Here is a 52,401-nt window from a genome sequence, read left to right as displayed (position 1 = left end):
TCAAGTGAAAACAAGTTTCTATCTTTATCTTCAAAGAATGATGATGACTCACTCTGGTGACAAGAAAAGAGTGAGTATGTTTCTTTTGGCAAGTGGATGGTAGCATTTGTACTTTTTTTTTTGGTTGGTGAATAACTGACAAAATATACACTTAATTGCTCTTTGATCTAACTTTCTTCTATTCTGGCTATTAACATGGACAAACGCATACATCCAAGAACTCTTAGGATGAGGTTATTTGCTGGTTTAGATCGTAATAAAGCTGAGAAAGTGTCTCCATTGATGTTTTAAATTTCAGAGCCTGCAAAAGTAGGCAATTGATTATTAAGTCGCTCTAAGCACAGCTTCCTCTCAATGGTTTTGGGAAATTTTTGGTCAAAAAGAGAGGCTTTAGTCGTGTTTAGCAGTTCATGGATAATTCTTTCTTTTTGAAGAAAGGGAGAGAGAGTTTGATTGAAATAAGCTTGTGCATTGTCATATCAAAATCTTTTGATTTTAGCACCAGACTTATTGATGTTTCATTCGAGGTTGGTGCTTTTAGTAGTTAAAGTTCACATCCTTTATTTGAATGACATGCTTCACTAACTTCACAGGCTTTGCTTGCTGGCTTGGCTAATGCTGGTGAAAGTGTTTATTCAGCTAGACAGAACTTGGCTGCTACCTTTGATAGTGCATTTATAAATGCTGGTTTTGGTCAGGTAAGTTGCTGGAAAAATTATATGTATGCAAAATGTGTTGTTGGTTTCACCCTTCTAGATTCTTTTGTTTCTATATTTTGATTTTGGACAGTTAAAGGCAGTCCATCTGAAGTGGGGGTTTTTTGGGAAATTGCCTCTTCAAAAAGAAAGAACATGGCAAAGCCAGTGCTGGGGCAAGTCTAGTATGCATCATCTTTGCTACATATCTTATTCTTTGCAAAGTTAGTCAGAAGTTGCAATCGTAAAATCATGGTGGTTAGTTATTGTTAAAGATAAGAGGAAGAGGTTAGAGAGGCTGATAAGAAAACTCAAGATTTTTTATTGTGGTTCTTTTAAAAAAAACTTCAAATACATGCCTATTTATAGACACTATTATAACTATTAGAATTGATTATAACCACTAACAAACATAATAAATCTAATTTATGATTCACAACTTCTATTAAACCAAAAGATATATAAAGACTCAAATTTATGAAGTTCAACCACTAACAAACTAATTAATTATATTCTAATTTGCAAATTAATTTTTAACACTTCCCCTTAATTTACAAATCTCCTTTTTAATCCAAGATTAATGCGTAACTTTTGAAAGACTTCAAACTTGAGCGGTTTGGCGAAAATATCCGCCACTTGATTTTCAGTCTTTACGTGCTTGAGTTCCACTTCTTTTTTAGCAATGCAATCTCTAATAAAATGATATGTTGTGTTTATGTGTTTGCTTCATTCATGGAATACCGGGTTCTTGACTAGTGCTTGTGCAGACTTATTGTCAATAAGAATTTTATTAGCTTCGTCCTATGTTAAATAAAATTCTTTCAATAATCTCCTAAGCCATATGGCATGATAAGCACAAGAGATTGTTGCCACATATTCAGACTCACAAGTTGATAGTGTAACAATAGCTTGCTTCTTAAAACTCCATGTAATTGCATAATCACCTATAAAGAATACAAAACCAGTTGTACTTTTTTTATTATCAATATCTTCAGCGAAATCACTATCACAAAATCCCATAAGGTTGAAATCATTAGAAGATGAATAAAATAACCCAAAATCAATAGTACCTTTAAGGTAACGTAGAATTCTTTTAACAACATTCATGTGAGAGGTGGTAGGAGCTTGCATAAAACGACTTATTAGCAAAAAGAATATCAGGTCTTGTAAATGTCAAGTATCTCAAACTAGACTTTTAAAGAGAGTGGGATCTACTTTTTTTCCATTATCAAATTTTGATAACTTGACTCCACATTCTATAAGCGTATTCACAAGACTGCAATTAAGCATTTTGAATTTCTCTAAAATTTTTCTTGCATAGCCTTCTTGAGAAATAAAAATAGCATCTTTCATTTGCTTTATCTTAAGGCCCAAATAATAAGACATGAGCCCAATATCAGTCATTTCAAATTCAAGTAACATGTTTTTTTTTGAATTTTTCAAACAAACTTGGATTATTGCTCGTGAAGATGAGATCATCCACATATAGACACACAAATATATCACCATTAGGATGATACTTCATATAAAGAGTATATTCATGAAGGCAACGAACAAATCCATTATCTTTAAAATACTTGTTTATACGGCTATTCCATGCTCTTGGCGCTTGCTTTAGCCCATACAAAGCTTTTTTCAATTTCAACACTTTATCTTCATGCCCTTCAACCACGAAACCTAATTGTTGTTCTACATAAATCTCTTCATTAAAATAGCTATTGAGAAATGCCGATTTTACATCAAGTTGAAAAATTTTCCACTTTATTTGAGTTTAAATAGCTAAGAGCAAACGAATAGTCTCCATGCAAGCAACTGGTGCAAAAACCTCATCATAATCAATCCCATGTTTTTGCTTGTATTCTTTAGCCACAAGTCTTGCTTTATACTTTTTCACATTTCCTTGAGAATCCTTTTTAGCTTTATAGACCTATTTGACACCAATAGCTTTATGTCCCTTAGGAAGAGTGGATAGTTCTCATGTGTTGTTATTTTCTATAGATTTGATCTTTTCCTCCATGGCTTGTCTCCATCTTGCATCTTTGATGGTTTCATCAAAATTCATTAGTTCACTATCGAGCAAAAGACAAAACAAATCATTTATTTCAAAATTAGTGATCTTCTCAGTTTTATTATAAAAATCTTGAATGCTTTTCAACTTTCGTGGCATTTCACTTGAATTTTCTTGAGAAATGGGTGATGCAACATGAGTTGGAGAATGAGGTGGAGTTGCCTCTTGCAAAGGTACCATGATCTCTTGGTTCTTCTCTTCAAAATATGGAAAGAAATCATAAGCATTTTCTTCTTTTTTCTCTCAATTCTAAGTTGTTTTTTCATTAAATTCAACATCTCTACTTACCATCATCTTGTCATTGCCTGGATTATACAATTTATAGCCTTTTGAGTTAGCATCATACCCAATGAAAATATATTTGACACTTCGATCATCGAGTTTAGATCTCTCTTGTTGTAGAACATGAACATATGGAATATTTCAAAAAACTCGCAAATGGTTGACATTAGGTTTTATTCCGCTCCATGCTTCTTGGGGAGTCATGTCTTTCAAACTTAATATTAGAGATCTATTAGATTAATACACTGTACAAGAAATTGCTTCGGCCCAAAATATCTTGGGCATGTTTTTTACTTTCAACATGTTTCTAGCCATATTAAGAATAGTTTCTATTCTTTCTTTCCAAAATTCCATTTTGTTATGGTGATCTTGGAACCGGTAAAGGGCAACGAATTCCATTAGATTCATAGAAATAATAGAATTCTTTAGAAGTAAATTCACCTCCTCTATCTGTTCTAAAAAATTTTATTTTACAACCACAATATTTTTCTAAAAGAGTTTTGAAATTTTTAAAAGCAACAAAAGCATTTGATTTTTGTTTTAAAAAACATACTCAAGTCTTCCTACTAAAATCATTAATAAATAGTAGAAAATATTTGTTTTTATCAAATGAGAGTGGATTGATTGGCCCACACACATCGGCATGCACAAGTTGAAGTAGCTTGGTTGCTCTTGTAATAGCTTCTTTTGGGAAACTCCTTCTTGAATGCTTTCCAAGTAGACATACTTTACATAATTAATTAAGATGGTTGATTAATGGCATCCATTTCACCATTTTTTCTTCTCCCATCATCTTTAGTGTGCCAAAGTTCAAATGACAAAATCTCATATGCAAACACCATGTTTCATCTTCCATACTAGCCTTCAAGCATCTTGCTTCAATAGTTTTGAGATTCAAAATAAACATTCTATTCTTTGACATATGCACCTGAAGAATCAAATTAACACTTTGATTCTAAGCCAAAGTCAATAATCTTTCATGTGAATTTCATATGCATTTTCAAGAAGTTGGCCCAAACTCAAAATATTATTTCTTAATTTTAGCACATAATAAACATTAGTAATAAGTACATATCCACCGTTTTTTGAAGAGATTAGAATTGTACATTTTTCTTGAATTTGAACTTTTGAAGAGTCTCTAAAAGAAACATTACGATTAATCTTTTCATCAAACTCCACAAATTTTTCTTTATTGCCGCACATGTGATTGCTTGCTCCATTATCTAAGTACCATGAATTATGTGTATCATTATTTCTCTTTTTACATGCTAGCAACAAAGTTGTTTCTTCCTCATCTTGTTTATCATTGACAAAGTTGGCTTGTTCCTCCTTCTCGTTTAAAGTGTTACGACATTCCCAAACATATTGTCCATATTTATGACAATTGTAATATTTAATATTTGATTTGTTAGAATTTCTATAGTTACCTATTTTTCTTTCTCTTCCTCCTCCACGGCCTCTATTTGATGGTTGATTTTTGTCTTCATTATCAGTATCATCTTGAGTTTTATTTCTTTTAAATGCTTGACCACGACCACGACCACGAGCTCTATCTCTTTTTCGTCCTCTTTGCTTTCCACCATCATTTAAAGATGTCTTTGATTTGAGAACTTGTTCTAAAGTTTCTTCTTATCTTCTCTTTATTTTTTCTTCATGAGCTTGTAGAGATCTCTCTAATTGTTCAAATGTCAAAATGTGTAGATCCTTTGATTATTCAATGACACAAACCACATAGTTGAATTTTGGTGGCAACAATCGAAGAATTTTCTCCACCACACGAACATCTTCCATCATCTCACCAAATCTCCTCATTTGGCTTACTATAGACTTTACCCTTGAGCAAAAATCTGAAATGGATTCAACATCCTTCATTTACAAAGTTTCAAACTCGCTTCGTAAAGTTTGAAGTCGTATCTTCCTCACCTTGTCAACTCCTTGGAGGGAATTCTTCAAAATCTCCCAAGCTTGCTTTGTGTTGGTAGCATCAGCCACCTTTAGAAACATAAATTCATCCAAATCTTGATGGATGAGTGCAAGAGCTTGTTGATGATTCTTCTTTGTTCTTGCAAAAGCATCCTTCTCATTTTGAGTTAAGAATCTTTCATCTTCGGGTGGAGTAAATCCTCTTTCTACAATATCTTACACATCTTGTGAGCCAAGTATGACTTTTATACGAAGACACCAACTCTCATAGTTTTCTTTTGTAAGACGAGGAAATTGGAAAGAAAATAGATTATTGCTAGCCATTTTTAGAATTTTAACAAAAAAACCAAACTCTGATACCACTTTATTAGAGATAGGAGGAAAAGATTAGAGAGACTAATGAGAAAACTCAAAATTTTCTATTGTGATTCTTTAAAAAAAAAATTAAAGTACATGCTTATTTATAGGTACTATTACAACTATTAGAATTAATTATAATCACTAAGAAATGTAATAAATCTAATTTATGACTCACAACTTCTATCAAACCAAAAAATATATAGAAACTCTATTTAATGAAGTTCAACCACTAACAAACTAATTAATTATATTCTAATTTGTAAATTAATTTTTAACAGTTATTTCATCTGTTATGGTGTTGATCTCTAAAATTATTTGTTTGTGTGCCACAAGCAGAAGTTGCTTGGATTTAATAGGGGCTAGGACCAGCAATGCCCAAATATCTGTGATGCTTTGCAATCTTTTGGATTTTTACTACAAGGATATCAGTCTAATGTGCTTTTGGAACTTGTCTCTTCTGGTATTTTCACCTGCTGCTATTGTCCTTTTTGGAGATTGATGAATTTCGTTTACTGCTTTTGCAGGTGAGAATTGCTCAAGGTCTTGTTCATTTGTTGAAGGGCCTCTTAATTCTTAATCCTTAACATTTCGTTCACTTCTTGCTATCACAGTGGGTAAACTACCAATTATCTTGAGGGTCATCATTTTTTCTTATTAGGGACTTTATATTATTCCTGTTTTGCCCTTGAGTTCTTATTTTCTCTTTGCTATTTGGTTCTTACTTTTTTGGAGGATGTCTTGTTCCGGGCTTGTAATTTATTCTTCTTATTATCTTAATAACACTTATTTTCCATCAAAAAGAAAAAATCTGTTGTAATTGATTGCTAGTGGTTTCTATAAAATTCTGTTCACATTCTTTTTCCATAGGACTTTTCTTGCTGGTCTAGTAATCATACTGATCATATGTCTTGGCACAAAAGCTATCACATTGGGGAAAGTTCATTTCATTCTCTACTTCTTCGTTTTGTCAATGCATTCATTTTGTCTCCTCCCTTGGTATATAGGCCTTGTTAATTACCTATCTGTCATGATTTGTTTTTTCATAATTTCCCCAATTTTTTGTTCGCAGCCAAGAATGTTAATGACAATCAGTGAGAACCTTAAGCCTCTATCAGTGCCTGTTCAGGTTGGGCACTGCTGATGTGGTTGGCCTGGCTGGTCGACCTAAAACAATTACTGGCTTCGAGATCCATCCGACCCAGTTCTGTTGGCAGCTGTTGGGAGTGAAGAAGTTGTTTCGGAGAAGTTCAATTCTTTTATCCCATGATGTGAGCCTTGTTTCTAGGATGATTGCATGATTCTTGTTCTCCCTTTGGGTAATAGTTAGAGGTAATACCATCAACTCAAAATAGTGAAAGATGCTTATATCAGTAAGTATTTTGATTAAAATAGTATGTACTACTAGTATTTGATTTTGGTATGTTATTTTAGACTCATCACTATTTTATAATTCATCACAATCTTTTATAGTGGAGATTGAAGTATATTATAAGAAGAAAGGAAAGATTCAAAGGTCACATGATCAATATGAGCAGACAACACGGATGAGCTTAGTTCAGAATAGCTAAATTTATGTAAACAAGCAGTAGAACTTACAAGAAAGTAGAAAGCTCAAAAGGACCAATAAGCAGAACATGCCATTTATGACCTTACTCCAGCTGAAGCTGAAAGTGTTGTTGCATGTAGTCAACTCTGCTGAACTAGATTGATGAACAGCCAGAATGTCGAACTAACCAATGAAGGAAAAATCAACCATCAGAATGATGAAAAAAAACTGTAGGCTTTGCAAGTAAAGGACCATGAGACCGAGCAGAACAAATCAAACCTGCATATTTTATGAGCATCAATCTACTCATAAATTCCTGTATAATCAAAATACCAAGAAATTTTATCAAATATATATTAATTAAACACCTGAAATGTTCAAGAACTTGTTGAAGTACCTTGAGTACCCAAAAGATACTTCAAAAGCACTTAAAACATCAAGAAATGACATTGTACGAATCGAATGCCAAAAACGTCCAAAAGTACCTCCAGAAATGTTACATGAAATGCTCAAAAACATGCTTGGTGCTATAAATGTCGCAAATTATCCAGAAATGTTAGAAAGTAGATAGGAATGATAAAAGATGTATTGAAATTTTGAGAACCTCCAAAAACACATCCAAGTGCGAAAAATGCTTCCAACATGCTTAGGTACCCACAATACTCAGTGGAAGGTTTTGAGCATTTTGATTACATGAATGCATTACATAACATTACGAGTATTTAGTAATACTTTTGAAAATTCTAGGTACTCGAGTATGTTACGAAACATTTTGATAAATTGATCACGTTTCTGAACGTTTAAGATATTAAAATATTTTATGGATAATCGAGAGATCTCTAACATTTTAGATATTTATAAACATTTTAGAGTATGAATGTTCAGAAAATGTTTGTGCATTGTGGACAGCAGACATTTCTGAAGATTTTAAATAACTAATTGTGTTTCTATGATTTACGGATGTTTGGATGCATTTCTAGAATCCTTTAGGTGTAGGACGAAACACACACACACATATATATACTGTTTTCTAATGAATTTTCAGAAATTTTTAAAATAATTTTCAATTTTAAAACTAAAAATGAATTTTATTACATGATTTTCATCAATTTTGAAAAACTAAAAGTATATTATTTCTCATTTATTTTCTATGAAACGAAATCTTACTTTTGCATGCAGCTTCACCTTTTAATTATCCCCATCATCAGTTTGTATATTACTGGTAAGCTAGCAAATATACCTCCACTCAGCTGAAAAGAAGAATGATGCTTCCTTGCTTTTATTCATTTATTTATTATTTTTCCAAGAAACGATACACACACATATATATATATATATTATATATATATATAGAAGCACAAGCGTAGACTTGGGTCCTGGTAGGTCTTTTTAATGGTAGACAAAAAATGTGAGCCCTAGAAGAAGATGACCACAGTAATAAGCAAAAAGAAGAGAAAATTAACTTTATTTAAAGTCAAATGTAAAGTTACTTGCACTTGGAGGATTAACCTGTATATAAAGTCAAATTTTGCAATTGGACATATATGCACAAACACACACACACACACATATATATATATATATGGATAAACAGTATACATACATATGTATTATCATTGACATGAGGAGCATGTAAGGACAAAATAAAAGGAAAGAATAATATGAGTGACATGTTGACCAGCGAAAGAATCCAATGCCTCCTATCATCATGTTGCCTCATGAAATTTTTGCACATATATACTTAATCATGGAAATTGAAAACTTATAGCTGTGCATGTTTAGTAATTTCATTCATTAATATGTCGACATATATGTATATATATATATATATATATGTATATGTGCGTGTTCGAGTGTGTCCAAATCCAAATTAATTTATTAGGATTGTAGTTCACGGATATCCGGAATATATAGGCCAAATGAATCAGAATTTTTTGAATTAATTTGATGAATAAAATTAATTCCCAATAATGTCGAAAAGATTTTACAATATTTACTTCTTATTTATAAGAAAGTGCTTGAGAGTACTTTTTAATCACATTATTAGTGTTAATCTGCAGAAATTTATTTGTCAACAACTACGTACATAGGATTATATTGATTAATTAAAGTCTCTAAATCAATAGCTAAGCAAATTTTTTCAATATCTTACGTCAATTTAAGTTGAATTTTTGTTCTTATTTATAATAAGAAATCACTCACTCATTTCTCCCTATGAAACTTCGATCATGCTACAGCCAATTATTGTTGTTATTCTTATTCTTATTCTTATTATTATTATATGTAATAGAAAAATGTTGAAAATATAATGTTATTATTATTATTATCTCACTGTTGTTTCATAATTTCTTGGGTATGGTTTATTATGTAGTTTTGTATTAGTTATTTACATTAATAAAATTATATATATGTATATACTTTAAAAAGTAAAAATTTCTATGCAAATTGATGTGACAATAGATGTAAATGAAAAAATTAATTAAGGATTTGTCTTCCTTGAAGTGTTTACATCGCACTCTACCCATAATAATTTGTATGTAATTTTTCATGTCTTTGTAGTGGAAAAATAAGTACAGTTTTCCATATGTTATTGATTTAATTATAATTAGTTAAATGATATTATTTTTTCATTATAAAGTTGACTGATTTAATTTTAATATATCGTCTCTCAATTTGTTTTAAAAAAGAAATTACTAGTCAAATAATTTATATTTATCTGAAAAATAAAGGGTAAGAAATAAAAAATAAAAAATAAAAATAAAAATAACAATCAATTTAAAAATTTAAAGAAAAATCTAAAACCAAGAGTACTAATTGTAGTTAATTGCAGTAACTAATAAATCTAAAGATATATTTGTCACGTTAACTTAATTAATAAAAAGGTATATATAGTGTTAATGGACATCTATTAAGATGTATTTGTGTGTATATATATATATATATATGAATATATTTCAAGAAAGCCGTCTTCTTTTTTTTTTTTTATAGGAAGCAGGCCATCTAATCAACTTCTCTTCTTGAACCCAAAATTTGAAACATAATTAAACCCAATTTTTTTTTTTAAAAAAAAACAATATGATGGAAGTAATGATGCATGCAGAAACCTGTTTTTACTAGAAGGAAATACTTTTGGATTGTGAAAATAAACTAACTGCTTCTGTAAATTACAATTAATTCCCCAATTAATATTTTCCCTTTATAGGAGAGATGAGGGTAATGAAAGGTAAAACACAGCCAAGTTTCTGGTTTCTCTTTCCCATATGTCTTTGAGTGTGATTTGGCTTTTTTGATGTGTATTATATATATATATATATATATATATATGAAAAAGAGAGCAGTGCTTAATAGTGCTTTTTAGTGTTTATGGGGTTTGATGATATGATTATTTCTCCATGTGAGATGAGAACCAAAGCAAACCCTATTTCCCTTGTTTGACATAAACACTGCACGCAAATCTTTGGGTCTTTTTATTTTCTCTCTCGATCTATTCAACCCCAATAAAAGAAATTAAACAAATTACATCAAGAATCTCTCTGCAGCCATCATCATGTCCTCTTCCCTCTTCCTCCTCTCACCATCATTACTCTCTCACTTTCATCATCATCATCATCATCATCGCCATCATCACTGCTTCTCCTTTTGCCCTATACCAACCGCACCTTCACCTTCCATTTCACTTTCATACACCAACAGATCATCAAGAACTAGAACAAAGAAGAAGAAGAAGAAACAGAAGCAGCTGGTTGCAGGAATATTATTCTGACTATCATCACATCAACATGGCTTCACTCAAGAAGAAGAAACCCTAGCTAGCCGGCTACCTAGCTAGCTAGGTATTTATACATGATATTTCGTCAGTGGAAAAGGTCCTTTCATCTTCTTCCTGAGGATTTCATGGCAGTTTCTTCTCTTCTCAGCTCCGTCTATGGGGAATCGAAGCATCATGGTCCGATTGTTTGCTACATCATATATATTCAAAAGTAAATCTTTCTGAAGTTCGAGACCTTTTACTACTATGTATGTTATCTCTTATATATATGTGTCTCTTTCTTTGATTTTGCATCTTTATTTGGGCTTGATTTTGATGAGTGAAAGATGATATGACCGTCAGCTGATTACAAATATATATATATATATATATATGTATATATGTACTTATGGTATAAAGAGATTATTATGAGCTCTTCGTCTCTCTCTCTCTTCAAAATGCATAACACTGCACAGAGATTATATATATATATGTAGATATATGTTTATTTGGTCGGTTAATAATTATAAGATGGTGTTGGTTGATTGATTGTAAATGTATTATTAGTGTGGTCATGTATATAGCTAGATCTGGTTCTTTGTATATTGTGTGAATGGTAATCAATTATTGTTGTTCTTGAAGATTGATGGTTAGTAATTTGAATATGATCATGTCCTCGTACTTATCTTCGTTGTTCATATTTAAAGGGCTTCAATATATGATAGCACCAGATCCATATCATAGTTTCTCATATATATATACATACATCTCTTGAATGTTTGTTTGATATTGTTCTTTCAAGTTATGACATATATAACTCTTCATCATGATCTCTTTGACACACATATACATACATATATATATAATAGATATATAAGGAATATCTAGCTATAGTTCCATTAAAATTTTCCAAACAGAATCTTTTGAAAAAAAAGAAAACTAATATAGCATGAAAGTAATATTTCCTATGAAATATATTAAGAGATCAATCATGCACATCATCTAGCATGAAAAATAGTGATAATTCTCTATATTATGTTTATACATGCCATTTATATACATAAAATTGATATTCGCTATTAATTTTTAAAGTAATTTATAAATTTAGTTTTCGAAAATAAGTCTATTTTTTATTTTAATTTTAATTTTTTTTTACAAAATATTTTTTAAAATTCCTAAATATTTTTTCAAAACTCCCAACTCTATTAACTTCATACATAAAAATATAAAAAACTTAAATTTTGTTTAGTTATCATGTTTTTCCTCCTCCATCTTTCTCAGTAAATAAAATAAAAAGAAGAACCTCAATGTTTGTTTTAAATGTTAGGTCTCTTTTACTTCTTTTCTCAATCTTCATCTCTCTTTCTTCTCTCTCCCCATCTTTGTTACTCTTTTCAATCCATCTTATCTTCTTACTTTATCACTCACTCTCCTCATAAGCAAACTCTTAGAGAGAAACCTATCGCATCAAAAAATAATGAACATTTTTAACATTCATGCAAAATTTATAAATAAGATAACGATCAACGAGAAAATATAACGATAGTAAGAAAAATGTGCAATGAAAGCAATGTGACTATTATAAGTCGTAATAGAATCCTTTCATTGAGCAGGAGGTGATAATAGCCAATTGTACCATTAGGTAGCAAATTTCTCAAAAGAGCTCCTTGATGTTGTGTTGAGAGATGGAGTTAGGTTCTGGCTTGAGCAAGGTAAGGTTATCCTTTAGGACGATGTTGTCTAGTATGGCAAGAAAAGGATAAAACTTACCTACTTAAGAGTACAAAATATGAGAAGAGGTAGCGAGTCTGTTTGTTAGTAGAGAAAGTAGATAAAGATTAAAGAGTAAAGAAAATATAGAGAAAAAAGTAGAAGAGACCCAACATTAAAGAAAAAACAGAGAGTTTTTCTTTTTCCATTTGCATAGAAAGATGAGGGAGAAGAGAACCAAACAACACCAAGTTTTATATGATTTTTTGTTTGAAATTAGTAGAGTTATTTTTTTTTTTATAAAAAAGTTGGTGCTATTTTTGAATAAAAAAATTTAAGACTTTCTTGTAACATAAAGAATATTTAAAACTAAAATAAAAAATAAAGTAAGTTTAATACAACTATCCTAATCTAGAAGTGTACATGATATAACATTTTTTAGTATAACTCAATGGGTATTTGAGTTTTGAGTTTTATTTCGTCCGAACCTCTTCTAATATAGTTAGAATATTTGAGTTTTGAATTTTACTTTTACCCCATTTAAGAAAATCTTAATTTATAAAGTACTTTAAGAAAATTCTAATTTTTATTAGCTTCTTTATGTTTTACTTAGAATATTTTTATTTTTATTAATTATTTATTTACTTAATTTCTAAAAAATGATAAATTATATTGTACTTAATTTATTATTATTACAAAAATAATATTCTATTAATAAAAAAAAGAGCAATTTTCTATTTAATTCCAGTCTCTAATTTTAGTTTAAATTTATTAGGAGTAAAGACAGGTTTGTGAAGCAACTAATAAAAATAAATAATTTGATTTGGGGAAATGAACTAGATAAAAGTAAATTTTATTATTAAGATTAAAAAATAATTTGATCCTGCTTGTATGAATTTTAAAATGATATGTTTCAAATTGATCCTAATTTCTAGAAAGAAAAAATTGTACCATCATTAGTGTGTGCGCATTTTTATTTTTATTTTTATTCCATTTAAAATTCTAAAAGAAACTGAAGAGAAACCAACCAAACTTTCTTTATAAACCAAAATACACAGACCCAATTAGTTCCAATCGAAATTACCACTTATAATTAACATGTATATCACATATAATTAAAATATATTAAGGTAGAAAAATTAAATTAGTGTAGAGTAGAATTAATATAAATAAGTGCGATACATAATTAAATATACACAATACGAAGGTTCTAAAAATACTAATATATTTTAATTTTTTGATCTGTTAATTCAGAACTGAAATTGGACACAGCAAATAAACTGAACCGGTTCCTATGTATTTAATTTTTTCAATTTAAAATTGAAATTTACTCACTCCTAGCCATTACAATACAGAAGGAAACTATATTTTCTAATGGTAATTTAGATTGAGCTTGATACTGACGATTGCAACCGTTCACTTTTGATTGGATATGACAAACGAATAGGCCCAGGCCCAGGACCGGGCCCAGGCCCAAATAAGCCCATCCATCTTTTTCGAAAAATAGAAAGTGTTTTTAAATAATTAATTAATCAAACGTCTCGCAAATCGCACTGAAACTGATCGTGAGATATCAGGGAGAAACGTGGGTCCGTCGTCCCTTCTGCACCCTTTCAGCCCTCTCTGCTAATAATTCATTCTCTCCCTCCCGATTTTTTGCCCCAACATTTTATTTTTGAACACCATTCTGCAACAAAACCTTGATTTCATACTTTTATCTTTCTTTCTCGCGGCAATTATCGTCTTCTGCGGACGAGTTTAGGGTTCAAACCGGATGCTTCCCGCGTATTTATGGTTGACTGCGTGATTTTAGAGTACCCATTACCCGACTTCAGACTTGCATAGCGGGGTTTTACGAGGTTCTCAATATGGCAGAAGCTTCACGGGGTCGAGTTACAATTACTCTTGGGCGTAGCGGCCAGGTACTTTTCTATCTCTTGAACTTTTTAGGGTTTGTTGTTCGTGCCTTTCTTTATACTTCCTATGATGGGTCTACAGTATGCATTTGTGTTCCCTTTTTGCTTTAAATGTTCGAGCCAGCGTTGTGCCTGTTTGATTCTCTGAAATTCGCAGAGACATGAAATAGGAATTTTCTTTTTTTTAAAAAAAAGAAAAAAAGAGAAGAAGCTCAATCGACTGAGCTCGAAGCTACTAATCAACTGTTCTTGGCATTTTCTTTGACTCGTATTAGTTGTTGGCTACTTAGGGAAAAAGTTAAAACAAAATATAGGAATTAAATGTTGCTGTTCCTTGCTATATTATCGAAAGTTCATTCCTGCAACAAGTTCGTCATTTTACCTCATTAGCAATACTTGTTCGTACTGCAGAACTATAAAGGTTTTGAATTTGCAGGTGGTAAAGAAGGCTGGAAGTGAATTACATGGTGATTTTTCAGATTCTATTCTAGGGGCTGGAAGTAAACGGTCTTTAAGAGAGAGATTAGGAAGTAATTTTGATAGTTCCTTGCAACAAGGAAGGGAAACGAACAACAAAAGGTATTTCTGTTTTATTTTTATATGTTCCTGTACATTTGATTTGGTAATAGCTTCTTGTTTATCTTGGGCGTATTTTATCCACTTATATTTTTTACTCAGTTCGACAGTCTTGAGGTTTCTGGGAGATTTAGTGTGCATTTGTCATTTGGTCTTCCACTAATAAATTTACATAGATGCTGTTCAAATTTTTCAGGTCTAGAGCAGACTCGGGTTTGAGTGGTGCTGGTGTGGATGGTAATAAGTATAGTCTCCAACATTACAATCATTTATTTTCTGAATATGTCCCTGATTTCCTGATTACTGACCCTGGTGCCTTTGGTTACTTAAGATTTTCGAATCAGTAAAGATGATCTCCGGTTCAAACTCATGCAAAAAAACATAAGACGAGCTCAAAGCAACAATGATCAGAAAGGTATGGACCTCCGAGAAAAGCTCTCAAGGATGGGCCAGGCTCCTGCTAGGTTTGTTGATACACGGAAGCAATTGCCAATGTCAAAAGACACTGGTATCCTGGGGCGAATCCCTCCCACAAGAAGGGCGGATGATTTTCCGAAGACCGATACATCACGACCTTCCTATTCTGGTTGGAACTTAGACCAAATAAGGCGAAGATCCCCTGATAGAATCTTAGGTACTTCTGTGGGTTTATCTCCACCAAGGAATGTTGAAGAGTTACAGAGACGACCTTTAAATAGTACATTTGATGATGTTAGAGTAGTTTCCTATATGAGAAAAGATGTTCTTGATGCTCCGAGACCTGTGACTACTGTGCCTTTTTCAACTAGGTCTGGATTGCCAACTGTTTCTGCAAAGCCTGCACCTCCACCACCTCCTTCAGGGGCTCCATTTATAAGCCAACTTTCTCCACCAGCCAGTCTTATGCGCAAAAGTTCATATGCAGTACACACTGTTTGTCCTTCTTTTTAATCATGTCTATGTGCACATCTGCATGTGCCTGTCCAATTTTTCATTATTAACGGATAGCTTTTATTTTATGTTGTATCTTTTGTTATGTTCTACTTCGGAACCTTACATGACAAATTATGATCAATTGTTAGAAGTCCAAGTTAACCACTGTATTATGTCACTAACCAGTAAACTTGGTCTAAACAATCATGCCATTTGTTCAACATCTGAAACTATGTCTTATAAAGATAATCAGAGAAAATTCCTACTATTCCTTTGGACACAAAAAAAAAATGCAGCTGACTATAAGAATTAAAGGCACAATGGACTATTCAGGAAATTATACCACAAGTAATTCTAGGTAAATTTTTTGGAAACCTGATTTGTCAGTTCATCTTAACTGAAAGGATTCTGATTGTGGTGTAGAGGCCACTGTTTTTTATTCATGTGGTCACACTGCATCTGGAATTGAAACTTTGTCAGATTTCTTGTACTTCTTCCCTTGCTTTGATTTCCTTCACGTATTAGCTATGTGATGATTGAATTCAAGTTATGGTTTATGACTGAGTGGATTTCTGTATGAAATTCAGTATATTTGATGTTTAGTATGCTATAGTTCGTCTGCATTTACTTACTTTCTGTCTACCTGTTATCTAGGGTGAAGAACAACAAACAGTTGATGGCCTGTTACATTCACTGGGATTGGGGAAATATGCTATTCTTTTTAAGGCCGAGGAAGTACGAATCTATTTGTCCTTTCTTTCATACCTTTGAATGATGAAACAAAACCGGTCTTGGAAATCTTTTTCTTTTGACTGTTCTGAATCACATGATTTTTCATGGAGAATGAAATTATTTTCTGGATCATTACATGTTTACTTGCTGTCAGATAGGAAGCAGCATGAAGTGTAAATTGTTTCGTGTTCTATTTCAATTACACATCTCTGCCTTATGGTGAATGAGTTTGATGGATTGTCATGGGCTTCTCATCTTGGTTTGAATCCCTTACTCCCCCCATCCCCTTTTCAAATTGATTTTTTTTGAAGTTATGAGCACATAACTAAATGGACTTAGTTGATGTTCAAGGTATAATAGCTTAGTGGACTTATTTATTTTCATAAGGAATATGGGAAAATAGTAGTCTGCAATCATCTTCTATTTTCCCTCTTCTTTTAATTAATTTTTTCTGGAGTTATGATTAGATGTCCCAGTGACATCAGAATATGAAGTGTTTATGTATCATGGAGTTATGATTTGGGCACATGCATAAGGAAGCAACAGCTGTATAATGATATTTACTATTTATTCTGTTTTCTTTATTTGGAAAAACTATATTATCTATTTTCATTCCACATATCTCCATTGTGGTGAATTAATTTGATGAGATTGACATGGGTTTGTGGAAGGGTTAAGCATAGTCTCACTGCTAGTTTCTCCTCTAGCTTTAAATCCCTTACTCCCCCTTCCCCTTTCTAAATCTAATTCTTCTGGAGTTATGGGCACATACCTATCAGACTTAGTTGATCTTGAAGATAATAATAGCTTAGCGGACTTTGTTATTAAGGAATAGGGGCAGATAGCAGTGTTTTTATGGCCTATTATTTCCCTTTTTTTATATTAATTTCTTCTTGAGTTATGATTGGACATTCTACTGTCAGAATTTCCTGGTTGATTTCATTTCCTTTCGTCTCTAGTCTCTCCCACATATTTCTGTTGTAACTTCTTTTCCTCTTGACTGTTTGGCTGATAAGTGATATTATTGATATCCTAACAGGTGGATATGACTGCCTTGAAGCAGATGGGGGAGAATGACCTTAAAGAGCTGGGAATACCTATGGTATTTTTTTAATCCGTTTCTGCATGTTATCTTGGTTTTTGTCTTGTACCTTTTTAACCTTCGATTCATTTTACTGATGCCCTAAGATTAGCCAATCACCAGTGTACTGCTAGTCTCTCATTGATGTCTGTTATATGTATATTGAACTCTGAAGAACGCTACTGCATATGAGAAATAATTTTAAAACAAAAATAAACAACAGTTTCCACAAGTTGTTACTATAGGGATCTATAATTCATGGAACAATAGGCAAGAAGTAACAGATAGGACAACAGCTGAGACTGGTTTGCTTCGCAGGATTTTTACATGGTTATACACATGAAATAATAATTTGTTTTTCATGTTTAGGATGAAAACATAGATGAATGAAACAGAATGAAGATGTAAAATGAGTGAAATATATTCGTTCTAAATCCCTAGTTCATTTTAGGACCTCATATCTGTGTTTGTTTGAAAACTCAATAAATGTAAGCTGCTATGTTTTCTTTTTCTTGTTTTTTGTTTGGTTCATGCGATCTGCACTTGACCATAGCTATAACTTCATGGGAGAAACATAAAGGCCTGACCTTGTTGCTCCTCAGCCACTTGCATAAACGCACATGCACATGCACATGCACATATGTTTTTTGGAAGTAGCATAGTGTATCACTTTGATGTCATTTCTAAAGAAAGTGGCCTGAATTGCAGGGACCTAGGAAAAAGATTCTCCTCGCCCTGTTGCCTCCTTCAAAGAGACAACGGTGATGCCAAAGCCGAGATCCACAGTGGAAATTTGTTTCCGAAAGATTCTTCTAGCCAAAACTAACACCTGTATTTCCTTAATGTCAAGTTATAAGTTGCACATGAATCAGTTAATTACATTTTTGTCTTGAAGAGTAACTTATGGTGCTTTAATAGATGGCGATGAGAAATTTTGAGGTCTCCATCTCTTCTCTCTGTCCAACGGCGAGGAGAAATTCATATACTTGTGGTGGCAGAATTTCTTGTTCACATGGAATGGAATGTTTGAAAAACTATGTATTGTCGCATGATTTCAATACGAGGACCTTGAACAAATTTCTAGTTGTTTAAATTTCATCCGTTCTTATTTTAATTTTTGATTTTAATTGTTGGATTTATTTAAAGAGGTATTGTTTGTTAAGGTTCCTGTATCCGTGGGAACTGAGGTAGTTTGTGATTGATGTGGAAACCCATGTTCTTTTTACAGAGATGTGTCTTCAGTTAAGAAATTTTTTAAATATATAGCCCAATACATTTGCAGGTGATAATAATAGTCGAGATTGACATAATTCGTAAACTTAAAAATTCTGTTCAATTTCATGGTTCTTAGCAGTTGGCATCATACAGAAGTATATTTTTTACGCGTATATAAAATGAGAAAATATAATTGGAAAAAGACAAAAAAAAAAAGGAAAAATGAGTCACAAACTTTTCTTTCTGACTTTCAAGGGCCGTTGCTAATTTGAAACATGGAGATCTTAGGTTTCACCAAACAAGACAAGAAAATATCTGGTTCATTATCAGGTCTGTACTTGGTCGTCAAGTAATAAAAATATGAATCAAACAGCATTCTACGCACAAGGTAGAAATACTAACTTTAATTCCCTGGAAGTAGACCATGGAAAACAATTACTTCAATAATAATAAGAAGAAAAGTCTGAAGGTGGTGGAATTTCATGTCATGTTAATTTTCACCTACTTTGTTGAAAAATAGAAAGAAAAAATAAATTTGTGGATATGGATTTGTTATTCTACTTGGTACTACGCTCGTTTTGGTGTCTCTTGCAACAACCGGGAAGCATCGTTAAGTAAATTTGCGTTGCACATATCATAAGCAATTAAATGATGAGCAAAGTACTTACCTTATTCTTTACATAAACAATGAACTTGTTTTATTTTGTTAGAAATTGAAGTGGCTTGATTTTCTTCTTTAGGAAATAATAGGGTTTGTTGGTTAACTATTGATTGATTTACTAAATATGTTTCAATATTTTATGTATTATTATTATTAAAAAAAATTATGTTATATTTTAATATTAACATGTATCTATCATTTACTGATAAAATATATTTTTTTATTTCAAATATTACCATTTTTTTTTTTGTATGATTTTCTTTTCAAATAAAGACTACACTATTTACGAGTATTCTCTTCATTACAAACACCTTAAACTCTCTCTCTCTCTCTCTCTCTCTATATATATATATATTATGTGTGTGTGTATAATTTGACCTATAATATGTCATTAATTAATTAAAGTTATTTTTAATTCTTTTACAATGTATACATGCATGCTCCTAGCAATGTTAGAATATTTATATCTTTTTCCTCTTCCTACCTTAAAGAAAGATCTAAACAATAAATTAAGGCAAGGTGGGAAAATTAATGGGTTTGCATTACAACTCAAATTCCATATATACATATATATATATACGTATACATAACTAAAAATTATTTGTGTTCCTTCCCACTACTAGGATTTAGATACCTAACTGTATACCATTTGAGACATGAAGTAATAAATAAAAAGAGGGCAGTGGTTGGCCGAAGATACTATAACAATAAGGTATGTATATATATATATATATATATATATATATATGTATGTATATATACAGTTTGTGGGTGGGGAATCGTATTCTCATTCTTTGAAGACAAGACTCTGTTCTGCAGTTAGTCTCTGGCTGCAAACCCAGTCGTGTATATATAATGGTACAGTTCAGTAGCTATCTCTCAAGTTCTCAGCAAATCAAAAAATAGTATAAAATTCATTTATAAATTTATACTTAGTTTAAGTCGGTATATATGAAATTTCCTTCTTGGTAGAATCAGTCTAATATATTTCATATTTCATTAACATTGTTTAATTTTATATGAAATTTACGTAATTTAATTTTTATAATTTTCTCTACAAATTTTATTACTTTTAACCAAAACAATTATAAATTTACTTTTCACCCACAAGATATTGAACCATTAATACTCAACCCCTCATTCTATTCTTAATGCTAATTTTTCACCTTTACCCCAGCTCCTATATAGCCAGGTGGCTTATTATGATACACTGGTAAGACAATCATATACGTATTGCCTGTATCCTAATTACATCTTCTAGCAATTGTGGGCGATGGTTATGCATAACATCCCCCCGGCTCCAGGTTTATCTCGGCACTGTGTCCTCAGCGTTATGACACCCATTGTATATATATATATATATATGTATACATATATTGTTAAAAAATAATGACACCTAGTGAGATGCAGCGAGACTTCCTGGCTTAGTTCCTGGCAGATTCATCATTTCCTTTCTTTAGCTATGATTATTTAAACTGACTGATACTGTTGCCACCACAACTGCTTGTCAATCATAAACCCAAAAGCGCCATGTCATAATCCATTTACAATATATATACACACACACACACGTATATAAGCAGTTTTCCTTGGCTATTTGTTGATCTTGCGTTGTCTTTTTGAGATTTGGTGACGAAATTATTGTGGGGGTTTTTGGTCAATCTTGTACTGCTCCGTCCTTTCCATTATGTATTGGTGCTTCCGAAAATAAACTATTTCTCTTCTTTGCTTGTTTTCCCATTTGATTTGCAAATAATTCAACGGTAAAATGTTTTCCTAAAATGAAGTATAAATATTATATATATGAGATATATTAGCTTGTGTACATATATACTTATATAATATTTTTCTAGAATAAGAAAATAATAGAATCAATTATTTACATTTTAACATTGTTACTGTACAAAAAAAAAATTGCATAAATTCCTAATAAGTTTTAAGTTTCTTGGAGGTAGAGTTTATGAATTCAAATCTTATAAACTCCATCTCCCACTCTTACTGTTTCTTCACCAAATTTTTCATTTACTATTAAATTTCAAATCTTTATATTCTTTTACTTTTTCTTTGAAAGGCAAAACTTTATTGAGTAAAGAAAATGAATAACACCAAGCACCAACCCATTCATAACGTGACTGTACTTAGATTAATAATCCCATTCATAACCTTATAAACTAGACTATTCAACCTCTAAAGAATTTTGTTTCTATTCACCCGAATAGTGGCCACAATTGAGTCATTCCCCACCTCAAGGTTAGTGAGAATATGGTGAAGACTTCATAAATACGCACAAACTTACAACCACATAACTGGCTCTCAATTCAGCAAAATTTTTAGTGCAATATGCCCATGCTCTTGAAGAAAATACATCTAAATTCAGCAAAATTTTAGTATAACCCCTCCCATACACGAAGGTCTCGATTTGCCTCACATTGAAGCATCCACATTAAACTTCCAAAACCCGCTAGTGGAGGGAATACATGTCAAAGGCCTAGGTGGAGATGGCAGGCTTTTCTCTTTGTAAACCTCAGGAATTTAAAAGATTAATTAGCTAGTGGTGCATCTCCCAAATTCTTTTTAAAGGCAATTAATCCACCAAACTAGGTACGTACGCACCAACTCGCAAATCTCCTCAACCTCACAAGTTTTTGTTGGAAAAATTTTGAAGAGATATCTTACCTTAATAAAATACTTTGTTGAAATGAAAAGAAGAAATGAAATTAGCAAATAGGAAGACTTAAAATTTTTAACTGTGATTGTTATTCAAAATCTTCAAGGACACAGAATATTATAAGTACTAATACAATTCTTAAAATTCTAAATATATGAATGATAATTAACTTTAATTTATAAACAATAACAATTTAGGAAACTTAAAAGACTCATATCGAAGTTTAATTCATAAACCATAACCACCTATAAAAGTTAAAAGACATACATTTATATGTTTAACTCTATATAAGATAAAAAATCTTAAATTATTATTTTAAGCTCCTTAGTTAGGTCTCTTTAATTTATAAGTTATTATTTTTAATTTTTTATAAAATAGGGTTTTCTTAACTTGTAAATTATTATTTTTAATACTCTCTCTTAATTTGCAAAATTTTTTTTCACTCTAAAATTAGCACCGTCGTTGAAAAACTTCAAACTTGAATGGCTTCGTAAAAATATCTGCAACTTAATCTTTAGTCTTCACATACTTGAGCTCGACTTTCTTTTTAGCAATACAACAATTTTTCATGTGAATTTTGTATCTCTTTTTAAGAAATTGGTCCAAATTTAAAATATTACTTTTCAATTTTGCCACATAATAAATATTAGTAATAAATATATGTTCACCATTTCTTGAAGAAATTAAAAATGTATTGCTTCCTTGAATTTAGACTTTTGAAGAATCTTCAAAAGACACATTGTCATTGATCTTCTCATCAAGCTCCCCAAATTTTTCTTTGTACTCGCACATGTGATTGCTTGCTCCATTATCTAAGTACTATGGATTATGGTTATCACTTTCTATCTTTACATGGTAGCAACAAACTCATTTTCTCTTCATCTTGTTTATCATTGATAAAATTGACTTACTCTTTTTCGTTTAGGGTGTCACGACATTCCCAAACATAATAGTTATATATGTGACAACGGTAACATTTAATGGTGGATTTGATAGATCTTTTATAGTTATCTCTTCTTCTTCCACGATCTCTACTTACCTACTGTTTTTTTTTTTTTTTTTTGCATCATCTTGGATACCATTTATTTTAGACACTTGACCTCGATCATAATATGTCCTTTACCTCTTCCATGTACTCTTTGTCTTCTACTTTCATTTAAATAGACATTTGATTTGAGAATTTTTTCTAAAGGATCTTCTTGTTTTCTTTTTATTTTATTTTTATGAACTTGTACTGATATCTCTAATTACTTAAAAATTATAGTGTTTAAATTTTTTTACTCTTCAATGGCACAAACCATATAATTAAATTTTAATTGTAGTTGTTGTTCAACCACAATTAAAATTCTAAATGTATTAATAATAGTTAACTCTAATTTATGAACCATAACCATTTAAGAAAACTTAAATACATATTGAACTTTAATTCATGAATCATAACCACCTATAAAAATAAAAAAAATACATATTTATATTCTAAACTTCATATAAAATCAAGAGTATCAAATTATTAAATTAAACTCTTTAATTAAGTTTTCTTAATTTATAAATTATTATTTTTAACCGTCTTTCTTTTTAAAAGCTGTCTCATTCTTAACTAATCATATAGGCCAAACCACAAGGACAACCAAAAAAATTTTACTATAGTAAGGGCCATCTACTCTACTGATTACTAAGTTACAAAAAGGATGTCCCAAGAATACACCACGTTATCTCTTGCCATGCTAAACACCAGCTCTAAACAAGGCAACTCATCATGCAATGAAGAAACACGTGGTTAATTGTTGTCCTAATATTCTTTCATTTATTTTGGAGCTTTTTCCTTTTCTGGTATTAAATCCACGTGCTAAGTTTAAAAAATCTCACTTACATATCAATGGATATATATATACACAGACACACATAAATATTAGATTGTGTTATTATCTATAAATTTAAATTTTTAAAATAATCAATGCAATCAATTGCTTGGAAAATATTTTCACCATGCTTAAGCTCATTGAGCTTAACGCATGGATTAAACGACATCTTTTATGCAAATTACGACGTTAAAATGTTCAATTCTTTATACTTAATGCTTTCTCTCTATCATTTTCAACAAGCTGCTTATGTTGTTACCTTCTTTCTCTCTCCCCCCCTTCCCAAATCTGTTTCCTTCTCCTGGCTTAGCAGCTTAATCCATACGTATATGTATATATATATATATAATATAAATAGCTGCAGATTATATAGTTTACATTTTTGACGTCAGCCATGTGCTTAAATATGAATATTCCACTAGCTAAATGAATTCCCAACCAAAGTGGCTTGCGCACTACCTTCCTTCTTTCTCCCACCATTGATCATCATATCCAACAGTTGAATGCAACAGCAGAATGCCAATGATCTTCATAACACTAGAAACTTCCCTGTTTCCAATCATGCCCCGTTATTTATCGTACATAGTACATATATATCTAAATTTACATTTCTAATTCTAGCAATTTTTCCTCTGGTCTATGCAGGAAATTTAATTTAATCGGACAATAACATTTAAATAATTGAAGTCACATAATATCAATCGGGCAAAGAATAGTGGTTTACATGATCTGATCTCGTTATGTGTGGTAATATATACATACACATGCTTATATAATCAACCTTCTATATATGACAACTTTGAATTCCTCCTAATTGCTGTAGCAGCTCTATACTTTATAGGGATTTTTTTTCTTTTTGAACTTATGAATTCTTGCATTAATAGTCAATCTTGGTATTCTTAGTGGACCTTTTAATTTATTATAACATCTTTTTCTTTGGAGTATAAAAAAAAATGGTTTGGAGTTGTCCACAAGTGAAGCAAGATAGATAGGATGGGAACAGGGAGATTGGGGAGGCTGATGATAGGGACCCATCTTTTGATTCTATATACACAATGAAATCAATATATATATATATATATATATATATATATATACATATATATGTCATGTATGTATGAAAGGATTGGATATGTAGGTGAAGTGAAATGAGCTGAAATCAATCAATCAAAAGTATCAACTAACCCACCCACCAAGCCACCATAATCCAATCTCCTTGCTTTAATGGTCTCATATTATTCCACATGTTAGGATAATGAAATGCTTTGATGAAACCATGCCTACTTGGAATTCTTCTCCAAAAACCTAAAGCATGCAACAAAGTAATTTGAACAGAAACTAAGAGAGCCAAAAAAATTTAAAAAAAAAATTAAAAAAAAAAAAGAGACTTTGAATTTTTATAGTGTGAAAGACATTTAATATTGGTGGAAGAATTTAATCAATGGAGGATCACGTCAAAAAGACATTTAGATTTGGTTTTTTGTAGATAGGGTTTTACAATAAAATTCTACATATGTAAAATGTTGGAAATCAGAGGAAAAAAAATAAAAGCATATATATATATATATATATATATCTGTTTATTAATTCTATCACTTGAAAAATAAAAATAAAAAAAAAAAGAAAGAAAAAAGCTAGAGACAATGGAATAACAAAAAAATCTAATAGTTCATAAGATGTTCCAAAAGTTAGAAAAGTTGGGGCCCAAATAGAACAACTGTCCTACACAAATGCTTTGCTTGTTGTATATAATATATAATATGATTTTTTTTAATACATATGCATATATATAATATAATTAGCTGATGACTTGATTCACCTGAAAATCATATCATATGCTTTTTGGGTATAAAATATAGGCTTTGCCTGCTCTAAGAAGATATGCCCAGATCTCATTGAAGACTCTTGTGAGTATATATGCTTACATCATTACCCACTTCTTATATTCCTTTGTTTAGCAACTACTCTCCCTTTATATAATTCCAATTAATTAATACCATTCCCAAAACATGGTCAAGATGGATATGCGTATATATATATATATATTAAAGATTATCTGACTTTTTTATTTCTTTTTTTTTTTGTGGGTGGAGGGATAATTGCAGAGAAGCTTCATAAATGATGCTGAATGATCACACTTCTACAGAACTTCAACATTGTATAACATGATTTGGAGACATTTAGTGGATGGAAATGGGTACCCACACTTGATTAAATTAATTTATAATATTCACAATTTTCAGCATATATTATAAGATAATCTTGGTAGATGACAATCCATGAATCCACTGACTCATTTGTTGGTTTAGTAAAATAATCTATATATATATATATATGTGTGTGTGTGTGAGTGCATTTTAAGTACAGTGGGAAAGATTTGTTGCAAAAGCTTCAGTCTCCTGTTCCAGATGATTTCATCCTTAATCTTTCTTTGACTTTTAACGGCTTCCTTTATACTTAATATAATATATATAATAGCACTTTTTAATTTCTTCAACAATGGAATAATATGTTTAAAATGTCCAAGTTGGTACTACATATAAATATATAATTGCATGTCTTTATACATTTATTTTTTTTAATTACTTATAACCCATCGAATTCCTCGTTTTTAAAAGCACACTGAATCGTCTTTGATTGAGAAAGTTTGAGGTGTATCTATTATCATATAATATATATATATACAAAATAAAAACCCATTAATATTGCATGAAGACGGCTTCTCTATTCTGACTTTTCTTTTTCTTGCTTTTTTTAAATTGACCTCTTTGTACGTTTATGCCTTTCATGATTACACTAAAAAAAATTTCCTATTTGAGATGCAATGCATCGTTGGAAACCATACATTTTCTTACTATAAAAAGCATTAAAACGTACCCAAACAACAACTCATCTCATCACTCTCTTCTCCAAATCATCTTTTCCAATTCCCCACCAGAGAAATGGATCAAAGGTATCATTATGCTTCTCATGTATGGGACAATGAAAATGGCTGCTGCTCTGGCTCATCTGCAGAGAAGAAGCTGAGGTTATTCGGGTTTGAACTTAACCCGACCGCCATTAACGATCCTGAGACAAGCTCCTTCAAGAATAATACTGAAGGAGACCATGAGAGCGTAAACTCATCCAACACAGATACATCTTCGACAGATCAGAAACTACCCAGAAAGGATTGCAAAAGCTCGCTGGCCGACATCAACGCCGACAAGAAATTCGAGTGTCAATACTGCTTCAAAGAATTCGGTAACTCCCAGGCACTTGGGGGTCACCAGAATGCGCATAAGAAAGAGAGGATGAAGAAAAAGAGGCTGCAACTTCAAGCTAGACGAGCCACCATCAATTCTTATCTTCAACCGGTACACAACAGTTTTAGCTTCGTGAGTTATAATAAAAACAGCCATGGATCTTCTGCTGTTGCAGCTCCATGGTTGTATGATCCTTCTTTGTTGAACAGTACTGCACCTGATCATGATCAATTCTGTCTTTATGAAGAATCTCAGATAAGCTTCAACCCTTATGATCGTCATCGATATAACCAAGAGAATAATAATTCATTTAAGTGGGATAATAATCTTCATCAGTATAACGTGATCGGTTTTCAGCAAGATTCACGTACTTTCAGTTTGACACATGGCCAGAAATCGGGTGATCAGCATATGCCTGCAGCTGCAGCCATGGCGAAGCCTTCTTCAAAGCAAAGCTGTAAGTCCCTGGATCTTCATTTGGGGCTCAGCTTGGAAGTGGAAAATAATTAATTACATGTACAAGTATATACATACATATAGGTGATTCGTAGAGGCTTATAATATATATATATATATATCTTCTTCTTCGTTTATATGAAATTCTTTACAATTTAGACAGAGTAAAAAAAAGCTTAAGATCGACATTATTGATAGTGATTAGCTGGTAGCTTCAGCAACAGCTGTAACTCACAAAAGGGTAAATCCGATCATTGATTATATACATGTAACATGATTAATTAGGTTACAACTCTTCGTTAACCATTTTTTTTTTTTGTATTTAGATTTATAAATACCCTAAATTACGTGTGTGCACAAGCTCTGTTATATATAATAGCTAAAGAAGCAAATGATGAACCTAATATATCTGCAATAATGCTTGATGTTCAATTATGAATTTGTGATTCGAGATTAAATTAGTAACTTTTATTCAAAGTAAAAAAAAAAAAAAAAAGAACCCTAAAAAAATAAATGATGAATAACCAGTTTCTTTTCGTGTAATGACTTTCATTTTGTTTCACAAATCTCATCAAAACTAATATATTACATGAAGAAAATATTTTTTTCCATTTACTTTTCCAATCATTGCAGCTGAATTTACTTTTTATTGGCTAAGCCAGTAATTAGCACCCAAACCAAGCGAGATATTCAGTTAATGTTACAATAAATTTGTCTCCTTATATTAATGGTGTATAATAATAATAAATGAATTTTCCTTACCTCAAATATTAATCTATTAAATTCAAAAATTTAAATTAAATAATAAAAATTATAATTGAAAATATAAGACTGTATCCACTGACAAATATTCATTATGGGAAATAAATTTTTAAAAACATATAATGTCAATATTTACTAGATCAAATTCAAGTCATTTATTATATTCTAAACAATTAATCACGACATCGGTTAAGGGTTAAATTAATATGTACAAGTTTATCAGTTCATAGAATCGGGCTGGTTATCTGCATCCAACAACTTTATCTTGATGGATTTGTAATAATAAATTAATAAATTTAATGTTTTAAGGCATCGTTTAAAAATAATTAAATATTATTATTTGCATAATTAATTCCCTCGTTTAAATAACTATATAATATGAATTATAACATCTTTAGTTATGATCCTAGTTTATTAGTTAACTACTTGTTTGAATGTAGTTTTTAAATAATAATTAGTTAGTTTGAATGGTTCTTCTTGTTCACCTTTGTTGTACGTATATATATATATATATATGGGGCACACCTCATAATTCAATAATTTATAAAGACTTCAAGTTCAAGATTAGGTTGCATTACTTTTATATACACTAGATAATTTGCTAAATGCCAACCCAACCAAATAAACAATAAACAATTTAAGTAAGGGGGTTATATATATATATATAAGTAGTGGGGTGTCATATATAATAAGGAAAAGGGTCTGGTTTTTATCAGTTATTTAATTCCTAATTAAGCTATCATGTATTAGATATATATATATATATATATATATATATATAGCTAGGTTAAACATTATATAATTAGGAATTCCATAATTCAAGAATGATGGTGCTGCCGAGCATACTCTAGAAAAAAATTATTTGATGTTAGATGAATGAATTATATATTCTCCATATCAGTCGTGTGATTCTTGTCAAGATTAAAAAAATAAATTGATCAATACATCTACCCATGTAGTCCCTAATCAATTATTAAACTGACCCATTAAATATAATTAATTTATTTGTGTTACATATATATATATATACACATACATATATAATTGAATAAGTTACGTAGCATGAGATACAAACAAATAAGTATATACGTATTCAATTTAATCAATACAATGAGATACAAACAAATTCAATGCATACATTTTTTAATACAAAACATTTTATAAGCATATTTCCATGCAGTCCATCTGAGGACACGTGCAGGTATACACCGATTAAATTATAGAGTATTATTTTTTTTCTTTTGCTATAATTATATTTATCTCTACCAATAGACTGGTCAACGCCATGGCATTGTGAAAATATATATATATATATATATATACACGATAAAGATGTACAAATTAATTGACTAAATCTTTCATTACCTAATAATAATAATATATAACATGGTTTTATAATTTATACTACAGCTCATTTGTGAAGTAATCACTGCATGTGATTAATCTGCTGGTATAAGTTAAATATACGAACACGTCTTTGTACGTGACAATGTTCCCTGAGTTTGAAATCAAATAATATAATATCTAATAAACTAACATAAATCCTTTTAGGGTAGCCTTAATATTCTATCCAAAAATGATAAAGACAGAAAAATTATTTGATTAATTAAAAATTGATATTAATACGATCTATTTTTTTCACCCATGGAGGAGAAAGTTTTTTAATTTGATTTTCTAAAAAGTATGAATTGATTAAATTAATTATTCATGAATATTAGTTTTTAATTCATTTAATTATTTTACATTTTTATTATTCTAAATGAATTATTCAGGTGATTAGTGATTACAGTAGCTTTATTATTAAATAAAAAAAAACATTAGAGTAATTTTATTACTTTTATTAAATTTATAGCAAAAAAAAAAAAACAGTATTTTTAAAATAAAAACGTAATATGTCATTGCGGTTTACATATATAAATATATATATAAAAAAAAAAAGTAAAAATTTATGAAGTAAACGAAATTACAAATTAGATCCCACCTCCACCTCCTCGTACATATTCATAACTAATATTTATAAAGTATAAATAAATAATAATAATATTATTATTATTATTTTAGGCTGAAAATAATTCTGAGAGGCCCCTTTTTTAGCCCAAATATAGTTGGAAAAGAAGACTCTCTTCGTTTGTCTACATTAACACTGGGCCTTCATCCAGCTCGACAAAGCTTTTAACACGTGCAGCGTAATTAGGGTACGGTCATGGAAAATTAGAGATGCCCATTCATTTTAATTGGTTGGTTTCAGTTTGAAAATTGATCGAATTAAAAATTCGATTTTGAAATTTTAAGTAAGTCGAGAAAATCTACATAATTCAAATCGAATTTTTTAATTGATTTTAATAAATAAATTAATAATAAACATATCATATGTTCATATTAAATTACGTCAATTTTTTTTCAATTCTATTGAACTCACATATTTAAAATTTTTATACAGACCAATATTTTTACAAGTGCCTTAATGTTCCATGAAGTATAATATATTTCACACCCAGTAACTATCTCAATATAATTTGTGAAAGAAACTTATTAACTTGGTAATATCCAAGTAAAATAGTACACTCGCAAGGTGACTATAACTCCTTTTGAGTTTAAATTTTATTGTGTATCAATATCATGAGCCTTCTTTATTTAAAATGTGAATAAAACTTTATTTTAGAGGTCCGTGCAAGCCATTTCATTAATTCATTTATTAATAAACATTTTTATTATTTTATTAGTTACAAATAGAATTAATCACATCTTAATAGATAAATATAATGTATACTAATATTATAATTGAGTAACATTAACAAATTAATTCAATTAAGTAATTTTCTTTATAAGACATTATGTATTTAAATTGAATTGTGTTTTAATTTGTTTTTACTAGAATGTTGTGTTCGTTTACATTATAATCGATAAATATATATCATTTAATTATCTTTATACTAAAAAAACTATAATTTAATAACAAACATTTATTACTTATTGAATTATATTCTAATATTGAAAAATATCTAAATACTTAAATTAGCACAGTTATTTAAAAATAGAATGAAGTAAAATATAATATGCTAGAGTTATCATATGTTTCAAAGAACTCAAAAGGTGCATACAAGTCATTAGCACAAGATCAAAACACAAACATATCCTTTGCTTTCAATGTATCCAATAAATAACAACACAAATATATTTTTACATTATTTTAATATTGCAATGTAATAATAAATTTCAAAACAATAAAAAAATATGTTTTTCTATTAACTTTAGTTATGCAATACTATTGTAACCCACAAATTATAATATTTTATAGATACAAATAATTCATCTAAGATGTAATACCCAGCTGGGTAAAAAATAAAAATAAAAAAACCAATGTAATATATATATATATAATTAAACAAAAGAAAACAAGAAATTGAAAAAGAAAACATCATAAGATAAAACGATTTCGTTAAAGAATATGTCATAATCACTCTAATCTGTTGACAAAAATGTCAATAGAATACATGGATAATTATTCCAAGTTCTCGCAAAAAAAATTTAAAAGATTAAATTTCTTAGGAGGAGAGGAGATTCCCACACGAAAGAAATTTCTCCAAGTGACAGAAATAAACATTTCTCTAGTGAGAGAAAAACCTCTCCTAATATAACATTTTTCCAAGTAGGGAGATGAGTGATTTTAATTCCTTGATGAACAATTTCGAGGACAAAATTGTTTTAAGGGGGAAGATTTGTAATATCCAGCTGGGTAAAAAAAAAAAACAAAAAAGATCTTATGGAATATATATATACATATATGTATATATATATAATAAAAAAAAAAAAAAAAATAAAAGAAAGAAAAAAAGAACCCAGAGTGTACTCTGGGAGTAGAAGAAGAAAACACGTGGCCATAATATATATATATATATATATGTATATGTATATAAATAAGTAATAAAAAAAGAAAAAAAAATAGATAGAGAAGAGAGAGGGTCGAACGACATCGATGGGAGAGAGAGAAAGGTCGCATGGTGTTGCGTGATGTCATAATTGAAGGAGAATGAAAGAGGAGAAGAATCGTCATCGATTAGAGAGAGAAAATAGGGAGAGAGAAAGAAGACACGTGGTGGGTAGAGAAAGAAAGAGAGAAGAAAGAAGAAAGAAGAAGAAGAAAAAAGAAAAGAAAGGAAAAAGAAAGAAGAAAAAAAACGAATAGGAGTTGCAGGAAAAGAGGAAGAAGAAAAAAAAAAAAAGAGGACCAACGGTAAATGAGGAATAAAAAGAAAAAGAAATGGAAAAAAAAAGAAGAAAAAAAAATGAAAAAAAAATGGAAGGAAAAAAAAGAAAACAAAAATGAAGAAGAGAAAATAGAAGTGTGGCGACCAATATGATGTTGGTGCGCCGCATACGACAACGCGCGCTGATTCGATCATTAGCACTTGACATTTTTAGTGATATGCGTGTGATGGCGCGTGGTGACGTTGGCGATCGGGACCGTGTGTCCAAAGGTAAAATCTCTTCCTAATTTCGCATAATATAGTTTCTAAAATTATTCATAATTTATTTTATGTGTTTTCTATTATAAACGAAAAAAATTATCCAAACGATATTTAGATTTTCGAGAGGACCGTAGATCGAGTTAGAAAAGATTCCCAAAGGTTTCCTAATCACACCGTTGGTAAGAATTATGTATATTCCATATGGAGACATAAATTATATATTTATGAAAATGTATATGTGTTTAGTGCATTGTGTGTGAATGTGTAAATGTATGTATAGTATAATATTAATATAATTAATATGTTTAATTTGTATTTGTGTGTGTTTATATAGTGTATATATATATACATTATTATGCATGTGTGGGTGTGTATATATATAAAAATATACGAAATATGTATATGATATGTTGTGTGTGATTGTGTTTACATATTTAAGTATGAACGTGTGCGTATGCATCTGTAAAAATTATGTGTGTGCATGTATGTGTGAATATAAATATATATTCTGTTTGAGACATATAGTGAAGATACATGTCTACATTGTAATATATATGTATGTATATTAATATGTGTGTACATATGTTATACATGTAAAACGTATAACCTGTGTATGTGTGTTAAATTTGGGTACACTGCATTTCTTGTGTGATCTGATGCAGATATACGACGCATTGTACTTATTGTATAATCTAATACAGTTGTGCGAGGAATCTGAGTATTATATGCTTGTTGTGTGATCTAGTACAGGATGACTCAGAAAGTAGTTTAAAAAATATATGATTCTGATATGTGTGATGATATCTTGTATTGTCTATGTGTTTTATTATGCGTAAAATTGAGATTTTAGGTATGAAATAAGTGAATTAGGAATGAAAAATATTTGAAAAAAGTGTAGAGTGTAAGGACCTTAGATACCCACTCATTTAGTTTGAATCGAGGAGAAAAGAGTGCGTGTGTGGCTAAAGTTCAGTGGGCATGGTGAACCTGCACATAGATAGAGTTTGAAACCTAATTCAGACATGAATAGGTATTTATGAGTGTGGGTCACCTAGCAAACGAACCTGCTGTGACCATTGTGAAATTTATGTGTGTATGTTATCCATACGATTAGGAGATCCATTTTGCCTCTCTTCGATGACGATATAAACGACATCGCGCGATGAAATCTTAAATATGATATTCTGAGTATATTGTGATAGTTTGAGTGTAAGTGTGATTTGAAATAAGAACAAGAATAAGGTTATAAGAGTGAGGATTAGAATATATTTCGTGTGATGATTTGTTTTGTTGTGTATTCTGATTGAGATGCTTTGTTTGATATTTTCTTAATTATAAATATTATTTTATTTTATATATTGCATAAATGTATGAACGTAAGTTTCTGTTATAAAATCTTTTTTCTCAATTAGCTCGTAAAGTTCACCCAAATTCACCCTCATTCAGGTCAGAGGAGATGAGAAACAAGTCCAAAATCAATAGAAAATGGTGAATAAAACCTTATTAGTTTTTATTTTAGATTTATAAATTAATTTAGATGCCTTAATTATTTATAAATAAATAATTATCTCGTCACAAGAGATGTGTATTAAAATGTAGTTCTGCTGCATATTTAATGTAACGGCCTTGGAAATTTAAATGAAATATATGTATTAAAAATCTCAAATGCGAAAGCGTAATAAAAATTTTGATTAACATCCCTTACACAATAACTAAAACGTACTCAAAACATGAAGGAATAAACTAACTAAAAGAGATACTCGAAATAAAAACTATAAATGTAACGCCCAACAATTTTAGAATTTTATTGTTATTATCATTAATTTTATTTTTTATTTTTATTTATTTATTTATTTTATTTATTTAGTTTATTTTAATTTAAGTTAATAAAAATAAAAACAACAATAATTGTAAAATTGGGTAAAAATATTATTTGGATTTAATTGAAATTGATTTTGGGAAAAATTCAGGGAAAATTAGGGACAGCCTGTAGGCGCACTTTAGAGCCGTATTCGGACCCCGAAACAAGTAAGGATTCCTCAACCTATTTCCTATCACGGTATTAAAGTACAATAAATGATAAAATGGTATTTCATGAATCAATAGCTGTGTGAAATTGTTTGAGGTTGCTAATGGAGCCCGAGTCTGGTGTATTTGTCGGTCAGTTGTTGTTTGTTCTATTTTACAGTTTTAAATGCAGTATGATGTCTGATGTTTTTATTTCATAGTTTTGTGTGCATGTATCACTGTTTCATTGATTATAGACTGAATGACTGAGAACCCGATGTTGTGTGTTGTCTTATTGGCGTGAACTACCGGTTTGCATGTTTGTGTGTGATTTGATGATGCTGACTGAGGAAAAAGGGGGATGAAAGGTTATGAAAATTGATAATTGTATAATGTGGTCAGCCTGACTAGATATCCTGGGAGATGGTGGACGGACCGGGTCCGTAGGGAACCCTACCAGAACTGTGGTCTCTCATACCGGACGGGGTATGGAGACTTTATGTGTTTTGGCGCCCATACCGGACGGGGTATGGGGACGGCCCATTTCACCCTCATACTGGACGGAGTATTGAGGTTTATAGTTTTGGCGCCCATACCGGACGGGGTATGGGGACGGCCCTGGAATCTGATTACAAGTGTTAAGGGTTCACGAGTAGCGGGACCCCTATGGATCCACATGGATACTAGTAGACTGGTAAATGAAGAAAAATATGTTGCGTAATGATTGAATTGCAAGATGTGTGATAAATATTATGTTATACAGCTCATATGATTTCACGATGATGATAATGTTATTGATTTCGTATATTGTTTTATGAATTTCACCGAGGTAAGTGGATAGTAAATGATTTTATTATTGATAAAAGAATTTGTTGTAAATTATGCTCCATTAGTCTTTTTGTGTTTTCTACCCACCTTTACTTCCGTGACGGTGAGATAGTGTGATCTCTTTACTGGGTTGTTGTAACTCATTCCTTATTTAATCATTTCAGATCAGGAAGACATTGTTCTCGAGCCCGTTCCGCAGGAAGACGGCGAAGGGGACGCCTAAAGATTCCGTAATTATATTTATAGCTTTTACTTTCGAGTTTCTCTTTTAGTCAGTTTGTTCTTTTATACTTTGAGCACGTTTTTAGTTTTAGTGTAAGGGATGTTAATCGAAATTTTTATTTACCTTCCGCATTTGACATTTTTAATACACATATTTCATTTTAAATTTCCGGGGCCGTTACAGTTGGTATCAGAGCCGCATTTCCTCAGACCCATCCCTTACACAATAGTGCCTTAGAGAAATACTCACCGATAGATCGTTACTCAACCATTCCTTGTGAATGCAGGTACACGGAAATGAGGAGAGGAAGGCCCCCACTAAATCGAGCAGCTCAAGATAATTCGCTTCGGGAGGATTTAGACAGATTATTTGAGATGGTGGAAGCTCTCGTAGCTGCCCAGCAAAGGCGAGAGGAGAGAAGGGAGTTACCCGGACCTCCTCCGCTATCGCAGGTTGAGCCCCCGCTACAGCAGGCTGATCCCGAGCCACCCCGGCAGGAGCCTGCTCCTCCACAATACCACCCGGCACCACAGCCGCGGTACGACCCGGTACCACAGCCACGGTACCACCAGGCACCGCCACAGCACATTCCAGTACCCCCACAACATCAGCAAGTGCCACCACAGGGCCCCCCAGTTCACCCTCAGCCAGCCCCAGTCCCTTTACCCCGGGATCCCACTCCTTCCTTGATCGACCCCGGCTTCATAGAGAGGTACAGAAGATTGAACACTTCTACTTTTGCAGGGGGATTCTCTTTTGAAGAGGCCCAATACTGGCTAGCAGAGACCGAGAGAGCTTTCGAGACCTTGGAAGTAGTTCTTGAGCAGAGGGCTGTCATTGCCTCCTACATGCTGGTAGGGGAAGCAGTACGCTGGTGGGAGCTCAAGCGGATCACCCTGCCCACACCAGCTACTTGGGAGCAGTTCTTAGCGGCTTTCCACGCGGAGTATCTCCCTAAACACATCCAACACCTGAAGAAAATGGAGTTTGCTCAATTGGTCCAGGGAAACATGACAGTGTCGGAGTATGCCCGTAAGTTCCTGGAGCTGGGCCGATATGCCCCAGAGACATTGATGGATGAGGGTCGAAAGGCTAGGAAATTCCAGTGGGGTCTCCGCCCGGAGATTAGACAGCACTTACTGGTAATGGAGCTCGAGACATATTCAGCAGTCCTAGCAAAGGCGCAGATCATATAAAGGAGCTTCGACACCCACCCTCAGCTAGCGGGGAGTTCCCGACCCTCAGCCCCGCTCCGCAGGCCAGCACCTACCGCGCATGTCCAACCCAGTAAGAGGCCCAAACCCGCCATCCAGGCCCCTCTTCAGGCTATGGGGGCAGCACATGGGAAGATCTGCCAGCACTGCGGCAGGGATCACGGGGACCGACCCTGCTACCGCCTCAGCAATACCTGTCGCATATGCGGTAGTGCCCAGCACTATGCAAGGGAATGCCCGAGGAACCAGAATCAAAGAAGGCCTCCAATCCAGGGCAGAGTTTACAACCTTACCCAGATGGATGCCGATGCAGACCCGGACGTGGTACATGGTATGTATACTATATCTAGCCACATTGCTCATGTTTTGTTTGACACTGGTGCATCACATTCTTTTGTTTCACATGTTCTTGCTTCTAAAATTTGTGTATCACCTGATAGACTTGATTCATTGTTGCTTGTATCTACCGCTGGGGGGGAGACATTGCTAAGAGAGGTTATCTACAGGGCATGTGCCGTGGAGATAGCAGATAGAAAATTGAGGGTAGACCTGATAGGGTTAGACACGGGGGATTTTGATGTAATCCTAGGAATAGATTGGCTAGCGGCGTATCGCGCCACCATAGACTGCTTTAACAAAAAGATTGTATTTAATCCTCCCAACGAGGAGCCATTTACAAGTTAATAAAATCATTCAGTACTGATTTTTCCTGATGGCAAGTTTTCTTAATTCCCAGTGCCTTAATCTTGTATTTTCTCTAACTAGGTAAACCCAAGAAAGAAGTTTGTATCCAAGATATTCCAGTAGTCCGAGACTTTACAGACGTATTTCCGGATGAACTGCCCGGTCTACCAGTGGACAGAGAGGTTGAGTTCACCATAGACTTACAACCAGGTACCCAGCCCATCTCAGTTGCTCCTTACCGAATGAGCCGCATTGAGATGGAAAAACTAAGGAAACATATCACTGAGTTACAAGACAGGGGTTTCATTAGACACAACGTTTCCCCTTGGGGTGTCGGAGTTACTTTTGCAATGAAGGAAAATGGAACGTTGAGACTGTGCATTGATTACAGAGGGATAAACAAGGTAACAATTAAGAACAAATATCCTCTTCCCCGGATTGATGACCTTTTCGATCAGTTGCAGGGTGCACAGGTCTTTTCTAAGATAGATCTACGATCGAGTTACCATCAGGTAAAGATAAGAACAAAAGACATCCCCAAGACGGCATTCTGAACCAGATATGGACACTATGAGTTCTTGGTCATGCCGTTTAGGCTAACCAACGCCCCGGCCATCTTTATGGATCTAATGAACAGGATCTTCATAGAGTTCTTGGATCAATTTGTCACCGGGTTCATCGATGATATCTTTGTCTACTCAAAAAGTAGAGAAGAACATGTTCATCATCTTGCCCAAGTCCTACAGGTCCTCAAGGAAAAGAAGTTGTATGCAAAGTTGAGCAAGTGTGGATTCTAGCTTGAGCAAACCGCCTTCCTAGGACATGTTATATTGAAGGAAGGGGTATCAGTGAACCCCGAAAAGGTTGAAGCGGTACTTGGTTGGGAAAAGCTGACAACAGTTAAGAAAATTCGCAGCTTTCTGGAGATGGCAGGTTATTACTGCCGGTTCGTCAAAGGGTTCTCTAGTCTAGCAGCTCCTCTAACCTGACTTACAAAGAAGAATGCAAAGTTTGAATGGAACGAGGACTGCGAACGGAGTTTTTCAGAATTGAAAAAGTGACTGACTATTGCACCCGTGCTGGCTCTACCGAGTGGATCAGAAGGGTATACAGTTTATAGTGATGCCTCCTATCTGGGCCTGGGTTGTGTCCTGATGCAGCATGAAAAGGTTATAGCATATGGGTCCAGACAGCTAAAGAATCATGAGAAGAACTATCCTACCCATGACTTGGAGCTTGCCGCAATCATACATGCCTTGAAAACCTGGTGCCACTATTTGTATGGAGAGACCTTTCAGATCTATACTGATCATAAGAGTTTGAAGCACATCTTCACTCAGAAGGATCTTAACATGCGTCAGAGAATGTGGATGGAACTCCTCAAGGACTATGATTGTGATATCCTATACCATCCAGGTAAGGGCAACGTGGTAGCCGATGCCTTCAGCAGGAAAAGTGCAGGCACCCTAGCCCATTTGATGGTTTCAGAATGCAGGTCAATTGGGGCCACGCAACAGGTTCGACTGCGAGATCTGAAGAGGGCCACATGTTTGGGCCACCTAGCAATCCAACCCGAGTTAATCCAAAGAATAAAGGAAGCTTAGTCAGTCGACCCCGCCCTAGTAACCCACAAGAAGGATGTAGAACAGGGAGTGAGTTCAGAATTCTAGCTCTCTGCCGACGGATTGATTCGTTTCAAGGACAGAGTGTGTGTCCCAGACGACAGTGAGTTAAAAAGAGACATCATGACGGAGTCCCATAGTTCAAAGTTTGTCATGCATCCAGGAAGTACCAAAATGTACCAAACTATGCGACATCGGTTATGGTGGAATGGGATGAAGAGAGATATAGCTGACTTTGTATCTAAATGTTTGGTATGTCAGCAGGTCAAGGCAGAGCATCAGCGCCCATGTGGGTTACTTCAGCCCTTACCGATCCCAGAATGGAAGTGGGAACATATCACCATAGACTTCGTATCGGGGCTACCCAAGGCGCGTTCAGGACACGATGCCATATGGGTAATCGTTGACCGAGTTACCAAGTCTTCCCACTTCCTAGCCATCAGGATGACCGATTCATTGGACAAGTTGGCAAGGATGTATATCCGGGAGATAGTCAGATTGCATGGGGTTCCAGTAACGGTAGTGTCCGACAGGGATCCTAGGTTCACCTCTCAGTTTTGGAGCAGCTTCCAGCAAGCTATGGGAACAAAGTTGTCTCTTAGTACTGCCTTCCACCCCCAAACTGATGGACAATCAGAGAGGACAATTCGTACGCTTGAGGATATGCTCCGAGCTTGTGTCCTTGACTCCGGGGGCCATTGGGACGACCATCTATCCCTGATAGAGTTTGCCTACAACAACAGCTACCAAGCAAGTATTGGCATGGCTCCATATGAGGCGCTATATGGGCGCTTGTGCAGGTCACCGATTTGTTGGGAGGAAGTGGGCGATAGAAGATTGTTCGACCCGGAGTTGGTAGAGGAGACCACGTCCAAGATAGTTAAAATCAAGAAGAACATTCAGACAGCTCAGAGTAGGCAAAAGAGTTATGCAGATATCCGGAGGAGAGACCTAGCGTTTGAGAAAGGCGACCGTGTGTTTCTTAAGGTCACTCCTTTCAAGGGAATTAGTAGGTTCGGCAGAAGGAAAAAGTTAAACCCCCGATATATTGGACCCTTTGAAATCTTAGACAAGATTGGTACCGCTGCCTACAGACTAGCACTGCCTCCCGAGCTCTCCCGAGTTCACAGCGTGTTTCACGTATCTATGCTACGTAAGTACAACCCGGACCCTTCTCATATCTTGGCTCATGAACCGCTTCCACTCCAAGAGGACTTGTCTTATGAAAAAGTATCAGTCGGTATCACGGACCGAGAGAGTAGAATACTACGCAACCGAGAAATATCATTTGTAAAGGTCGTGTGGCAGAACCACACGCCCAGGGAAGCTACTTGGGAACTGGAATCAGAAGTTAGAGCCCAGTATCCCCATTTGTTCGACCAAGAGTAAGAGGCAAATTTGGGGGACCAAATTTCTTTAAGGGGGGGAGAGTTGAAACGCCCAACAATTTTAAAATTTTATTGTTATTATCATTAATTTTATTTTTTATTTTTATTTATTTATTTATTTTATTTAGTTTATTTTAATTTAAGTTAATAAAAATAAAAACAACAATAATTGTAAAATTGGGTAAAAATATTATTTGGATTTAATTGAAATTGATTTTGGAAAAAAGGGGTGAAAATTAGGATTCTGAGGGTATTTTTGAAAAGAAAATCAGAAACTGGGGGTCAAAACGTAATTTAGAAAAATTACGCCCCGTCAGCAGCCCAGTCAGCAGCCCTGGCCAACCAGGACCTGCCGCGTGGCAAGACCACGTTGACACGGGAACGGGCCACGTGGGCGATCCGCGTGCGAGCGATCGGACGGCCCAGATGCGTCCCCGCGCGCACGGACGGTCCAGATCAAGCGTGCGCACGGACGGCCCAGATGCAAGCGCACGGACGGCCCAGATGCACGCGCACGGACGGCCCAGATTCAATCAAGCACGTACGGCCCATATTTAATCAAAATGGATGGTTGTGATCAAAAGGCAAAAGGGTATAAATAAAACCCCCACACCTGACCACAAAAACCCTAGCCGCCTACCCTCACCGGAGAAGACGAATCAGACGCCGGAGGAGCCGGCCGCCGCCACCCGCCGCCGCACCGGGGAGTTTTTCGACCGCCAATCGAGGTAAATTTCATACCCCCGGCTCGTTTTTCAATGCTGAGTTCCCATCTAGCCAAATCGGAGCCAAAATCCCAGCCAAACGGCCGAAAAACACGGCCGAAATCCAGCGGCGCCGCCACGCCCCTCCTCGGTTTTTGCCTCCGATGAGGCCCTTCCTGGCCTCCATTTGATACATTTTTATATCACCGTGATCACCATTCTTTTCTCTACAGGTTGATCGGAGCCAAATCACCAAAACACGAACCTCGCTGGAGAGCCGCCGCACCCGAGAGCACCGCCGCCGGTAAGCTTCAGTTTTTCGTAATTATTTGGCCCCCTGAGGGCCCTAGGGTTGTTTTATCACAGGGACCGATGCAAGTGTGGCCGAATTCGGCCGAAAACGACCGAAAACGGCCAACCCAAGGTGAATCGCCGCCGCAAGCAGCGGCGCCGTCGCCGGAGCACGGTGGAGCCACCGTGCCGGAATTGCGATATTGGCCGAAAGGAGCCCTGAGCCTAATTTGGGATTTTTGGGACACGTGCAGGTACCAGTTGTGCGTTTCAGTTCCCCGAAAAAAATTCAGAAAAAATTAGGGACAGCCTGTATGCGCACTTTAGAGCCGTATTCGGACCCCGAAATAAGTAAGGATTCCTCACCCTATTTCTTATCACGGTATTAAAGTGCAATAAATAATAAAATGGTATTTCATGAATCAATAGCTGTGTGAAATTGTTTGAGGTTGCTAATGGAGCCCGAGTCTGGTGTATTTGTCGGTCAGTTGTTATTTATTCTATTTTATAGTTTTAAATGCAGTATGATGTCTGATATTTTTATTTCATAGTTTCGTGTGCATGTATCACTGTTTCATTGATTATAGACTGAATGACTGAGAACCCGATGTTGTGTGTTGTCTTATTGGCGTGAACTACCGGTTTGCATGTTTGTGTGTGATTTGATGATGCTGACTGAGGAAAAAGGGGGATGAAAGGTTATGAAAATTGATAATTGTATAATGTGGTCAGCTTGACTAGATATCCTGGGAGATGGTGGACGGACCGGGTCCGTAGGGAACCCTACCGGGACTGTGGTCTCTCATACCGGACGGGGTATGGAGACCTTATGTGTTTTGGCGCCCATACCAGACGGGGTATGGGGACGGCCAATTTCACCCTCATATCGGACGGGATATTGAGATTTATAGTTTTGGCGCCCATACCGGACGGGGTATGGGGATGACCCTGGAATCTGATTACAAGTGTTAAGGGTTCACGAGTAGCGGGACCCCTATGGATCCCCATGGATACTAGTAGGCTGGTAAATGAAGAAAAATATGTTGTGTAATGATTGAATTGCAAAAGGCGTGATAAGTATTATGTTATACAGCTCATATGATTTCATGATGATGATAATGTTATTGTTTTCGTATATTGTTTTATGAATTTCACCGAGGTAAGTGGATAGTAAAGGATTTTATTATTGATAAAAGAATTTGTTGTAAATTATGCTCCATTGGTCTTTTTGTGTTTTCTACCCACCTTTACCTCTGTGACGGTGAGATAGTGTGATCTCTTTACTGGGTTGTTGTAGCTCATTCCTTATTTAATCATTTCATATCAGGAAGACATTGTTCCCGAGCCCGTTCCGCAGGAAGGCGGCGAAGGGGATGCCTAAAGACTCCGTAGTTATATTTATAGCTTTTACTTTCGAGTTTCTCTTTTAGTCAGTTTGTTCTTTTATACTTTGAGCACGTTTTTGGTTTTAGTGTAAGGGATATTAATCGAAATTTTTATTTACCTTCCGCATTTGACATTTTTAATACACATATTTCATTTTAAATTTCCGGGGCCGTTACAATAAATATAACTATACAGTCTTTAGGCGTCCCCTTCGCCGTCTTCCTGCGGAATGAGCTTGGGAACAACGTCTTCCTGATCTGAAATGGTTAAATAAGGAATGAGCTACACCAGCCCAGTAAGGACATCACATTATCTCACCGCCATGGAAGTAAAGGTGGGTAAAAAAAACAAAAATGACCAATTGAGCATAATTTATAAGGAACTCGTTTATTAACATAAAAACTTTTACTGTCCACTTACCTCGGTGAGATCCATGAAAACAACATATGAAAACAATAACCTTATAATATCATGAAATCATACACACTTTATAACATAACACATATCATACCTTTACATTTCAATCATCAGAAAACAGATTTCCTCTTTTACCAGCCTACTAGTATCCATGGGGATCCATAGGAATCCATAGAGGGACCCCGCTACACGTGAACCATTAACATTTACAACCTGATTCCAGAGCCGTCCCCATACCCCGTTCGGTATAGGCACCAAAACCATGAACCTCAATACCCCGTCTGGTATGAAGGTGAAATGAGCCGTCCCCATACCCCGTCCAGTATGGACGCCAAAACCATGAACCTCAATACCCCGTCTGGTATGAGGGTGAAACGGGCCGTCCCCATACCCCGTCCGGTATGGGCGCCAAAACACATAAGGTCTCCATACCCCATCCGGTATGAGAGACCACGTTCCTGGTAGGGTTCCCTACGGACCCGGTCCGTCCACCATCTCCCAAGATATCTAGTCAGGCTGTCCACATTATCCACTCATCAATTCACATAACCTTTTTGCCTTTTTCCTTGATCTCAATCATCCAATCATACACAACATGTAAACCAGTAATTGACACCAAACAAGACAACACAGTATCGGGTTCACCATAATACAAATTATAATAAAAGAAACCCTGATTCATGCATACGAGACCATAATATAATTACATCAAACATCATACTGCATTTAATACTGGAAATTAGATCAAACAATAACAGACCAACACTATATCAGACTCGGGCTCCATTGGCAACCTCAATCAATTATACATCTATAAAGTCACAAAGTACAGTTTAATTATTTATTTAGCTTTAATATCGCAATAGGAAATAGGGTGAGGGGTCCTTACTTATTTTGGGGTCTGAATTCGACTCTATAGTGTGCCTACAAGCTATCCCTAATTTTTTTGAATTTTTTTCGGAAAACTGAAACGCACTACCGGTACCTGCACGTGTCCCAAAAAATTGCAAATCAGACCTAGGACCCCTTTTGGCCAATATCAAAATTCCGGCACGGCAGCTCCGCCGTGCTCCGGCGACAGCGCCACCGCAAGCAACGTCGATTCGCCTCGGTTGGCCGTTTTCGGCCGAATTCGACCACACTTGCATCGGTCTCTGCGATAAACAACCCTAGGGCCATCGGTGGGCCAAAAAATCACGAAAAATCGGAACTTACCGGCGGCGGTGCTCTCGAGTGCGGCGACTCCTCCGGCGTGAGTTGCGTTTTGATGTTTGGCTCCGATCAACTTGTAGAGAAAAGAACGGTGATCACAGTGGTATAAAATTTGCATCGAACGGAGGCCGGGAAGGGCCTCATCGGAGGCAAAAACAGAGGGGGCGTGGCGGCGCCGCTGGACTTCGGCTAGGTTTTCCGGCCGTCTATCGCGATGCAATCTGGGCCGTCCGTGCGCGCGAGAACGGATCTGGGCCGTCCGATCGCACGCACGCAGATCGCCCACGTGGCCCATCCCCTGGTCAGCCTTTTCTTGCCACGTAGCGTGTCCTGGTTGGCCGGGGCTACTGACCGGGCCGCTGACGTGGGTGCTGATGTGGCACAACTTTTCTAAATTACGTTTTCACTCCCGGTTTCCGATTTTCTTTTCAAAAATACCCCCATAATACAAATTTTCACATCTTTTTTTCAACATCAATTTCAGTTAAATCTGAATAATATTTTTACCCAATTTTATCATTATTATTATTTTTATTTTCATTAAATTAAAACAAATTAAATTAATTAAAAATCTAAAAAATTCAAATAAATAAATATAAAAATAGTAAGATAAAAATTAAATTACTTGGGTGTTACATTTAATATTTATCTATTCCACTAATTGAAAATGTTGTGCTAATGTCCGGACCCACCGACATTGAGGTTCGAGATGTTACGTAAGAATTATGGAACAAAATTTTAAAGGAATTTACTTATATTTATTGATCTTAATTATAATTTGTCTTAATTACTAAAGCACTTAATAGTTACTCTCAATACTTGTCTATTCTCATTGATAAAGATAACATATGGTTTTGTCAACAAACAACAATGATTGAGTAGAAAGAAGATACTTTTCTTTGGATGTTTAGCAATTTAAATATATCAAGAAAAAGGTATAACATCTTTATCTCTATATACATATATATATATATATATAATATTAAGACAACCAATTGAATTTTTATCAATTGGTTTATTCTCAACTTTTTGTTTTAGGTAAATTTTCACTTCACCCCGACGCAAAAACTAACAACAACTATACACAAAAAGGTTAGAGATTAATGGCTTTATTAATTGAATAGATGGCAAGAGATACTTTGATATATATATATATATATACCTATCTTATCCCTCCCTATCATTTATCTTTGCTTATTATATAATCTACCATTTAATTTTTGTCTATTTATGTTTGTAATTATTCCATTTTAATTACAATGCCATATCATTCTTCATTCACGGTTAAGCATAAATTGTCGTACCCCGAGCATCAACCAGTCTTTAATAAAAACAAACAAACAAAAAAAATAAAATAAAATTCTCCGATACTACAAACTATGCACAGAGATGGACATAGAAATGAACAAAAAAAAATATGTAATTAATGTACTACAAAAAGACGCAGGTAAAAAGTTATAAATCCATAAAATATATATATATATAAGGTGGGTAAAAAAAACAAAAATGACCAATGGAGCATAATTTATAAGGAACTCGTTTATTAACATAAAAACCTTTACTGTCCACTTACCTCGGTGAGATCCATGAAAACAACATATGAAAATAATAACCTTATAATATCATGAAATCATACACACTTTATAACATAATATATATCATACATTTACATTTCAATCATCAGAAAACAGATTTCCTATTTTACCAGCCTACTAGTATCCATGGGGATCCATAGGGGGACCCCGCTACACGTGAACCATTAACATTTACAACCTGATTCCAGGGCCGTCCCCATACCCCGTCCGGTATGGGCGCCAAAATCATGAACTTCAATACCCCGTTCAGTATGAGGGTGAAACGGGTCGTCCCCATACCCTGTCCGGTATGGGCACAAAAACCATGAACCTCAATACCCCGTCCGGTATGAGGGTGAAACAAGCCGTCCTCATACCCCATCTGGTATGGGCGCCAAAACACATAAAGTCTCCATACCCCGTCCGGTATGAGAGACCACGTTCCCGGTAGGGTTCCCTACGAACCTAGTCCGTCCACCATCTCTCAGGATATCTAGTCAGGCTGTCCACATTATCCACCCATAAATTCACATAACCTTTTTGTCTTTTTCCTTTATCTCAATCATCCAATCATACACAACATGTAAATCAGTAATTGACACCAAACAAGACAACACAGTATCGGGTTCACCATAATACAAATTATAATAAAAGAAACCCTGATTCATGCATACGATACCATAATATAATTACATCAAACATCATACTGCAAATTAGATCAAACAATAACAGACCAACACTATATCAGACTCGGGCTCCATTGGCAACCTCAATAAATTATACATCTATAAAGTCACAAAGTACAGTTTAATTATTTATTTAGCTTTAATATCGCAATAGGAAATAGGGTGAGGGGTCCTTACTTGTTTCGGGGTCTGAATTCGACTCTATAGTGTGCCTACAAGCTATCCCTAATTTTTTTGAATTTTTTTTGGAAAACTGAAACGCACTACCGGTACCTGCACGTGTCCCAAAAAATCGCAAATCAGACCTAGGGCCCTTTTCGGCCAATATCGGAATTCCGGCACGGCGGCTCTGCCGTGCTCCGGCGACGGCGATTCGCCTCGGGTTGGCCGTTTTCGGCCGAATTCGACCATACTTGCATCGGTCCCTGCGATAAAACAACCCTAGGGCCCTTGGTGGGCCAAAAAATCACAAAAAATCGAAACTTAACGGTGGCGGTACTCTTGGGTACGGCGGCTCCTCCGGTGTGAGTCGCGTTTTGATGTTTGGCCCCGATTAACCTGTAGAAAAAAGAACGGTGATCACAGTGGTATAAAATTTGCATCGAATGGAGGCCAGGAAGGGCCTCATCGGAGGCAAAAACAGAGGGGGCGCGGCGGCGCCGCTGGACTTTGGCTAGGTTTTCCGACCATTTGGCCGGTGGTTTGGCTTCAGTTTGGCCATAGGCGGACTCGGCATCGAAAAACGAGCCAGGAAAAGAAAATTTACCTCGATCGGTGGTCGGAAACTTCCCCGGTGCGGCGGCGGGTGGCGACGGCCGGCTCCTTCGGCGTCTGATTCTTCTTCTCCAGCGAGGCACTGGCGGCTAGGGTTTTGTGGTCAGGTGTGGGTGGGGTTATTTATACCCTTTGCCTTTTAATCTCAACCGTCCATCAAGATTAAATATGGACCATCCGATCGCGATTTAATTGGGATTAAATCTGGGCCGTCCATCGCGATGCAATCTGGGCCGTCCGTGCGCGCGAGAACGGATCTGGGCCGTCCGATCGCACGCACGCGGATCGCCCACGTGGTCCGTCCCCTGGTCAGCGTTTTCTTGCCACGCAACGTGTCCTGGTTGGCCGGGGCTGCTGACCGGGCCGCTGACATGGGTGCTGACGTGGTACAACTTTTCTAAATTGCGTTTTGACTCCCGGTTTTCGATTTTCTTTTCAAAAACACTCTCAGAATCCAAATTTTCACCCCTTTTTTTCAACATCAATTTCAATTAAATCTGAATAATATTTTTACCTAATTTTATCATTATTATTATTTTTATTTTCATTAAATTAAATTAAATTAAATCAAATTAAATTAATTAAAAATCTAAAAAATTCAAATAAATAAAAATAAAAATAGTAAGATAAAAATTAAATTACTTGGGTGTTATATTTAATATTTATCTATTCCACTAATTGAAAATGTTGTGCTAACGTCCGAACCCACCGACATTGGGGTTCGAGATGTTACGTAAGAATTATGGAACAAAATTTTAAAGGAATTTACTTATATTTATTGATCTTAATTATAATTTGTCTTAATTCCTAAAGCACTTAATAGTTACTCTCAATACTTGTCTATTCTCATTGATAAAGATAACATATGGTTTTGTCAACAAACAACAATGATTGAGTAGAAAGAAGATACTTTTCTTTGGATGTTTAGCAATTTAAATATATCAAGAAAAAGGTATAACATCTTTATCTCTATATACATATATATATATATATAATATTAAGACAACCAATTGAATTTTTATCAATTGGTTTATTCTCAACTTTTTGTTTTAGGTAAATTTTCACTTCACCCCGACGCAAAAACTAACAACAACTATACACAAAAAGGTTAGAGATTAATGGCTTTATTAATTGAATAGATGGCAAGAGATACTTTGATATATATATATATATATATATATATATATATATATATATATATATATATAACTATCTTCTCCCTCCCTGTCATTTATCTTTGCGTATTATATAATCTACCATTTAATTTTTGTCTTTTTATGTTTGTAATTATTCCATTTTAATTACAATGCCATATCATTCTTCATTCACGGTTAAGCATAGCATCAACCAGTCTTTAATAAAAACAAACAAACAAAAAAAATAAAATAAAATTCTCCGATACTACAAACTATGCACAGAGATGGACATAGAAATGAACAAAAACAAAAATATGTAATTAATGTACTACAAAAAGACGCAGGTAAAAAGTTATAAATCCTTTAATAATTTATCTTTCCCTTTTCTGGCTTCGCTCCACCCTTATTCCACAATATATATGATTAATAAAATTCTTTTTTTATTTTATTTCTAATTATACTCAAATTAGTTAATTTTTATCAATAAATATTTAATTTTTTATATTCATAATATTATTGTTTATCTTACGTTTAAATACTATACTTTTTAATTAATGCTTATAATTTTTTAATTAAGTTTTAATTGTTTATTTAAATATTTTTATAAAAAAATTAAATTTTAAATTTTAAAAAACTGGTAAATAGAGGAGTGGCATACTAAAAATTTTAATTGTAAAATAGATAGTAGGTAAATAATTTTTTTTTTCTGTTTTAAATAAAGAACGAATATGAATTTATATTTTTATTAACAGAAACATGAAAATGGATGTATCCATCCTATACCAACTCCATGCCCATATCATATGCTTGTCAAAATTAATTCACAAAATTGTAACTAGATAACATATTGATATTAAATATTTAAAGTTTCATTTTACAAGTTTCTTTTTTTCTTTTTTAATACAATGAGACGAACCAAAATAAAAAGGAGGATCTAGATTTGACATCTTCTAAACCAAAAGACACATATGATATCGTTTTTTATCACGTTAAGAAGTGCATCAGATGGACAAATTTGAGGATGATAGCCAAGTGATGGGCCAATAAATATGCACATTTGTTCCCTTTTTTGTAGACATGCTGAATTTTAATTTTCCAATTCCTATTAAACCAAGCCTGTATAGTTTGCACCATGTATGTAACGGCCCCAGAAATATTAAAATGAAATGAGTATTTAAATATATCAAATGCGGAAGCGAGATCAAAATTTCAGTTAACATCTCTTACACGAAAACCAAAAACGTACTTAAATTATAAAAGGTTAAACTAACTAAAAGAGAAACTCGAAAACAAAGCTATGAGCATTACTACAGAGTCTCTAGGCATCCCCTTCGTCGTCCTCCTGCGGAACGGGCTCGGGAACCATGTCTTCCTGATCTGAAATGGTTAAATAAGGAGTGAGCTACACTAGCCCAGTAAGAACATCACGATATCTCACCGTCACGGAGGTAAAGGTGGGTAGAAAACACAAAAAGACTAATGGAGCATAATTTACAACAAACTCGCTTATTAACATAAAAACCTTTTCCATCCACTTACCTCGGTGGAATTTATGAAAACAATATAAGAAAAACAATAACATTATCATAATCATGGAATAATATAAGCTGTAAAACATAACACTTATCACGCCTCTTGTAATTCAATCATTGTACAACATATCTTTTTCTCATTTACCAGCCAACTAGTATCCGTGGGGGTCCATAGGGGTCCCGCTACCCGTTAACCTTTAACATTCATAATCAGTTTCCAGGGCCGTCCTCATACCCCGTCCGGTATGGGCGCCAAAACCATAAGATCTTCATACCCCGTCCGGCATGTGAGACCACAATCCCAGTAGGGTTCCCTACGGACCCGGTCCGTCCACCATCTCCCAGGATATCTAGTCAGGCTGACCCCCATCATACAATTATCAGTCTACACAATCTTTCATTTTCCTTTTCCTCAGTCAGCATCATCAATTCACATTTAAACAAGCAAATCGTAATTCATGCCAAACAGACAACATACAGTATCAGTTTTTCAGTCATTCAACCCATGATTAATAAAAATGTAGTATATGCACACAAATCTGTAAATGAACACATCAAACCTCATTTTGCATTTAAAGCTGTAAACATGCCAAATAACAGTAAATCACCAATCACACTAGACTCGGGCTCCATTAGCCATCTTAAGCAATTTCACACATTCGTTAATTCAAGGAATACCGTTTTATCATTTTGAACTTTAATACCGTGATAGGAAATAGGGTGAGGGGTCCTTACTCTTTTTGGGGTCCGAACACGGCTTCACAGTGCGCTTGCAGGCTGTCCCTAATTTTCCCTGAATTTTCATCGGGGAACTGAAACGCACTACTGGTACCTGCACGTGTTCCAAAAAAAACCCAAATTAGGCCCAGGGCCTCTTTCGGCCCAAATCGCAACTCCGGCACGGCGGCTCCGCCGTGCTCCGGTGACGGCGCCGCCGCTGTCAGCGGCGAGTCGCCTCGGGTTGGCTGTTTTCGGCCGTTTTCGGCCGAATTCGGCCACACTCGCATCAGTCCCTGTGAGAAAACAATCCTAGGGCCCTCGGGGGGCCAAAAAAAATCACGGAAAAACGGAGCTTACCGGCGGCGGCGCTCTCGGGTGCGGCGGCTCTCAGGCGAGGTTCGTGTTTTGGTGATTCGGCTCCGGTCAACCTGTAGAGAAAAGAATGGTGATCATGGTGATATAAAAATTGCATCAAACGGAAGCCGGGAAGGGCCTCATCGGAGGCAAAAACCGAGAAGGGGCGCGGCGACGCCGCTGGGCTTCGGCCGCGTATTCCGGCCGTTTGGCCGGAATTTTGGCTCCGATTTGGCCACAGGAGGAATCAGCGTGGAAAAACGAGTCGGGGTACGAAATTTACCTCGATCGGCGGTCGGAAGTTCCTCCGATACGGCGGCGGGTGGTGGCGGCCGGCTTCTGGTTCGTCTTCTCCGGCGAGCGGCAGACGGCTAGGGTTTGTGGTCTGGTGTGGGGGTTCTATTTATAACCTCTTGCCCTTTGATCTCAGCCGTCCATTTTGATTTAATCTGGGCCGTCCGTACGATTAAATCTGGGCCGTCCGATCGTCCGCCTGATCTGGGCCGTCCGATCGCGCCCACGCGGATTGCCAACGTGGCCCTTTCTGGAACGACGTGGTATTGCCACGTGGCAGGTCCTGGTTGGCCGGGACTGCTGACGTGGCTTTTTTTTTTTTTTCTTTCCTCCTCCTTTCTGGGTGCTACAATGTAGGAATTAACATTGATATGAACGGTCTCCTTGTTTTTCACTTTGTTAACGATTTGGACGATAATGCTACTGTCCATTTCGAGTATAACTCTACTCAGTCCCAGGTTCTATGCCAAT

At 34.5% G+C, this 52,401-nt stretch overlaps 2 protein-coding genes across 3 annotated transcripts; both read left to right on the top strand.

Annotated features, from left to right (window-relative positions):
• The first annotated feature begins 13,870 nt into the window (after positions 1-13,870).
• LOC110822715 (Sterile alpha motif (SAM) domain-containing protein) lies at positions 13,871-18,642 on the top strand. 2 transcript variants are annotated; one of them, XM_088209607.1, is made up of 7 exons: positions 13,871-14,254; positions 14,685-14,827; positions 15,021-15,061; positions 15,156-15,736; positions 16,391-16,471; positions 17,508-17,570; positions 18,258-18,642. In XM_088209607.1, the coding sequence occupies exons 1-7, from the start codon at positions 14,201-14,203 to the stop codon at positions 18,312-18,314; spliced, it is 1,020 nt and encodes a 339-aa protein (XP_088065733.1). In that variant the 5' UTR covers positions 13,871-14,200; the 3' UTR covers positions 18,315-18,642. The 2 variants fall into 2 exon arrangements, with proteins under 2 accessions (XP_088065733.1, XP_021908579.2); XM_022052887.2 differs by having other exon boundaries at positions 13,872-14,254; positions 15,156-15,727.
• An 8,105-nt stretch (positions 18,643-26,747) lies between these two features.
• ZFP5 (zinc finger protein 5) lies at positions 26,748-27,945 on the top strand. The gene has a single exon (XM_022052888.2). The coding sequence runs from the start codon at positions 26,895-26,897 to the stop codon at positions 27,705-27,707; it is 813 nt and encodes a 270-aa protein (XP_021908580.2). The 5' UTR covers positions 26,748-26,894; the 3' UTR covers positions 27,708-27,945.
• Positions 27,946-52,401: the final 24,456 nt, after the last annotated feature.

This window comes from Carica papaya, chromosome 8 (assembly GCF_054855325.1).
Source record: "Carica papaya isolate Zhongbai chromosome 8, ASM5485532v1, whole genome shotgun sequence".
Lineage (NCBI taxonomy): Eukaryota > Viridiplantae > Streptophyta > Magnoliopsida > Brassicales > Caricaceae > Carica > Carica papaya.
This window is presented reverse-complemented; position numbering and strand designations above follow the sequence as displayed.

Excerpts from the sequence above, each read along its gene's own strand:
- ZFP5 (XM_022052888.2), top strand. The coding sequence starts at position 26,895 with ATGGATCAAAGGTATCATTATGCTTCTCATGTATGGGACAATGAAAAT.
- LOC110822715 (XM_088209607.1), top strand. The coding sequence starts at position 14,201 with ATGGCAGAAGCTTCACGGGGTCGAGTTACAATTACTCTTGGGCGTAGC. Across the intron at positions 14,828-15,020 it reads AGGGAAACGAACAACAAAAG|GTCTAGAGCAGACTCGGGTT; the intron begins GTATTTCTGTTT and ends CAAATTTTTCAG. Across the intron at positions 15,737-16,390 it reads GTTCATATGCAGTACACACT|GGTGAAGAACAACAAACAGT; the intron begins GTTTGTCCTTCT and ends CCTGTTATCTAG.